Source organism: Mytilus trossulus, chromosome 2 (genome assembly GCF_036588685.1).
Source record: "Mytilus trossulus isolate FHL-02 chromosome 2, PNRI_Mtr1.1.1.hap1, whole genome shotgun sequence".
Lineage (NCBI taxonomy): Eukaryota > Metazoa > Mollusca > Bivalvia > Mytilida > Mytilidae > Mytilus > Mytilus trossulus.
This window is the reverse complement of record NC_086374.1, coordinates 47,837,265-47,909,353: the sequence shown is the minus strand read 5'-3', so window position 1 is coordinate 47,909,353 and position 72,089 is coordinate 47,837,265. Positions and strand designations below refer to the sequence as shown.

At 32.6% G+C, this 72,089-nt stretch overlaps 1 protein-coding gene across 1 annotated transcript; it reads left to right on the top strand.

Annotated features, from left to right (window-relative positions):
• Positions 1–28,027: 28,027 nt before the first annotated feature.
• LOC134707439 (zinc transporter ZIP10-like) lies at positions 28,028–59,321 on the top strand. The gene is made up of 9 exons (XM_063567180.1): positions 28,028–28,119; positions 45,672–46,194; positions 47,658–47,841; positions 49,509–49,678; positions 55,138–55,296; positions 56,096–56,153; positions 56,921–57,160; positions 57,620–57,807; positions 58,979–59,321. Exons 2-9 carry the CDS (start codon positions 45,763–45,765, stop codon positions 59,120–59,122), a joined length of 1,575 nt encoding a protein of 524 aa, XP_063423250.1. The 5' UTR covers positions 28,028–28,119; positions 45,672–45,762; the 3' UTR covers positions 59,123–59,321.
• The last annotated feature ends 12,768 nt before the right edge of the window (positions 59,322–72,089 follow it).

Sequence of the window (72,089 nt, the reverse complement as noted above, 5' to 3'; positions counted from 1 at the left end):
GGGGCACCTGATATCACTACTAGTTTCTGGTGGAGTTTTTGTTCTCAGTGTTTAGTTTTCTATGTTGTCTTCTGTAAACTGTTTTTAGTCTCTTTGTCCTTTTCTTTTTTCTTGCCATGTGATTGTCAGTTAATTTCCGAGTTATTAGTTTGCATACCCCTATTTGCATCTTTCGTCTTTCTTTAACAAATAAGATGCGGAGTGTAGGGTTTTAAATGATAAATATACTGCAACAACTTTGAAAAGTTTACGGTAACCAGCATGACTTTGTTAACCGATGCAGTTTATATATTACGACCACGGACGTAAAACGTAGCCTTAACTTAGCCTTAGTAGTGGTTTACTTTTTAAATTGTTATTTGAATGTAGAGTTGTCTCATTTGCACTCACACCACATCTTCCTATATCTAATTAATCCTGTTTTTGTTTTTATTTGCCCGTTTATACCAGATTCGACTGTGATGTAAATTATGCGCCGCTACTACAAACTTTTATTCTAATATATTCTTATGAAGCAGATTTCCTCAAAGAGTTATTCTAGCATAATGGGAACAAAATGACTTCAATGCTATCTTTTCTACCTTGCTACAAGGGTGCACTGTCATTGGCCCAAATGGATATTTAGTATTTACCATCTAATATGAAAATAACAATTCATAAACAAGTGTCCAGCGCTTTTAAAAATTTACCTTTACGAGGAACGCTCAAACCTTCAAATTTGAAATGTTAGTAGGCGTATGATCAAAAGGGTTTGTTAGAGATAAGCCAAATTCAGATTAATTTACCTTTGCATGAGGTAGTTGGAACCTTATTTTTTTAAGTGCGATGCATGATTTCATAATTTATCAACGGTGAACATCAAATATAAATAATTAGTAATTTATGCCAGTACTGAAGCACCGACAGTCACAGTCACCCTCACATTTTATCAATTTGTTTTAAATAATTTTAAAATACCACAGACAAACTAAAATCTACTTCAAACAAGGATTCATACTTACAAACTAAATACATATGAAAGTACATAAAATTTTGACGAAATAGAATAGTACCAAGAATGAATTGTTTACTAGAGAATTAATTACCATTTGCGTCATATACCAGTCACATGCGCAGTTACATGCGCATGATGTTTATATTTTATAATTAAATCATCATTGAAGTACTCAAGTTAAATTATTTTCAGACAGTAATCTTGCTTAAACAAGGAAGTTGTTACATTTCAAACATAACGACTTCCTTATAAAAATAAGAAGATGTGGTATGTTTGCCAATGAGACAACTCTTCATTAGAAATTAAAATGACGTAGAAGTTAGCAAATATAGGGCATTGTACGGCCGTCAACTATTAGCAAAACTCATACCGCAAAGCTAGATAAACATAAGGCTTCGGCATGGCAATTCAAACGACAAAATGAACAGACTGATCGGTGTATAAATTAACAAACGAAAAGCAAACACGTTCAGCAAAATCTTGATATCTATATCACTAACGGAAAGCTGAATACTAAAATTTATGATAAAAGGGATGATTTTTCATTTCCTATCGTTAATTATCCGTTTTTAGATGGTGACGTTCCCTTGTCACCATCTTACGGTGTTTATATATCTCAACTTGTACGATCGCTCGTGTAGGTAACAATGTTTTAGATTTTAACGAGAGAAATTTAATATGTATTACTGAAAAATTATTACACCAGGGTTTTCGATATCACAAACTAGTCAAAACATTTACTAAATTTTATCATCGGTATAAAGACATCATTCGTAAATATAGCTCAACATGCAGACTTCTTATACGTTCAGGTATTTCACATCCAATTTTTTATGGAAATATTCTTTATAAAGCACAAAGGTGTCAGTATTCACCTCAGAAACTTACAAAACCTTTGAATAGACTAATTAAGAAGGGATATAATTACGATACTGTTGTCAAGTCATTAAAGATTGCATATTTTGGCGTTAATATTGAGTCACTGATAAGGTCTTTGCGTCGGAACTAAACACATTTATTCTAAAAACAGTTGTTGGCATGCCACGGGTTATGTTCTTCTCGTATATGTTATGATGGTATGATACTAAACCTCTATCGGGAAGGATTGTGCCTGATGTTCATATGATGAAATCATAATCTTTCAGTCAGTTTAATTGAAGTCTGGAGCTGGCATGTCAGTTAACTGCTAGTAGTCTGTTGTTATTTGTGTATTATTGTCATTTTGTTTATTTTCTTTGGTTACATCTTCTGACATCAGACTCGGACTTCTCTTGAACTGAATTTTAATGTGCGTATGGTTATGCGTTTACTTTTCTACATTGGTTAGAGGTATAGGGGGAGGGTTGAGATCTCACAAACATGTTTAACCCCGCCGCATTTTTGCGCCTGTCCCAAGTCAGGAGCCTCTGGCATTTGTTAGTCTTGCTAGTATTATTTTAATTTTAGTTTCTTGTGTACAATGTGGAAATTAGTATGGCGTTCATTATCACTGAACTAGTATATATTTGCTTAGGGGCACATAAATGACGCCTCCGGGTGCGGGAATTTCTCGCTACATTGAAGACCTGTTGGTGACCTTCTGCTGTTGTTTTTTTATTTGGTCGGGTTGTTGTCTCTTTGACACATTCCCCATTTCCATTCTCAATTTTATACGATATACTGTAAAAAATGACAAATTTTGAATTACATGTCCCTGACTTTGGACAAGCACACACATAATGTGGCGGGGTTAAACGTTTTTGTGGGCATCCAAAACGGCACTCCCGTGACCTTCCTTGTCCTATCTAGATTGTATTTCGGAATCGGTTCTGTTTGCGTAAATGAATTCTGTAGCTTTAACTGTCAATTTCTGTTGTACATTTTCTGTCTACCTTAACTCGTAAAGTTTCAACTCAAATTTAAATTTGAGGGTGACATGTTTATCTGATATAACTCTTGGCTTTAAAATACTTATCATGAATGTTCTTAATGGTTTTTGTCTCGCCTGTGACTCTTACTCGGTGACATCAGTTACGTTTTCAGCTTTTATCAGTTTAAAATGAATTATTTAATATTATGACATTATTTTCTGTAAAGTGGGTTTACTTTCACATTATCTAAGTGTGTCCTTTCGAGGTCCTGTCTTTACGGTCATGTACCAACAACTTTGAATTAAATAGCAATGTTGCTGACCATCAGATTGTTGGGGTTTTTTTTTTCTGCCGGAATTTCTGCTGGCAGGCGATACATATCTCTGTTTCAACAGTTTATTTGTGTATTTCCAATAACATGTATTTTTAAGAATTAGTTTCTTGCGTCTTTTTCCCTCGCAGTTTTGTCTGTTGTTCGTCATTTGTTTCCATCAGAGGTTTTCTCAACTTGTCCTGGTTATTACTGATATGTTTTAGTTTCTGATACAGTCTCTTGGCTTCGTTAAGGTTTTAGGTGCAATGATTTTGCTTTGGGGATTTTCTTCTTTGTCATATCAACATACACCGCAAACTTTTTTATTTATTTCCTGGAAAACAACAAATCATAAATGGATACAACAGGTAGGTTATGCGAAGTGAGTAGAAAGGGATGAAGTTAACGACATTCCAAATTCTCTAAAAAATTATGGTTATACTATTGAATAGAGTTAGCTATAGCAAAATAACACCTAACATAAATTAGTAAGTGCTATTCTGTCTATGTACAACTCGATGGTTATCAAATTTTTATTGAATTTGATAGATCAAAATAAGTGTACATTTTTTTTTTGGAAATATCCATGCCGGTTCTCTAAATGAATGTGTGAAGCCATTACAAATGTTGTGATATTTTAGCGATATTGATGGTTCGTGCACAACTGTTAAAATGGAACATGAACGTTCTGGATATTTACTTCTGTATTTTGATAATGGATAATGGCATTTTAAGATCGACAAATGTTAACATTTCACTGCAAAACTTTAAAAAAAAAAAAAAAAAAAAAAAAAAGAAGAAAAAAAAACCCAGAAAGCATATACCAGAGAAAATTTATATATAGAAAGTTTATTGACACCAACGAATCTTCTTTGCAAATTACAACATTGTTCATATAGATGTTACATTTTTATTTCAACTTTCCAAAAGTGAAGTTCCATGTTAATGTAGCAACCACTATAATTTCAAGCACAGAGTCGACTTTTGTACAATGGACTGTTTCTATTCTATTTTATTCAATATAGCTGATAAAACCTTGAAATATCTGGTCCCTAACAAAAAATAATAAGCCTGGTACCTTTGATAACTATATATCCATTCTATTTAGCAATGATAGAATTAAGATAAGCTTTGATTGTTATTAAGTGAGGAAATCTATAGATAAAACGAGCGCGTCAACAGCTATTCCTGTATATTAATGGTGTCTAGTCGTATCGACCTTTTGACTTAAATGCACAAGGATGCGTGATACCATGTTAGAAATTTATCTTCATTGCTTCATAGAAAAATAAGGAGAATGATGTGGTATGATTGTCAAGAAAACAACTTTCCCTCAGAGACCATATTAGTGGATATAAGCAAGTATAGGTCACCGCACCGCCTTGCATAAAACTAATACCGCATAGCAAGCTATAACAGAACACGAAAAAAGAAAATGTGAAAACTTGTATTTGAAACAAATATTTCTTAATGTCCAATAATTGTACGTGATAGAAAATAGTAAATTATTTGAAAATCAGGCAAAATGGGTTTATGGTAACAAGTTTACTTTCCCATGTGTATCTGTGAAACATTGTTGGAAGTCTATATCTAGATTAGCGGATTTGTATACATAGTTTTCCCTAAAACACAAATCACTTTAGAAATTAGTACAGAGCTTTTACATTAGTACTGCTTAACATGTATAGGCCTAAACAAATAAAAAATATTAGTAGCATACATGTTGTTCGTTCGAATTTACTGCAGTTTGAATTCTCGATCCGGCATATAATTGTAATAAAAGATAGTAACAATTCAAAATGAAAAAAAAGTAATTATAAAATTTAAAAAACTTAAAACAAATTTATTAGACAAGCAAAGGTAGTATACCGCTGTTCGAAAGTCATAAATCGATTGAGATAAAATAAATCCGGGTTTCAAACCAAACCCGAGGGAAACACATCAACTATAACAGGAAAACAACGAAACAATAAAACACTGAAGTGCAACAAAAAACAATCGACAATGCAACACACAGAGAAACGAACTATAAGATAACAGCTGACATACTCCTGGCTTGGTAAAGGACATTTAAGGAAAACATGATGTGTTGAACCTGATTTTGTGGCCAAACCTCGCGCTTTTATGACCATGTCAAATATAACACTAAAATATCGACATTACATGTCAAGAATATTGTACAAATAAATGCAAGAACATTCAGGACAGAGAAATACACAAATAAACAATAGAATAGTATATTTCGACATGCTAACAACAGAATTAAAACGAACACATAAAAAAACCTAGGACAGCACAACAGAACCATGAACTGTCTCTCACACAACTGGATCAACACCACAAAAGTGACGTCACAGGAAAATGTCTAAAATTTGATATAATTCAAGATTAGGTTGGTTATAATGTTATTTGATGTATTTTATAACAACAAAAAGAATATAAACATAAAATTGTGATAGTAATTATAAAACTAATTGTATTATCTAGCTATGTCGGCATTTTTTTCTAAATCAAACTGTTAAACAAATAAATCGTGTACATATAGTTGTTATAAAAGGTCACAGAATCATTGCCAGATATAAAGTTTCAAGCAATATTTTCCGGTAACTGTATAGTCTTAATTTTAAAATAAAGATCATAATAAAAACACACACAAACAAATACATAAGATTTATTGTTATTTATGATTTAAGAATCTTATATATAATTAGTGGTCATGTTTTAAACCACGTCTAGTCATATTTATCACTACCTAGCTCTTTGTGTCCTCTTGTCCTGAAAATTGTTTATTTGTGGACGAACCGCTATTATGTTACTTGACAAAATATGCACTGCCAGTATTAAGTTTGTGGTTTTTTTTGTGTGTGTGTGGAGTTTTGTTTTAGTTTACGATTCGTCTTCTACATTTTGTGAAATTGTATGTTTGTCTGAATCTTTCGTCATCAACCACTTTAGTTTATATTTTCTAGCATTAACTTAGTCAAAGAGGAATAACCCAACAGCTAAATCTGGTGGTTATTGAGTTTATTTCCAAATAAACTTAGAAATTGTTCTATGATATAAAATTGTATCATTAACTGTTTGGTATGTTTTGTCTTTTGTTATTAGTCTTGTAAATTCTGTCTGGGTTTTTTTATGAATAAATAATTTTAGATGTTCAAAAAACAAATCTGAATAGAGACGACAAAGACTAGTTTTACTCCACCCAATACCAATGTATTCATGGTTTGATGAAAGACACGCTTCAGGTGTTTTCCTTGCCATAGATATAGGAAGATGTGGTGTGAGTGCCAATGAGACAACTCTCCATCCAAATAACAATTTAAAAAGTAAACCATTATAGGTTGAAGTACGACATTCAACACTGAGCCTTGGCTCACACCGAACAACAAGCTATAAAGGGCCCAAAAATTACTAGTGTAAAACCATTCAAACGGGAAAACCAACGGTCTAATCTATATAAACAAAACGAGAAACGAGAAACACGTATATATTACATAAACAAACGACAACTACTGTACATCAGATTCCTGACTTAGGACAGGTGCAAACATTTGCAGCGGGATTAAACGTTTTAATGGATCCAAACCTTCTCCCTCCATGTATAGTATAGAACGTTATACATGATGAAATCTTCTATTGATTTGTTATTATAAAATAATAACATCACATACCAAAAAATATAAGTTCTTCCTTAGTGCATGTGGTGATAATCAAATCAGTAACATAACTATAAATTAATAAAACTCGGTATTTTTATAAAGCAAGAGGAAATTTTGAGTATCTCAACAAAACCCTTGTTATTGATTCTCTTTTGCATTGTTAATTATATATGTAATGCATTAGATTTACTGGTGATAAGAAACAACACCAAAGGCTCAGCTTACCTTCAGTTTTCCTCTCCTTAAAGCAGGTTGAAGAAGACAATATTTTTTGAAACAGGAATAGACTGTTTACATCAATGAAACAGCATCCAATTAATACAAAACACTGGACACTTTCAATGTCTTTAATTTGCAAAACACTCATTTGCAAATCCGCCGCCGCCTCTCCTTAATAGAGCTGCAGTCTTATATTTATAACCAAAATGTACAGAATGACATGGGATTCAATGAATTCATTGCGTTTCTATTGTTATTATTAAATATACTATATAAATGCAATTTGATTTAGAAAAACATAAGATGTTTGATATCACATGTGACAGGGCACAATCCCAGTGGGATTTTATCAAAATTCAATGGAATTATTTTTTTGTCCCATCGGACAATTGTAGTCCCATGAGATATTTGTTATACTATTGCAAACACAACCAAAGGACATCTATAGCTAGAGGTCAGCGTTTAGCAGCAAAGGTAGACAGAATAAGTGTCTTCACTTGTATGCCAATCTTAAGCTAGTTTTGAGTTAAGACATGCAATTACTGCATAGATAGAACTGTAAGCGTCTAAGGTGTAGTGCAATAAAAAAAATCTAAGTTCATTCCCTAATGCCCGCGTCACACTGTCCCGATTTTTACGCCGATAGCAACACGATTATGGAAATTTTCAAAATCGGGACTGATCGTATCCAGATCGGGCTATTCGTAGTGCCATCTTTAACCATCGTAGAACCATCGGCCACTTTTCTAACTTCGGGAAGGGTTCTAAATGTTTTAACATGTTAAAAAATCCCCGAAGGTGCGTCCGATGTTGAGGGTTAGTTCTGAGTTCGTACTACCATCCTCACCATCGTAATGTCACCGGGAATGCATCTTTGAACATCGTATTGCATTCGTGTTTCCATCGTTTCCATCGAGCAGTTTTGACATTACGATGTCTACACGAATGAATCACGAAGCTACCCGAAGGTCTTACGATGGCAACAAGACGTCGTAACGATCTCGTAATCCCGTCGTGTTGCCATCGAATATAAGTACGAAGGCGACAAGATGGAACTACGAAGGCAATAAATCCAGCTAAATGTAAGTTAATTTTCGCACTAAAATACATTTAAAGTGCCATGCGCGATATGCACTGGTCAGTCTAATACGACAGTTAAGAAAGACGTTCACAAAACATGGAGGTCATTTTATATGATTCTATGAGAACAGCGTTGTTTCTATTAGTTGAAATGGAACAAGAAGAGCAGCTATTACAGACTCAGAATGTTTTACAAGTAAAATAAAAAAAAAATGTCAATTTTTAATATCAAGTTACATAATGAAAATCATAAACGCGCCTCGTACACCAACACTGCAAGTACACGTATATAGGGAAGCCAACTTTTTCTTCATTATTCTGATTTTTTATGTATCGTCTTAGTTGTTGTCACACGAATGTTTACTCGATAACCGTTTTGTTTTTTATATGTCATATTTTGCCGCATTTGCTGCTTTCCCCCCATCCTTCCTTTCGTCTATATTATTATGATATTCTCCTGAAAAGAGCTCTTTTTGAATAAAAGGGATCAACGAACCCATTACCTCACCTTTAAGATAGATCAGTAAACATGGGCATAACTATGGGTGATTATTCAGACTAGTGCACACATTTTACAGTTCAAACAAGGCAATGCCGAGCGTGGCATTCCCTCGTATGTAACATATTGGGGACAAATATGAACACTATATTTGTATATGACACATGCAGAAATTGGTAAATTGAATATGCGTATTTGATACATAAACTATGTTTTTAGAAATCAATCATATCATACAGTAACTGGAAATACCTTTAATATTGTTTTTAGAACCAGCAGGTAAAAAAATTAGCAACCAATTTCCTGTGTATTATGCTATTTCAAGGAGAAAAAACAAGTCCATCTGCATGACCTTGATCTTTGGCTTTGAACGTAAAAAATGTCAGATCATTACAAGGAGGACCAATATACCAAATGTGGTTAAAATCTTTTGAAGCATATTGGTTTTAGAGTGTCCACAATATACTCAATATTGATAAACAATTTAAAACACGTGATGCCTTCGGCATATAATTTAAATGAATCGTAAACATTACACGACGTCTTTAATACATCGTATGGCTATCGCGTCATCATCGTAATCCATCGTGTAGCATTCGTAATCCATCGTGTAGCATTCGTAATCCATCGTGTAGCCTTCGTGATCCATCGTGTAGGCTTCGGCTGAGATATGAAGTTTAAATACCCGTCTTCGGTTAACCTTCGTATGTCCATCTTTTGCTGTCGTATATAATTTCGGCACCATCGTATAGACTTCGTTATTCATTGTACTTGCTTCGGTCACTTTTTGGTAATTTTACGAGATCGGGACCTACTTCGTACGAACTTACAATTTTCGCATTCGGGTGTGCATCGTATATAAAAATCGGGACAGTGTGACGCGGGCATAACGATAGTACACGCATCCCTTGCAACGGTATATTTCGTTACTTGTGTGAACTGAACAAAAAAAAAACACCAGATATTGTACGTGTCCGTCTTTCTATAGGGAAAACGGTACTATTACATTTTACCACAGCATTATTTGGGTCCTTTATTGACCCAAGACAGGGAAGGAAGTCATCTTAGGAGCGCTTTGATTGAATGTAAGGGTACACTTTATTTTGTTTTATTTGTCCATCAATAATTGCAGTGTGTATTTTTACAATATAAATTTTGAACTCTATTAAAGTATTTTCTACAGAATTATTCTAAAAGATTTCCAAAATTTCATAAATTTGATATGAATTGACGGTGGGCATGGATAACATAAACAAGCTCCTTCGGAAGTTGGTCATGATACTATTTAGCTTTAATTTTTAAAACAAAAGTACTACAAAGTACTACATTTTGTAACATCATACAGGTTTTGTTAAAAGTGGTAAATCTAGAAAATGTGAGTATTGTCGCCTTTGGCAGAATAAATAGTACAGTTTTCCCTTTATTATACATGTTTAATACATATTTTTTTTTATTTTGTTCTTTTTGTAACAGATAAAAATAAGAATGTACTGGCCGGACCAGTGAGTGTAACCGAGATGACTGACTTTTATTTTACTACCAATCCAAAAGGTGAAAAACTGAAAATACAAATATAAATACAATTTTACAATGTGTTCAATGATAATTAAAGTCCATAAAAAATACGGATAAACAGTTCGTAGATATATAAAGCTGTTAAAGTTTTTTTTATAATAATAAATAGATGTATATTCTTGCACACGTCAGGTTCTGTCTTGAATTAAATTGTTTTATCGCAGATACGAACAGTTTAAACGGTAAAATGTTCATAATTTCTTTATATATAAACATAGGAAAATATATTAAAACAGTTCATCGCTGAACTATCATCGCCGAAATATCCGGACCATTCCCGACCCGTAGAAATATGTTACGAACTAAAACGACTGCGTTCAGACAATGATAGGTCATTCCAGATAATTGAAGAAAGTAATCCGAATTTTTCACTTTTCGTGTCGTATCGCTGTCTGATCTCAAACGGGAGCAATAATCGGCAATGTGTGAACCCCGCATTAAAGTTTGAATTTCCATCCACGATTCACTGGATCTTGATCCGACTTTTGACAAATTTTTATGTGTGACCTTAACTTTAGCAAATATCGATAAAGAAAAAAAATACCACAATGATATATTAAAATATTGCCAAATAGACAAAAAATCCACCAAAGTTCAAATGCAGTGGATTAAAGCAAGAATATCAACCGTAAGTTCTTCAACAATGCGAGAAAAATACCCATATCGTTCAGTCAGCTATAATAGGCCCTGATATCATTGCCTTTTTTTCATAATTTGGGGTGAAGAGACAACATATTATAGTTAATATTAACGTAATAGTTTTGCTATGATTAAAACGGGTAAATTATCACAAGGATTTATCTTACTACATGACGTAAATAAATCCTTGATTCTCAGTAGTGCTTAAATCACAAAGTACAACCTTGTTTATTATTACACGTTGTGACAAACAGATCGAAATCTCCATTTGTGGGATTAAACAGTTTTAAGTGTATTACGATATACTAGCAGTCTAATTAGTCAGACATATTTTAAAAACCAACAGTGACACAGCGATATGTTACCGACTATACTGACCATGTATTACCATTCAATTCATTCATTGAAATACAAATAATCCGGATTTACACTTGAAATCAAACCTTTAAAACAAGTATTTATGAGCAGATAATGCTTTAAAAAATTCGCACGACTTTAAAATTCTGGTAAACAAAACGTGCGTTGCATTTTAAAATTCCGTCAGTATATATATTGTTTTGAATATTTGTTTGAGTTACATTTTTTTCAGGGCGTGTTAATTTTATAGTTCTGTCGACAATACAAGAAATTATACAATGTACATATATTGACAAGGTCTGTATTTATAGTGTTAAGCCTTTATAGTATATATCAATTCAATTCAATTCAAATCTGTATCACCATACATTTATAGCATGTGACATAACATGAACAAAATAAAAAAACAAACACTATCAAATAAGATCATTTATATACATAATAAAAGTAAATATTTAAAGAGTCCCCTGTCCTCAGGTCTGTACTGTTTTAAAAAGGATCCGAACTTATTTACTTGAATAAGTTATCTTGGGTTGAGTATATACATTGTGTAATTTTATCTGTATCATTCAAAAATGTAAAGTTCTTATTTCTCAAAAAATCGAAATTAACTTTTCTTATTATCCGTTTTACAAAAGTCAATAAAACCATAATTATTCCATATTAATAAAATTTTAGTAGGTTTTCCTATATGAATGGAATTTTGAATAAATAAGCATATTCACCTGCGGGAAAAGGATATTCACCGCGAAAAACGTCGCGTGCTTTTACGTGTATAATTTTGGTAAAAAATCGTTTGATGTACAATCGGTTTTGGTAAATATTTTCTATAAAATTCATTTCTCCCGGAATATGGAATTAAACATTTTAGTGTCTTTTGTTTCGGTAAATATGTGGTTTAATTGACTTTTGAAAAACTGATATTCACTTCGGCAGTTGGCCTCAGTGAATATCAGTTTTTCAAAGGTCAATAAAACCACACATTTACCTCATCAAAAGACAATAATTGCATATTATTACCATTGTAAAGATTGGTTAGAACCTGAACACTGATAAAGTTGTGAATTCACGTAAATTTTTAGATATTTTAGAAAATAAATTCAAAGGAAACTGGACCTACATCTTTTAAAGTCGTATTTGCATCAAACCATGGTGCGAAACTTTACACCTGCAAGCCCGACCCGTAAGTCGTCATTTAAGATCACATGGGCACGCCCAAGATGATCTAAAAAAACTTACCATCACAATCATAGATCACAACGAGGATTGGTCAAAGGCCGACAGACTTGCTGGGGAAAGTTTTTGGATAAGAAAGCTCAGTTTCCCCAGAGGGCATTAATGAAAAAAACATAAACTCATTTTCCCTACCATCACTAATTTCCTGCCATCACTTGTGTCCAGTAACTCCGGCTCCCGTACTGGACTCTTACACTTTTCAGGAATTTTTTAATTTTACTAGTTTTAATTACAGTTGGCAGGAATGTGTAAATACGCAGCCACGTTTTATTACTTAACCTTAGTAAAAATGTATTACTCATTTTTCTTATCAAAGTACTATATTTTTGGGATGTTCAAATACGCAGTCTCTGTTGCAATTGCTCTACCGTTGTAATATTTTAAATATTTTACCAGCTTCGATCGGTCAGGACTGTTTCTTTGGACTGTTTTTCCACGCAGTTGTATAACATCTCAACTGTCACCACCTTTGGGAATTTAGAGTTGTGCCAGTTCACTTCGTAAATAACCATTTTAATATTGGCATATCTTTGTAGTCTTTGCGCCGTGTTTGGAAATTTTAAAATTGATCTAGCGTGCGCTTAAATTGTATAAAATTCAAGATTTAGATAGAGTCTTAATTTGAATTGACATGATTCATTTTTCATCGTCCAATTACCGAGGAAAGATATCTGTTATCCGAAATATCTAACATATTGTTCGTTTTATTGTGTTTTTGGTGTTTTTTGTACCCTTTAAGACTTGTTATACATTGATACCAGTGGATTATCGGATTTATTCAATCGAGATAGTTAAATTGTCAATTTTAAAGTCCGAGCCTCGAAAATTCCCTTCGAGGGTCTTTCACATTCCACGAAGTTGTCAATTTCATTAACACCTGTGAGCATATTTTGATTCATCCAGTTGGCTAAAAATTAATGAATTCTTTATTTGCAAAGCAGTAGTTACATGCTATAGCAACACAAACATATTTACATTGTGACACACAATAAACAACAGAGAACAATTTAATAAGATATTACAATAGAAAAATGATCAACTTATTAAATGTGATTTAATCTGCTAGGCAGATTTTAATTAATTACATTATTTTCCAACTAAAGATCTAGAGTTTGTTTGATACAAATATATAAGTTATGACACTTAAAATCATCCAATAATCTTTTGAGATCACCAGCAACCACACGTTGATTAAATATGTTTATACAATGGGTTCGGAAAAGGATAATTTTCCATAGAATTATAGAAATATACACTTTTTTTTACACATATATATATACAAGTCTAAATTGAAAACTCCGTTCAAGCCTATGATTGCGTTAGATAAAAACTGCAATTTTTATACGTGTGCATTTTAAACAAATGTCGTTGTAGAAGGGTCTAAATACAACCGAACAACATTTTTCAAAAGACCAAAAAAATGAAAAAGTATATTTAAACAAAACGCATTTGACTAACAGGTTGAACTGATTCCTTTCACGGATTTGGCTATACTTTTTGGACCTTTTGGATTATAGCTCTTCATCTTTTATATAAGCTTTGGATTTCAAATATTTTGGCCACGAGCATCACTGAAGAGACATGCATTGTCGAAATGCGCATCTGGTGCAAGAAAATTGGTACCGTTAATTTTATTGAACAACTGATGTACTAACCCTGCTGACTGCCATTGACGATTGCCAAATAAAATTGATCACAAGATGTAACAAAATGGACCTTAAATAATATAAATTTAATACTAAACAGAAACCAATACACTTGTGGCCCAGATGTTATCACCAGCCCAGTAGTCAACACTTCGGTGTTGACATGAATATCAATAGTGTGGTCATTTTTATAAATTTCCTGTATACAAAACTTTGAACTTTTGGAAAAACTAAGGATTTTCTTATCCCAGGCATAGATTGCCTTAGCCGTATTTGGCACATCTTTTTGGAATTTTGGATCCTCAATGCTCTTCAACTTTGTACTTGTTTGGGTTTATAAATATTTTTGATATGAGCGTCACTGATGAGTCTTATGTAGACGAAACGCGCGTCTGGCGTACTAAATTATAATCCTGGTACCTTTGAAAACTATTATGCTACAAACATAAGGTGTCAATATTTTGTTTTGTACACCAGATCTAGATTTCGACAATATATGTCTCTTCAGTGATGTTAGGGATCGAACCAGTATTTGGAAGGCCATATAATTTACCCTCAATTTAAAATAGACTCTTGAATTTTAAGAGTTAACATAGGATGAACGGATCATATAAACCGGAGGGAAAATATGATACAAGCCCAAACGAAAAAATATAAACAAGTCTAAATTGAAAACTCCGTTCAAGCCTATGATTGCGTTGGATAAAAACCACAATTTTATACGTGTACATGTGAAACAAATTTCGTTGTAGAAGGGTCTAAATACAGCACAAACAACATTTTTCAAAAGACAAAAATGGTGAAAAAGTATATTTTAACAAAACTCATTTGACTTACAGGTTGAACAACTGATGTTCTTTAACCCTGCTAACTGCCATTGGCAATAGCCAAATAAAATTGATCACGAGATGTAACACAATGGATCTTAATATAAATTTAATACTAAACAGAAAACAATAAACTTATGGCCCAGATGTTATGCCACAAACATAAGGTGTCAATATTTTATGTATATATGTAAAATAAAAATGTGGTATATGATTGCCAATAAGACTATTTTTCACAAAAGACCAAATGACACAGAAATAAACAACTATAATAGATCTCCGTACGGCATTCAAAAATGAGGGCCCATACCTGTGTTTAATAATGCTTCTGCTCTGTCATGGTCGTTTTTCTGTTGGTAGAAATGCCATAGTCTTTAGTGGTGGTATACTTTGACGGTTCCTTTTAACCAGAACTGTCTCAATGGGCAAAGTAAGCTTTTTTTCTCACTTGGCATCAGTCGTCCATCTTCGTCGTTGTCAACTTAATAAAAAATACTTCTTTAAAATAAATTGGTCAAGTTTTACCACTAAACACAACACCAATATGAAGTCGTTTGACAGTTCTTATTAAATTTAGCAACAATTATCATTGGTATATCTAGTTTGAAAAAAAAGTTCGATAATCAAACCAAAATGGACGACTTGGCTAAAAATAGAACGCATGGATAAAATGATGGTGATCATTTTTAAAACCGCTACGAACAGTGAAAATCTGAAGCAGCAGAAATATTTAGAATGTTGAACTAAATATAATAAAAAGGTTAACAACACGTTATATGCATCCGAAGCGCTTTTGACCGATGGTCGAAATCGTTAGACGGCTCGAAATTAGAGTTTTTGCTCCTAAATGATTTTTACAATGTTTGATGAATGCCTACAAGATAAATAATAACAAAAATGACCAGCAAGACAAAAACAACAAATAAGTCATTTTTCGTTGTAAGTAGACTATTTATAGGAGTGGTTGCCCTTAAAAAAATCCTTTTCAGTGTTCTGGATATAATCTAAAGAAGATAGAGAGTCTATTTTGTAAATTGTAATTCTATACAATGTTCAAATCGCTGTAAATAAAAGTGAGTTTTGATATCTGGTATGATAATCTCCCCATATGACACGCATGTTTCTACTTTTATTCAACCCTGTCATAAGAAATTCGTATAGTTACATTAAAAAAATGTTTGTCCGAATAGTCTATTTTTTGTGATAATGGTAATAATCTACTTAATATTTCAAAGAAAACTTCTATACTTACATTTTTTTTCAAAATTATTTTGTTATTATGAAAAGCCATCAAGTTTCAAAATTGTCAGTTCAGATTCCAATTTACATCTTATTAAAGTATAAATTGCACATTAAAAGTTGTTAATATTGCGTTTTTATGTAAAATTTCGACATAAACCGACTTAATTGGCTTATCAGAACACGTCTGTAACTAATTGCGCCAATAACCTCTCTTAACCATCCTTTAGATTTATTTATGATAAAATTGTCACGGCAAAATGCAATTTATAGTTAAAGAATATTACAAAGATGTTGATGAAATTCATATTCAAATGTTTATTTCCAAATTAACCTTCACATTCGTTATCGCTTGTTATAATTTTTTTTCCAATGGATACTCATAAACATATATTTTTTATAACACAGCTTATTAATAATATGAAAATGTTTTATCGTTAGAAAAATATTTTTAAGTCAAGAATCTTTAATACCTATGCACACGTACACAAACAATATGTTAACACATGCGGAAGAAATATCTCAAGAACGTTTGAAATCTCCAATGCAGAGTTATTGCTCTCTCTCTCGTTAACTCTGCATGGGAAATTGAACGTTTGGCGGGAAAATGTGAATGCCAACTCAAATCCAATCTATTAGAAAAATCGAATTATTACACAACAGTGGCCATCATAGGATTTTTTGGAATGTTTTGGTTTATCGCATTTTTTCATGCAATCAAAGGTGTTTTGAATTGTTTACACTTATTGAACAATGCATACTTAAATAACGAACTTGGTTTAAATTACAATGGTCCATGGCGTATAATAAAACATTTAACAAACTAATGCGGCGTTCACACAGTGCCGATTATAACACCCGTTTGAGTTCGAAAACGCTAAGCCACGAAAAGTTGGATTACTGTCCTCATTGATCTACAATGTCCTAACATATTCTCAACGGAGTCGTATATGTTCGTAACAGATTTCTACGGATCGAGAATAATCCGGACAGGTCGGCCAGACACCCCGACAGTTAAGTGCGTCCTGTACCATTCGGGGAAACTCAGCCGATATTTTCTAGTCGGATTACAATTGTGACTATATCGTGACAGATTCTGATGTATCGGATGAAAAGATCTGTGTTGTAAGGACGTGGTACTCTGGAACGTGTATGATCTGGAGAAACTTGCCAGTGCTGTTTATTTTTGTCGATAGAGCCTAGGTTGCATTAAGATCTTGCCGAATGCGAACCGTCTTTGTCGAAACCGTTCCAGAATAGTCCCGTTTTAAAAACGAAATTCAGCAATGATACCCATGTCAGAGTCCCAACAATTACAGAACACAATACGAGTCTAAACAAAGCCGTGTGCAATGTGGTACAGCAGAGTTTGAGAGGATTATGTTCCGATAGTTTCTGATCATCCCGAATGTTGCTGTATTCATACATTCGCGATTTTTACTGCCGTCCTTGACAGGACCTTTCCCGATTTAAATTTTTAAAAGTCTGATCAAGATCCTATGAATCGTGGATGGAAATTCAAACTTTAATTAAAATTGTTAAAAAAAAATTTTCATCACGACAACACTCAGATATTGTTATAAAGCGTCAATATTCAACCGTTTCCAAGCGAATTTATCCCGATAATCCCGTTCTAAATCCGCTTCTAATCCGATTTGTATCTTTCGCCATGTAAAATTCGAGTCTGTCACGACTGCGTCCCGATTCCTCCATATGTAATCCAACAGAATTCAGACAGTGACAAGACAGTGAACCGACGTTGACGGAAGTTATCCGTTCGAAAACTGTCGGCATACTCGGGATGAGCAGGTACTGTCGGAACGTAATCCTATCACGGTCCGCTCTATCGCATTGCAAACGGCTTTGTCTGGTCTCGGTCGCATTGTATTCTGTAATTGTCGGGACTCTGACGTGGGCATCATTGACGAATTTAGAATTAATAACGGAACTGTTTCGGATCGGTTTCGGCAAAAACGGTTCGCAATCGACAAGATCTGAATGCAATCTGGACTCAATCGGCAGAAAAACAGCAATGAAAAAATTCTCCAGATCATACCCATTGCACGGGACACCGCCCCGAATACACAGAACATTGTGAGGAACTCGATCCGATACAGCAAAATCTGTCACGACATAGGCACGATTGTAATCCGACTAGACAAAATCGGCTGAGTTTCCCCGAATGTTACGGGACGCACCTTACTGTCTGGGTGCTTTGCCGAACTATTCGGACCCCTCCCGACCAGTAGGAATCTGTTACGAACTAAAACGACGGCGTTCAGACAATAATAGGACATTCCAGATAATTAAGGATACTAATCCGACTTTTTAACTTTTCGTGTCGTATCGCTGTCTGATCTCAAACGGGAGCAATAATCGGCAATATGTGAACCCCGTATAAGCGTCGGTTCACTGTCTGGTTACTGTCGGATCTCTGTCGGATCACATTCTGTAGAATCGGGACGCTGTCGGGACAAATTCTGTCGTTTTGTACCATACATAAGACACCAATTGGATTAGAATCGAATTGAGAGCGGGATAATGGGGACAAGTTGGGTTGGAAGCGGCTTAATTTGAACGCTCCCTGAACATTATCTGATTGTTGTAGTGATTCAATAAAAGATTTTACATATCTTAGTTAAAGTTTAAATTTCTAGCCACGATTCTCAGGATCTTGATCAGACTTTTGACAAATTGTAATTGCAAAATTTGGTATACATGTATAAAGAGAAAGGGTTATTTTGATGGATCAGCATAGTGGGAGTGGGGGCTGGGGGCAATTTTGGAACAACTTTTCCCCAACTGTTAGGACAGTAGAATTTCTGGAAATAAGATGGAATATATTCGAATGTCTACTTATTTCATCTACCGACTTATTACAAGTGAAAGTACAAGTTACGATAAGGTATGTTTTGCCCCCCCCCCTATTTTCTAATTTTTCAAATTCTGTTTTGTAAAGCTTTTTTTTATGTAACAATATTCCCTGAGGTTTGAAGTTTGCTTGGATGAACTACAAAACCACTAATTTTACCAAATGGGTGAACTGAGGGGATGAACTTTCTGTTGTTATTCAAATATTGTAAATATTATTCACCTTGCAGGTGTTCTGTGTAACAAATTTTTAGTTTTGAAGTGCCTACTCCAACATGACCCAGGATTTTATTTGTGGAGCTTTTGTGTATTTCTTTAACTTGGAATACCTGCCTTCTCAATTGTTTGTATTTTTAGATACCAACATCATTGGTTCTTCTTTCTTGCATAGTTTTCCACAAATGTTGGGCCAGCTTCTAACAAATAACCAGTAACATTTTATCCTGTTTCAAAATAAACACATACATTTTTTTTTTCAATTTGAATGAACATTTATTATGCATGTTATATTAGGCAATTTATGAGTGGGTTGATATTTTGTGAAGAAAATACGTCACAAAATATCTACCCACTCATAATCTCATTGTCTGTTTCAAACATGTATTCAAATACATTGCTTTATTTTCTTCATTTTTTAGAATTAATTTCTCGTTTCAGATTTTGAGGTAAATATAAATATCGTCAAATGCATTTTTATCAACAACCCATGCAATTTATTATTATTATTATATTTTCATTCAATAAAATAATGTTTATTTACCGCTTTAAAGTACAAATATAAGTACACATGCAGTATACTTTATTTATTTATTTGTTTTCATTTTCATTTCGTTAAAAAAATATTCATTATAAAGCTTAGAGTACAAACCTTACAACACGTACTCTTTATTTATTTTCTTAGGAAAACTACAAGATTAAAGTACATAATAGTTTTACCATACATCTAGTATTCTTAACAATTCAATTTGATAAACAAAAAAATATACACAGCGAGCTTATTTTTCAAAATAATATAATTATAGGATATTTTATTGATGATAATTTCATATTCAAAAATAAATGGCCGTTTACATTCAGCTAAACAGAAAAAAAAAATACAAATTATTAAGCGATTAATAAGAAGCTAAGACAGCATATACCAATAAATTGATGGCATGACTCAAAATCTTAAAATGTACGACTTGTCTGTGTCCGAGTTGTCATGTTCTTGTATTTTGTCTTATTTTGTTTTTGACCTCTGTTCTTAATTTTTTCACGTCTGGTTTTTTTTGTTGTTTTTTTTTAATTTTAACATTTCAAGGTAATGTAATATCTCTTTTCGTTTTTTATGTCTGATTCTTATTTTAATTACTTTTTTTGTATGTCGTTGTTCACATGTTTTCGGTTTTGACTTATTTTTATTTTTACGATTGTTTTTGGTTTGTAGTCTGTTTTTGGTTTCTTCTTCTGTTTTATATTTTTTATATTTTGACGAAATGGCTGCCCATAAGTCTTGACCGCACTATAATAAAAACTTTTCAAATTAAGTGTTGTCTTTTACAATGTTTAATTTTATTTATTCAATTTAAAAACAAATATTGCAACTCTCCACAAGAGAGACTAATTGACACAAAAAATAGTTACTATAGGTCACCGTACAGCTTTCAACAATAAGCAAAGCCCGTACCGCAAAGTCAGCTATAAAAGGCTCAGAAATGACAAATATAAAACGATGCAAACGAGAAAACTAACGGCCTAATTTATGTACATAAAATGAACGAAAAACAAATAGGTAACAACAAACAACAACCACTGAATTACAGGCTCGGCTAGTGAATATCATGTCATTAGCTATACTATGCAGTTTTTCTTAACATTTCTTAACATTGCACGTTTTACTTTTATCATATGATTATGAGCTAGCAGTATAGAAAGATGGAGATTTGTCCCCAGTTAACATTTGTTAACTCCTTATAGTTTTTACCTGTACCAAGTCAGATTATGGTTCCTATTTCATGTTAATCGCTGTAGGTTTAAAATAAATGTTTAATGTTTTGGTGGAGCTTGGCAAATGTAGATGGAATTGTCTCTCCAACTATCCAATATGCTTGTGTTATCGTATTAAATACGGTATAATTGTATTATTCAAAATTGTGTAGTTGTATTATTCAAAATTGTATAATTGTATTATTTGCTAACGCTCTGGCAAAAGTAATCACGAATATAATGCCTAACCATGTTAAAACTACAATAAAATATAGCTGGTATCAATTATTTTTTAATTGTATTAATTAAAAATAATGTGTTTTCTTACAGAATATCCCGTTATCCCCAGGTTTTTGCCATGCAAATGAAATATGTTGTAGCATGCGTACGTCTTTTAAAATGGACAAAGAAAATGGCGGCAACGAATTACAGACCTACGAACTCTATAGAATGCTGCAAGAGGAAAGGATAGGAATCATATGGAATGAAATTAAAGAAAAACCAAAAAACTACCAAACCACATGATTAATTAGTTATCAAAAGTACCAGGATTACAATTTTATACGCCAGACGCGCGTTTCGTCTACATAAGACTCATCAGTGACGCTCATATCAAAATAGTTAAAAAGCCAAATAAATACAAAGTTGAAGAGCATTGAGGACCCAAAATTCCAAAAAGTTGTGCCAAATACGGCTAAGGTAATCTACTCCTGGGGTAAGAAAATCCTAACTATCCAATAGGAAATCGCGTTAAAGAAGCCGTAAAACAAATCTTTGTTGGAAATATATATTACTATATGTATAATCTATACTAAAATAACGAGGTCCAATTTATTAGCCATTATGGGGTAAAAACGACAAACCAAAGAATTAAATTTTGTAGATAACTTATAATATAACCCGCCATGACATTTGCAGGCTTATGGAGGAAGAACATCATTGTTAGAAAAAAAATATGAACATGATAAAGATTCAATGAAATACGTATTTGTGAAGAAGAGATAAACACTTTCCCTGGCTTCTATTTTTGCGGATGCGGAATTGTACATCATATATAAGTTTTGAAGAAGTTTTACTTTATCGTTTGAAGTTAAAAATATTTGAATCTACATTTTAAATTGATACAAAAAAAATCAAATATCTAGATCTGCTCTATAGATTTTCTTTCATAAATGAAATCTGAAAATATATCCCTAACAAATGCACCGTATAAATGACTAGACTCATCAGTCATTGTCAATAGGAACCCCGGTACTTAAAAAAAATGTGTAAAAATTTTGTTTTCTCAAAATATAAGAAAACACCTACTTATAAATTGTAACGCGTCGCATACTAAGTATAGAGACATGCATGATAACTCTAAATTAAAAGACGAATTTAAAAAAAAGGAATTCATAAAGCTTACTTTGACATTTTTAAACTAACTTCATTTCAAAAAGTTTAAATAAAATGTTCTAAAATAGAGCTAAAAAAAAAAAATGCTCTGCATTAAAAAAATCTTTCATAAATGGAGTCTGAAATATATCCATAATAAATGCATCGTATCAAATGCATATATGAGAACACCTACTTATAAATTGTAACGCGTCGCATATTACATGTAAGTATAGAGACATGCATGATAAATCTAAATCAAAAGACGAATTTAAAAACTAGAGGCGCTAAAGAGCCTGTGTCGCTCACCTAGGTCTATGTGCATATTAAACAAAGGACACAAATGGATTCATGACAAAATTGTATTTTGGTGATGCTGATGTGTTTGAAGTTCTTACTTTACTGAACATTCTTGCTTCTTACAATTATATCTATAATAAACTTTGCCCATTAGTAACAGAGAAAATTATTTGGTAAATATTTACATAAATTTACCAAATTAATGAATTGTTAAAAACTGACTATAAAGGGCAATTACTCCTTAAGGGATCAATTAACCATTTAGGTCATGTTGACTTATTTGTATATCTTACTTTGCTGGACATTATTGCTGTTTACAGTTTATCTCTATCTATTCTATCTATAATAGTATTCAAGATATTAACCAAAAACGTCAAAATTTATGTTGGCAGCAACCCAACAACGGGTTGTCCACTTCATTTGAAAATTTCAGGGCAGATAGATCTTGACCTGATAAACATTTTTACTCCATGTCATATTTCCTCTAAATGCTTTGGTTTTTGAGTTATAAGCCAAAAACTGTATTTTACCCCCTATGTTCAATTTTTAGCCGTGGCGGCCATCTTGGTTTGTTGGCCGGGTCACGCCAATTATTTTTTAAACTAGATACCCCAATGATGAAGTGGCCAAGTTTGGTTCAATTTGACCCAGTAGTTTCAGAGGAGAAGATTTTTGTAAAAGCTAACGACGACGGACGACGACGGACGCCAAGTGATGAGAAAAGCTCACTTGGCCCTTTGGGCCAGGTGAGCTAAAAAGGAATTCTTAAAATTTACCTTGACCATTTTTAAACTAACTTCATTTCAACAAGTTTAAATTACATGTTCTATAGAGCTAAGAATTGTTTGTGTTGTAGTAAATTTAAGTCTTTGAAATTGTATTCAAATACGCTATTGAACATTACTAAGAGCAAATAAATACAATAATTTTGTATTTTAAAAATTAGTGCCTTTAATAAATAAAAGTCGTCATAGAGCAGTCTCATTTTCATGCCGGTATTCGAAATGACTCGTTTTATTGTTATAACAACAAATATGTCATAATAACATGACAGAGAGTTTTGTTTCGGAATATTCTAGATATATATACAAAAAGCAATTTTTGACAATGTACCCTTTTAAGCCTGGAAGTGGCTAGTCACAAATAGTTAACGGCGTTTTCTCACAATGACGTTCTACCTCCATAAGCATGGATAAGCCTGGGTATGTCGTGGCTGATATATATAGGACACTAGTGGTTTTTTTAAATTACACTATTCTAGGCCCTAATGTTTTCTAATTGTAATTAATATTGACCAGCAATAACTAACAAGTTCCGGGTTGAATCCGATACCGATACCAATAGTCTTTAATCCCCTACGTTCCACGTCTGTCAGGCGCACGACCAAACTGTGTATTAGCTAGGGATATGCAATACAGGTCCGAGTACACAGTTATCGTCCTTTGATTTTAGTCCTTAGTGTGGACAGTGTGTTCCTGGCCAATATTTGTTATACCCTTCCAAATTTATTTCTCCATGTTTTATGCCTAATATAGCAAGTTGGGGGATGAAATGAAACTGTAAAAACATTTGGGTAATAAATATTAATGTAAAGTAGTGATTAGGTCCAGCTGAAAAAGGTACAAAATTAGCACTTCGGAAGCTGTCAAAAGATTTCAAGACCCCCTTAACATGAAATTGTCCATATTTTGAGTTAGAGCTGATGAAGTTTCTATAATTTTGATATAATTTGTCCCAAAAGTAGTACAACACACTGTAAAAATATTATTGAGAAAGCGCAGGAGGGATTTTTTTAATTTTCATTTATTGTCTTAAAGAAATGCACTACAAAATAACTGTGTAATCGGACCACATGTGTATAGTCTACACGGGTCAATTCACAAATAAACTTCTTCATGATACCGGATTGACACTAGTTACTACTGAGAGTTATTGAATTCAATCATTGTCACATTGTTTCCTATTGTTGTATTTCAATCAGCATGGCTTGATAAGACGACAATACGAATACTAAAAATCAAGTTATAAAATAAGGCGTAGGCACACGGTTTCCAATGTCAGCCGGCATTACGTAAAATACGGAAAATTAAAGAATTCAACTTTATACACAACTAATATAGGCCCAATAGTATTGATTAAAAATTACACCATTCCATGCAATTTTGTTTTCCAAATAATTAATGTTTAATACCAATAATAAATCTTGAACAGACCTGAACCTGAAATTCCATTTAACATCAATTTAAACTTTGAAATCGAGGAAAGAGATATAGATACAGGTCCAATCAGGAAAGAGGAAATTTCAAAAGCATTGAAAAGATTAAAAAATGGGAAGTCAGAAGGTATAGATGGCATAACAGCTGAAATACTAAAAGCAGATACAACTACAACCACCAAGTATTTACATAAACTGTACAATATGATATGGATTGGAGATGAAATACCAAAAGACTGGAATAAAGGTCTGATAGTAAAGAAAGGAGATCGAACATGCTGCGATAACTACAGAGGCATAACACTACTTTCTGTGCCAAGTAAGGTATTCATAAAAATCATTATCCAAAGAATACAAGAAGGAATAGATGAAGAGCTGAGGCAAGAACAAGCTGGCTTCAGGAGGGGTAAAAGCACTACAGAACAACTTTTCACGTCAAAAAACATCATTGAACAATGTTCAGAAAGGAATGCTCCTTTATATATCAACTTTGTAGACTTTGAAAAGGCGTTTGATTCCATGCACAGGGAAAGCTTATGGTCCATCTTAAAAGCTTACCACATCCCAGACAAACTCTTCACAGTTATAAAACTCTTTTACGACTCATTTGAGTGTGCAATCATAGACGAAGGAATACAATCGGAATGGTTTCAAGTAAAAACAGGAGTAAAACAAGGATGTAAACAGGAGTAAAACAAGGATGTGTGATGTCTGGTTTCTTATTTCTACTAGCCATTGACTATGTCATGAAACAAACGATTAAAGATCATGAAACAGGAATCAGATGGAAATTTACCACCAAACTAGAGGACCTTAATTTGCTGACGACCTAGCATTACTGTCTTCCAAATTCCAACACATACAACTGAAAACAGATAAACTTCGAGAGAATGCCAGCAAAATAGGACTTAAGATTAACACCTCTAAAACAAAAGTAATGCGGATGAACACCACAAATAACAACCCAGTGAAGTTGAATGAGAAAGACCTAGAGGATGTTGATACCTTCACTTACCTAGGAGGAATAGTAACAACAAAAGGTGGCTGTGACAATGACATGGAAAACAGGTTAAAGAAAGCTAAAGGCCAATTTAGCAGGCTAAGAAAAATATGGAGATCGTCGGTACTGTCATTTAAAACGAAGGTCAGGTTGTTTAACAGCTTAGTCACATCAGTGCTACTATATGGATGTGAAACCTGAAAAACAACCGAACAAGACAAGAAGAAATTAAACACCTTCCAAAACAGATGTCTAAGACAGATACTAAAAATAAGATGGCCTGATAAAACATCCAACGAAAACCTTCACATAAAAGCTGGAACAAAGAAGCTAAGTGATGATATAATAGAACGAAGATGGAGATGGATTGGCCATGTACTTAGAATGAATACTAACAGAATATGCTCAGTTGCACTCACATGGAAACCTGAGGGAAAGAGAAAAGTTGGACGTCCCAAAACCACCTGGAGACGAACTGTAGAGACTGAAAGAACATCACTTGGATGGAACAGCTAGGCTACAGCAAGAACAGCAGCTGAAGACCGTGTAAAATGGAAAGAATGTATCAGGGCCTTAAATGCCGACCGGCATGAAGAGGATAGATAAGGTGACCAATAATAAATAAGTTCCAATTCTACGGGTTCAAACAGAAAGATTATGAAAGCAGAGAAAAATGTGCATCTTATAATCAGCATGACTTTATCAGATGTCAACACCAATTCTAAAAATACAGGCTAAAATAAGCCTTATAGGTAATTAGATACGTGAATTCAGTCACAGACCCGCGATATCGCAGATCTGTTCTAGCAAAGTCATATTTAACCTGTTTGTTTATGTTCTGATATAATACAAATTATTTTACCTAGTGTTTGTGGCATTGACAACTAAAGCAACATATGGTCACCGTACGGCCTTCGACAATGAGAAAAGCTCATACTGCATAGCAAGCTATAAAAGGCCTCTAAATGATAAATGTAAAACTATTCAAATGAGAAAATCAACTGCATGATTTATTGACAAAAAAATAAACGAAAAACAAATATGATATTCAGCAACAAACGACAACAACTGGATAACAGGCTCCTGACTTTAAAAACTCAGGCACGTACAAAGTTTGGCAGGATTTATCATGTATTCTACATTTATATGCTTGCCAATCAAATATATTGGTGAAAATGCAGGTAGGTATTATACTAATGAGAATGGAAATAGTGAATGTGTCAAAGAGACAATAAACCCGACCAAAGGAGCAGAAAACACCCGGATCCCACCAATGGGTCATCTATACACCCGGAGGCGTGCTTCAGATGACCCCTCAACAAAAATATTTTCCAGTTCAGTGATAATTGATTGAAATAAATAAAAGAAACTTGAATAAAAATCACACAAGACTAACAAGAACAAGAGGCTCCTGACTAAGAGGTTGACTTAGACAGGCGAAAAAATACGACGGGGTTAAACATGTTTTTAGAGAACTTTAACTTCGGCCTATACCTCTAGCCAATGTAGAAAAAATAAACATACAGCAATACGCACAGCAAATTTCAGTTTAAAAGAAGGCCGAGTCCGATGTCAGAAAAGGTATCAAAAGAAATTAAACAAAATGACAATGATACATAAATCAACAAAGAACTTCTCGCAGTTACTGACATGCTACATGTAGCTCCATATCTCAATTAAACTGATTGAAAGATTATGTCTTTATCTTATAAATATCAAGGCTTTGAAGCACAATGCTTCCCGATCACGGTGTCCCGATAGGGGTTTAGTATTATGACATCATAAAATATATGAGACTTTTATAAATTATAACTTGGATGGCACTCATATCACATCTTATGATATCTATATAATCTATAAAATCATTAAAGCATTAACTCAAGTTCAGCAAGCTTAAAGATGTACTTATATTGCAGATCCTAATCTCAAACTAAGCCATTCAACATTCTGTTATTTTTTAAAACTCAAGGATAACGTTTTTCCAAGGTCGATCGAAATACGTAGTACCATTCGCTGTTTACGTTGTTTTGTGAAGTACAAAAAGTGTAATCATAAAGCCTTATGTGTAATATTTAAATTTCCTCCCTTCATGTTTTCCAATATACATACTATAATTATATTCAGAAAAAAAAACTTACTAGTATACAAATACTTCAAACTAAACGAGTAAAGTTCAGTTTAAACGTGATTGTCCATATTTAAAGACAGGTATTTTCTTTATAACTTTGTTATTAGATTTGACATTCATCAAAGTACATGTAAGTATACAATTATATACTTTATGATATAAGAACAGCAAAAGGACTTCTCACATGTATTTGGCAATGATTATATACTAGCTTCATATTTAATAGACCAACGCTTATCCATACAACCTGCCTTTCTGAGAGTCACATGGAATCGTAATTAAATTATGTTAAACTAATAGTTTAGTGTTTTTATTAATTGACAAAAATGATAATATGTTAATTAGTAGAACCTGCATAATGTTTTATATAGGACATACAAGAGCAAAATGTATTCTGCTTTTGTTAAGTGACTTGTTATTGTTTAATTTTTTGTCCATTTATCTAAAAATAGATATTTAATTTATTTTCAGTGTCTTAAATTTTTGATTCAATATACAGCAAGATGTATCTTTTTTTATGATAATATTGCTCTTTTCTTGAAATGTTCTTACGTGTACATTGGTTGTTATTAAATCTAAATTAAACTAGATTTTCTTATATATTTTGAAGTAAAATAACAAAATAGAAAACGTATTTTCTGTTTTTAAATTATTTTAAACAAATTTAAAGCGTTACTTGTACAATATTAAAAACGAAATAATTTTATAAATCTTTATATGGATAATCATCATTTTATTGCAATCTAAATAAGTTTGTTAGTTAATTTCGTTTTATACTTTTATACTTATGATGGTGCATGAAATACTAACGCTTTTCTACCTCAGGAATAGATTACCTTAGCTGTATTTGGCAAAACATATAGGAATTTTTGGTCCTCAATATATACTTTTCATCTTCCTACTGTATTTGGCTTTTTTAACATCTTTTTTATTCGAGCGTTATTGATGAGTCTTTTGAAGACGAATAGGATTTTGTCCATGCTTTTCCGTTCTAAATACAAATTCTTTATTAACTTACTATTATTTTGTTCCTTTCATGTTAACGGAGTTTCCGTCTTTCTTTCGTGATTGTTTTTTATTAATTGATTGATTCGATTGATTGATAATTGATTTGTTGTGTTAAACGCACTTTACACCACTATTAGCTATATCGATGTGCTAATAGTTATCAAAAGTACCAGGATTATAATTTTATACGCCAGACGCGCGTTTCGTCTACATAAAACTCATCAGTGACGCTCAGATCAAAATAGTTAAAAAGCCAAATAAATACAAAGTTGAAGAGCATTGAGGATCCAAAATTCCAAAAAGTTGTGCCAAATACGGCTAAGGTAATCTACTCCTGGGGTAAGAAAATCCTTAGTATTTCGAAAAATTCAAAGTTTTGTAAACAGAAAATTTATAAAAATGACCATATAATTGATATTCATGTCAACACCGAAATGCTGACTACTGGGCTGGTGATACCCTCGGGGACGAAACGTCCACCAGCAGTGGCATCGACCCAGTGGTGTAAATAGTTATCAAAAGTACCAGGATTATAATTTTATACGCCAGACGCGCGTTTCGTCTACATAAAACTCATCAGTGACGCTCAGATCAAAATAGTTAAAAAGCCAAATAAATACAAAGTTGAAGAGCATTGAGGATCCAAAATTCCAAAAAGTTGTGCCAAATACGGCTAAGGTAAACTACTCCTGGGGTAAGAAAATCCTGAGTATTTCGAAAAATTCAAAGTTTTGTAAACAGAAAGTTTATAAAAATTACCATATAAGTTTTGATTGATGGAGTAAGCATAAGTTCCCGGAGTGAACCGCTGAAAGTTGGCAGTATCATTGGTGATCCTAGTCGATTGAGTCGGAACCGAACTCGCTGTAATCTATCTCATTTATTTAATAATAATATGCCTTGTATTTCATATACTATCTTTCGACGATATATAAACACTTACGAGGAAAGGTAACACCCGGTCAACGAAAGCTTATTTTCTGTTAAGCCAAGGTGGTCCAGTGGTCTAGCGCGTCGGATACAGTGCAGGCGATTTGGTGCTACGATATTGAAGTAGAACGAGTTCGAATCTCGGCCAGGGAAGAACAAACAATTTGCGAAAGCAAATTAACAGATCTAACATTGTTGGTTGTTACCTTTCCACGCCAGTTTTAATTTAGCGTCGTACTACAGTTAATGATATATATAAGGCATGAAGATGTTACTTTTACAGATCAGCTAAATTATCTATAGTAAAGGATCCTACAAATAAATGTAAGATACAGTCGCAGAAATAATTATATCTATAAGTACGTCTGAACCAGTGACAACTCTACAACAGATTTATCCATCGGATCTCCAGCAGTGATGGTGATACATGGCTGTGTACATTCTGTATATACAACTTGTCTAAACATCAACCCAGCAATGTTAGGTCTGTAATGTTGATTTCGCAAATTTAGTTTTTCTCTCGCGTGGATTCGAACCCCTGCTACTGAGATATCGTGACACCAAATCGCCTGCACTGTAACCAATGCGCTAGACAATATATGAGCTAGAGTTAGATGAGGGGATAAGGTCTCTGGCCAATGCTAGGCGGAGTGTGCATCTCTCAAGGTGTTCTTCAATCGGATGCATCACCAAATAAAATGGTGCTTAAAGTACACAGAATTTCATTAAAAGTTTAACATATTTATTGATGTTGTATAAAAAATATATTTGTAGCTACAACTACATAAAGTAGGAGTAAAAGTTCAACATATTTTTTGATGTTCGATAAATCGTATGAACTTCTATTCCCAATTTTGATTTTTCTAAATGATTTGAAATGTGACGTTTTCAAAATCGTGCCCTGCTCTTAAAATATGTCTTTTGATTGGGCAGTTTCTTTCTTTTGTATAAAATGATCGATGGTTATTTAGTCGGATGTTAAATGATGTTTCTGATTGATCAACATATTACAACTTGCAAGTTCCACACGTTATATATATATATATAACTCGTCTAAACATCAACCCAACAATGTTAGATCTGTTAATTTGCTTTTACAATTTTTTTTTGTTCTTTCCTCGCCGGGATTCGAACATATGCCACTGAGATATCGTGACACCAAATCGCTTGCACTGTAGTCGTCCCGCTAGACCACACGACCACCTGGGCTTCATAAAAATGAAGCTTTCGGTGGGCGGGTGTTACCTTTCCATGTCAGTTTTAATCTAACGGCGTACTACAGTACATGATATATAAGGCATATATATATATCTGTGTGTGTGTTTCATAGAATATTTGAAAAAATAAACATAAAGGGGTATTCGATGTCAAATTTGTATTTTTCGATTTGACTCAAATTTTTATATTTAAATGTATCAGCATTTCGTATGTATTTTAGTCTAAGCACAATATAATTAACTATTGAAGTATCCATTTAAGATTGCCGATGGTCAAATAACCCGATACAGCATAGATATAGACATAAACAGATAGCGAACTCGTGCAATTGAATTTTTCTAGGACTTTTTGATTGAATATTACAGGTTTCCAATATATGTTAGTCATCGTTTTTACCTGTAAAAGAATTTTTAGGATCGAATCAGTTAATCAATTGTTTTTTTCCTTGTTTCACTTTCAATTTTGACATTCTTTACCTTTTTAATAGCTGAAAAAGGGATTATTCATGCGTAATTAATCGCCAGCTAATGGGTTAAATTGAAATTCACGTGAATACGGTTTCATTTAGATCGACTTATCCACTTTCGAATTATCCAATTTCAAGTGAATAATTCGTCGTCCATGTTTCTTATCTTCTTTTGAAAACATTGAACCACTCTGGTTGCTAAAAGAAAATTATTGTTTTACTTTTTCACTTTCATTAGTGATTGAAGAAAAAAAAAAGTTATAATATTTTTTGAATCTTTCAACATGTTCAATGTGAACTAGCTACGAGACATATAAAAATAAATCATATTTTGTAATATGTCTCGTAGCTAGTTCACATTGAAAGATTTTTATAATCTGAAACTGTAGGATGCGGTTGAAAAAAATTAATCAAATTTTCTGAAAAAGTTATGTAAAGGAAAGTTTTTTTATTATATCATTATGTGTAACACGTAATTATTTAGATCTCCACTATACGTTCTCTGAAAGCATGTGTTTATGTAAAATGAAGTTACAGGTGAACGAATCTGTATTTTTTTGCAAAATATTGGTTACAATTATCCCCGCTGTTGCATTTTTTCCTATAGTGTAAAGACGGTGTAAAAAGTTGATCTTTTGCGACGCTGAAATAAAAATTTCAAGTTGGCAAAATGTAGGACTTACGTCAATGACCTTGATTTCCTTTTAAATGTTTTTTTAGGGGGTCTATCAACCAGTTTATAATCAGTTTACAACACATCACTGACACAACATATGAAGTAATATTACCTTAAAAAAGCGTGACGGTAATACTATTACGTCTTGCTTTCAAACAAAAGGATAATGACCAAATTAAAATGTAGAAAACAGCCACAGATCAAAAAGTTAAACCCGCATTCTCTCATAATTGAATACTAGTAGATACCTGTGGCTATTGAAAATTCTATAAAAGGCAAAAAATTATACATACTAAAAAAATCATTGACATTGTCTTTGAAATGCATCCACGGATAACAAGTGGAAATGCCGGACGGTATTATCTATAGTAAAGGATCCTACAAATAAATGTAAGATACAGACACAGAAATAATTATATCTATAAGTACGTCTGAACCAGTGACAACTCTACAACATATTTATCCATCGGATCTCCAGCAGTGATGGTGATACATGGCTGTGTACATTCTGAATATACAACTCGTCTAAACATCAACCCAGCAATGTTTGGTCTGTAATGTTGATTTCGCAAATTTTGTTTTTCTCTCGCGTGGATTCGAACCCCTGCTACTGAGATATCGTGACACCAAATCGCCTGCACTGTAACCGATGCGCTAGACAATATATAAGCTAGAGTTAGATGAGGGGATAAGGTCTCTGACCAATGCTAGGCGGAGTGTGCATCTCTTAAGGTGTTCTTCAATCGGATGCATCACCAAAAAAATGGTGCTTGAAGTACACAGAATTTCATTAAAAGTTTAACATATTTATTGATGTTGTATAAAAATATATTTGTAGCTACAACTACATAAAGTAGGAGTAAAAGTTCAACATATTTTTTGATGTTCGATAAATCGTATGAACTTCTATTCCCAATTTTGATTTTTCTAAATGATTTGAAATGTGACGTTTTCAAAATCGTGCCCTGCTCTTAAAATATGTCTTTTGATTGGGCAGTTTCTATCTTTTGTATAAAATGATCGATGGTTATTTAGTCGGATGTTAAAAGATGTTTCTGATTCACCAACATATTACAACTTGCAAGTTCCACACGTTATATATATATATATATAACCCGTCTAAACATCAACCCAACAATGTTAGATCTGTTAATTTGCTTTTACAATTTTTTTGTTCTTTCCTCACCGGGATTCGAACATATGCTACTGAGATATCGTGATACCAAATCGCCTGCACTGTAGTCGTCCCGCTAGACCACACGACCACCTGGGCTTCATAAAAATGAAGCTTTCGGTGGGCGGGTGTTACCTTTCCATGTCAGTTTTTATCTAACAGCGTACTACAGTACATGATATATAAGGCATATATATATATGTGTGTGAGTGTTTCATAGAATATTTGAAAAAATAAACATAAAGGGGTATTCGATGTCAAATTTGTATTTTTCGATTTGACTCAAATTTTTATATTTAAATGTATCAGCATTTCGTATGTATTTTAGTCTAAGCACAATATAATTAACTATTGAAGTATCCATTTAAGATTGCCGATGGTCAAATAACCCGATACAGCATAGATATAGACATAAACAGATAGCGAACTCGTGCAATTGAATTTTTCTAGGACTTTTTGATTGAATATTACAGGTTTCCAATATATGTTAGTCATCGTTTTTACCTGTAAAAGAATTTTTAGGATCGAATCAGTTAATCAATTGTTTTTTTCCTTGTTTCACTTTCAATTTTGACATTCTTTACCTTTTTAATAGCTGAAAAAGGGATTATTCATGCGTAATTAATCGCCAGCTAATGGGTTAAATTGAAATTCACGTGAATACGGTTTCATTTAGATCGACTTATCCACTTTCGAATTATCCAATTTCAAGTGAATAATTCGTCGTCCATGTTTCTTATCTTCTTTTGAAAACATTGAACCACTCTGGTTGCTAAAAGAAAATTATTGTTTTACTTTTTCACTTTCATTAGTGATTGAAGAAAAAAAAAAGTTATAATATTTTTTGAATCTTTCAACATGTTCAATGTGAACTAGCTACGAGACATATAAAAATAAATCATATTTTGTAATATGTCTCGTAGCTAGTTCACATTGAAAGATTTTTATAATCTGAAACTGTAGGATGCGGTAGAAAAAAAAATCAAATTTTCTGTAAAGGAAGGTTTTTTTTAATATATCTTTATGTGTAACACGTAATTATTTAGATCTCCACTATACGTTCTCTGAATGCGTGTGTTTATGTAAAATGAAGTTACAGGTGAACGAATCTGTATTTTTAGGAAAATATGGGTTACAATTATTCACGTCGTTGCGTTTTTTCCTATAGTGTAAAGACGGTGTAAAAAGTTGATCTTTTGCGACGATGAAATGAAAATTTCAATTTGGCAAAATGTAGGACTTACGTCAATGACCGTGATTTCCTTTTAAATGTTTTTTTAGGGGGTATATCAACCAGTTTATAATCAGTTTACAGCACATCACTGACACAACATATGAAGTAATATTACCTAAAAAAAAGCGTGACGGTAATGCTATTAAGTTTTGCTTTTAAACAAGAGGATAATGACCAAATTAAAATGTTGAAAACAGCCACAGATCAAAGATTTAAATCCGCATTCTCTCATCATTGAATACTAGTAGATATAACAATTTCCACCTGTGGCTGTTGAAAATTCTATAAAATGCACACAATTATATATAGTAAAAAATCATTGACATTGTCTTTGAAATGCATCCACGGGTAACAAGTGGAAATGCCGGACGGTAGAACATCAAGTTCATTCTTACACGCGGGAGGAATATTTGTGTCATGTTTGTTATTATAAGCAGACTATTATTTGATGGTTATCAAATGAAGAATCAAGTCAGCATGGTCACTCAGGGTAATTTGAAAGTTTAATACTCTAATAAAAAAAAACAAGACAATATAAGATGTAACAATATTGACTTCTGATTGGCGTCCTTTCCCAAAATTAGATTTAAATTAATTTTAAGAAGTATGTATATGATAATGATACAGAGATACATGTAACTATGCATTAAGTTCTTTGTGTTTATTTTTAAGACAAATCTGTTCAACCGTTTACGACACTTAATATTATGAAAATCTATTATCGGGTTATTAGAAACCTGCATTATTATATCATATTTCCTCTTTTGTTATGATAAGCCACACCATGTAGAACGCCACATGGGGGGTGTCGGCTATGTTTGACACGAGGTGGCAATTTCGAAGCGAAGAAAAACTGTCCAAGTAAGTTCAAGTATCAAAATTTCTTTATTTAGAATTCTTAGTACCATATAATGTACTGCTTTTCCGTTCTTAATACAAATTCTTTATTAACTTACTTTTATTTTGTTCCTTCATGTTAACGGAGATTTCCGTCTTTCTTTCGTGATTGTTTTTTATAAATTGATTGATTCGATTAATTGGTAGTTGATTTGTTGTGTTAAAGGCACTTTACTCCACTATTAGCTATAACGTTGTGAAAAGTTTTGATTGATGGAGTAAGCATAAGTTCCCGGAGTGAACCGCTGAAAGTTGGCAGTATCACTGGTGATCCTAGTCGATTGAGTCGGAACCGAAATCGCTGTACTTTATCTCATTTATTTAATAATAATATGCCTTGTATTTCATATACTGTATTTCGACGATAGATAAACACTTACGAGGAAAGGTAACACCCGGCCACCGAAGGCTTATTTTCTGTTAAGCCAACGTAGTCGAGTGGTCTAGCGCGTCGGATACAGTGCAGGCGATTTGGTGCTACGATATTGAAGTAGCACGAGTTCGAATCTCGGCCAGGGAAGAACAAACAATTTGCGAAAGCAAATTTACAGATCTAACATTGTTGGTTGTTACCTTTCCACGTCAGTTTTAATTAAGCGTAGTACTACAGTTAATGATATACATAAGGCATGAAGATGTTACTTTTACAGGTCAGCTAAATTATCTATAGTAAAGGATCCTACAAATAAATGTAAGATACAGACACAGAAATAATTATATCTATAAGTACGTCTGAACCAGTGACAACTCTACAACATATTTATCCATCGGATCTCCAGCAGTGATGGTGATACATGGCTGTGTACATTCTGAATATACAACTCGTCTAAACATCAACCCAGCAATGTTTGGTCTGTAATGTTGATTTCGCAAATTTTGTTTTTCTCTCGCGTGGATTCGAACCCCTGCTACTGAGATATCGTGACACCAAATCGCCTGCACTGTAACCGATGCGCTAGACAATATATAAGCTAGAGTTAGATGAGGGGATAAGGTCTCTGACCAATGCTAGGCGGAGTGTGCATCTCTTAAGGTGTTCTTCAATCGGATGCATCACCAAAAAAATGGTGCTTGAAGTACACAGAATTTCATTAAAAGTTTAACATATTTATTGATGTTGTATAAAAATATATTTGTAGCTACAACTACATAAAGTAGGAGTAAAAGTTCAACATATTTTTTGATGTTCGATAAATCGTATGAACTTCTATTCCCAATTTTGATTTTTCTAAATGATTTGAAATGTGACGTTTTCAAAATCGTGCCCTGCTCTTAAAATATGTCTTTTGATTGGGCAGTTTCTATCTTTTGTATAAAATGATCGATGGTTATTTAGTCGGATGTTAAAAGATGTTTCTGATTCACCAACATATTACAACTTGCAAGTTCCACACGTTATATATATATATATATAACCCGTCTAAACATCAACCCAACAATGTTAGATCTGTTAATTTGCTTTTACAATTTTTTTGTTCTTTCCTCACCGGGATTCGAACATATGCTACTGAGATATCGTGATACCAAATCGCCTGCACTGTAGTCGTCCCGCTAGACCACACGACCACCTGGGCTTCATAAAAATGAAGCTTTCGGTGGGCGGGTGTTACCTTTCCATGTCAGTTTTTATCTAACAGCGTACTACAGTACATGATATATAAGGCATATATATATATGTGTGTGAGTGTTTCATAGAATATTTGAAAAAATAAACATAAAGGGGTATTCGATGTCAAATTTGTATTTTTCGATTTGACTCAAATTTTTATATTTAAATGTATCAGCATTTCGTATGTATTTTAGTCTAAGCACAATATAATTAACTATTGAAGTATCCATTTAAGATTGCCGATGGTCAAATAACCCGATACAGCATAGATATAGACATAAACAGATAGCGAACTCGTGCAATTGAATTTTTCTAGGACTTTTTGATTGAATATTACAGGTTTCCAATATATGTTAGTCATCGTTTTTACCTGTAAAAGAATTTTTAGGATCGAATCAGTTAATCAATTGTTTTTTTCCTTGTTTCACTTTCAATTTTGACATTCTTTACCTTTTTAATAGCTGAAAAAGGGATTATTCATGCGTAATTAATCGCCAGCTAATGGGTTAAATTGAAATTCACGTGAATACGGTTTCATTTAGATCGACTTATCCACTTTCGAATTATCCAATTTCAAGTGAATAATTCGTCGTCCATGTTTCTTATCTTCTTTTGAAAACATTGAACCACTCTGGTTGCTAAAAGAAAATTATTGTTTTACTTTTTCACTTTCATTAGTGATTGAAGAAAAAAAAAAGTTATAATATTTTTTGAATCTTTCAACATGTTCAATGTGAACTAGCTACGAGACATATAAAAATAAATCATATTTTGTAATATGTCTCGTAGCTAGTTCACATTGAAAGATTTTTATAATCTGAAACTGTAGGATGCGGTTGAAAAAAATTAATCAAATTTTCTGAAAAAGTTATGTAAAGGAAAGTTTTTTTATTATATCATTATGTGTAACACGTAATTATTTAGATCTCCACTATACGTTCTCTGAAAGCATGTGTTTATGTAAAATGAAGTTACAGGTGAACGAATCTGTATTTTTTTGCAAAATATTGGTTACAATTATCCCCGCTGTTGCATTTTTTCCTATAGTGTAAAGACGGTGTAAAAAGTTGATCTTTTGCGACGCTGAAATAAAAATTTCAAGTTGGCAAAATGTAGGACTTACGTCAATGACCTTGATTTCCTTTTAAATGTTTTTTTAGGGGGTCTATCAACCAGTTTATAATCAGTTTACAACACATCACTGACACAACATATGAAGTAATATTACCTTAAAAAAGCGTGACGGTAATACTATTACGTCTTGCTTTCAAACAAAAGGATAATGACCAAATTAAAATGTAGAAAACAGCCACAGATCAAAAAGTTAAACCCGCATTCTCTCATAATTGAATACTAGTAGATACCTGTGGCTATTGAAAATTCTATAAAAGGCAAAAAATTATACATACTAAAAAAATCATTGACATTGTCTTTGAAATGCATCCACGGATAACAAGTGGAAATGCCGGACGGTAGAGCATCAAGTTCATTCTTACACCCGGGAGGAATATTTATGTCACAATTGTTATTATAAGCAGACTATTATTTGATGGTTATCAAATGAAAAATCAAGTCAGCATGGTCACTCAGGATAATTTGAAAGTTTAATACTCTAATTAAAAAAAAACCAAGACAATATAAGATGTAACAATATTGACTTCGGATTGGCGTTCTTTCCCAAAATTAGATTTGAATTAATTTTAAGAAGTATGTATATGATAATGATACAGAGATACATGTAACTATGAATAGTTATTTGTGTTTATTTTTAAGACAAATCTGTTCAACCGTTTACGACACTTAATATTATGAAAATCTATTATCGGGTTATTAGAAACCTGCATTATTATATCATATTTCCTATTTTGTTATGATAAGCCACACCATATAGAACGCCACATGCGGGGTGTCGGCTATGTTTGACACGGGTGGCAATTTCGAAGCGAAGAAAAACTGTCAAAGTAAGTTCAAGTATCAAAATTTCTTTATTAGGAATTCTTTGTAACATATAATGTACTGCACAAAAGGAACTGAAAGACAATCTATTTCAAGCAAAATCAGTCGTTTTCAGTGCTCTGTTTTCTCAAACACCTCTCCCTAGTTTTCCGTGTTGCAGATTTTGAGGCTTCATATGCAAATCTCTGGATAAAAAATCTACTTTAGACGACTCCCCTCTGCGTCATTTATATATAATTGAATTCCTATTGTGGAGTTTAATCAAATACTAGCTTTATACTTAAAATTAATTGGTTTAAAACTAGTTTTTCATCAAAATATAAAGTGTCGCTCGGGGTGTCAGATTTAGCATCTCAAGGGGTAGAAGCTTTCAATAAAAAAAACGAAAAGATTTGCATATGAATCATGTAAATCGGTCTTTATCTGATCCTTTTTAATTCAAACATAACTGTTATATCATGATAACAAATAATTAACTGAAAGTACTTCATTTTGCCTCTTTTTTTAGTCATATAAGACATGTGCTTTTGATGTCATAAATAGTTAAAAATGACTCAAAATATTTTGATTTGAAGCTAGAAATTGATTCCCTTTCCTTTTCAATTACTTTCATGGTCAGATAAAAAGTCACTGATGTGGCTCAATGCACCGAAAGATGTAGGAAAATATTGACCTTCATATAAGATTTTGCCGAAGCCACTAACAGTCAAACTCTTTCATTGGCATCAAAGGTTTTCATCAGGTTCTTCTCAAAAGTACATGCTATAAAAACCACTCACTCCTAAACGAAATCGATTACCCTTTCAAATGAAAAACTCACCGACATCTTTATCATCAAAATATTTATGACAATACTGCTTGAAGGAGACCTGAAGCCGATGACACTCTATTCTCAACAATATTAAAAAGCAATTCAAAATCTTAAAAAACTTAAGATATATATGGCTGTTGATTTTCCATCTTTTAACCGAATGATAAAAGCAAATAAATATCTTTTCGATAATATTTCGACTTTTCTTTTGGACGGTCAGATTTATGTCAAGAAGAATAACATCGGAACTATGGTATCGGGAAACAACTAAGAGGTTTTGGAAAACTGACTACAGACTTTTCACGTTTTATATAATTTATGGGTAGACCAAAACATGTTGGTTATTGGATACATTACCGAGCACTTGCGTGAGCGCGGAATGAGCGATCCCCAAGATGCAGGAATTAATAATGCAGTTACAAATCAAAAGATACTTTCAAAGAATTATCTCATCGCCATGGACCTTGATATCCCAAAAGTGTGACCTATGCTTTAGATATCTATGTTCTAACGTTCTCCAGGCATTCTTTATCCTGTAAGGAATATTTAGTTAACCAACAAAATAATGAGTTTAAGTTATGTGCTGACGGTTTTGAAGATGGAAAAAATTCAAGGAAAGAAAAACATTACTAGAAGACCAAATGAATACAAAGCAAACAACTATTGGGTATAGACAAGTTTTTAGAACTTTTTTTTTGTAAAAGAGCTAATGAGGCGCTTTAAGATTTAGGTCTACTGTTGAAAGACCGTAAAGAGCTCGCCAACCCCCAAAAATTTGGTCTTTAAAAGTTTGAAGAAATGGCGGGTGACAATTGGCATCAATCGAGATTTGTGTTTGTGATCAGTGTTTCATTGTTTCAGCTAACGGAACTTGGTGGAAATTGCCTTTCTTGTATCAACTAGTTCTTTCTAGTGCCAGTGACATATTTGGAACAAAATCACATTATGTTAATGGAAGCACAGTAGATATATTGTATCAAAGAAACCATGTCAGCCTCTTGGAACATGATGAAATGTTTCAATGTTAGAACCAAAATATCAAAGATAAACAAAGGACAGACGTTAGCGTACTAAGTATCAAGGTACATGGCGATGAATTCTGATAGTATCTTATGACTGCAAAACTTATTTCTTCGTTTTGGGGGTCGGCCATTCTGCTCTCACTTAAACTATCTGTATTGTGTTCAATACTTTTTGGTCCACCTAGTAAATTTACCATTTAGATAAAAGTTAAAAAACCAGAAGGCAAATTGTTTTTTTTTGTCAAGATTTTGAATCGCTGTTTTGAAATAGTCAAGAATAGGAATGTCATCCTTTTCTTGTCTCCTTTAAGCTGTATTGCCATTCGATGATAAAGATGCCGGTGAGTGTTTCATTGACAAGAGTAACCGAATTCGTTTTGGAGTGTAAGCTTTTTGCAGTGTGCACGTGCGCTTTCGAGAAAAGCCTGAGGATGATCTTTGATGGAGTTTGACTGTTGGTGGTTTCGTGACTTTTTTCTGACCATGATAGTAACTGAAAAGGAAAGGGAATCATTTTCTAGCTTCAAATCAAAATATTTTGAGTAATTTTTAACTATTTATGAAATCAAAAGCAAATGTCTTATATGACTAAAAAAAGAAGCAAAATGAATTACTTTCAGTTAGAATCATATCCAAAACAGTGTGGTCCTGGCCATTGATTGACGACCTAAATTATCTCATTGACTGGGACAGATAAGGTGAACGTTTGCCGGTAACAATCACTGCTAACTATGTACTTATTAAAGACACTGAATCTGTGGGGTCACCAAAGGTTCTCAACACCTAAAAAAAAGCAATTCGAAAAACGAATCCGGAATAATACGATGTGTTGATTTATATCAATAATATAAATCAAAACATAAAGGTTATTTCTGAATAATTTTTCGAATTATTTTATTATTAAAGGCGTTAAGAACCTTTGATGACCCCACAGTTTAAATTTTATACTGATAAGTAAGAAGTGAGCAATGGTCGTTACAGACAAACGTTCACCTAATCTGTCCCAGTCAATGGGACAATTTAGGTCGTCAATCAATGGCCAGGACCACACTGTTTTGAATATGATTCTAATTATTTGTTATCATGATATAGCAGTTGTGTTTGAATTAAAAAGAATCAGATAAAGACCGATTTACATGATTCATATGCAAATATGTTCCTTTTTTTTATTGAAAGCTTCTACCCCTCGAGATGCAAAATCTGACACCCCGAGCGACACTTTATATTTTGATGAAAAAGTAGTTTTAGAACCAATAAATTTTAATTATAATATAAAAAAGAAGATGTGTTATGATTGCCAATGAGACAATAAAGCTATTATTTGGTTAAACTCCACAATAGGAATTCAATTATATATAATTGACGCAGAGGGGAGTCGTCTAAAGTTGATTTTTATCCAGAAATTTGCATATGAAGCCTCAAAATCTGCAACACGGAAAACTAGGGAGAGGTGTTTGAGAAAACAGAGCACTGAAAAGGACTGATTTTTCTTGCAGGAAATAGATTGTGTTTCTGTTCCTTCAGTGCAGTACATAATATGGTACTAGGCATTCTAAAAAAAGACATTTTGATACTTGAATTTACTTTGACAGTTTTTCTTCGCTTCGAAATTGCCATTCCGTGTCAAACAAAGCCGACACCCCGCATGTGGCGTTCTTCACGGTGAGCCATCTAATTCAAATGCTTTTTGTCTGATCATATTATCATAAGGTTAAAAATATGATCATTTCAATCCATTGGCTATCATGTTATTAGTATCTTTAGAACTGAAAATTTATTTTATCTGCGGCTTCTGTATCAAATGTCCGCACATACGTGATTTACACTTGATGCATTATGAGTAATAAGTATTCTAAATTTGAGAATAGAAACGGTCAATGTGTTAAAGAGACAACAGCTCAACCAAAGAACAGTGATCAGCACAAGGTAACCAATGAGTCTTCGAAGCAGCGAAAAATCCAGACCCGGAAGGTGGGATTCAACAACAATATATACTTCATCAAAAGTTAACATTTAACAGATACAGTAAAGTCGGCTTCATATCTTGACTTACATCTAGAAATTGACAATGAGGGTCGATTGAAGACAAAACTTTACGACAAAAGAGATGATTTCAGCTTTCCAATTGTGAACTTTCCATTTCTAAGTAGCAACATTCCCGCAGCACCTGCATACGGGGTATATATCTCCCAATTGATACGATATTCCCGTGCTTGCATTTCCTATCATGATTTTCTTGAAAGAGGGCTACTGCTCAAAAGGAAGCTATTAAACCAAGAGTTTCAAATGGTGAAGTTGAAATCATCCTTTCGTAAATTTTACGGACGCCATCACGAGTTGGTTGACCGTTATGGAATAACCGTTTCACAAATGATATCGGATTTGTTCCTTACGTCGTAACTACAATCCCCTTCCCTTTCATGAATTTGACCTACCGAGTTAGACTATTTACCGGATTTGTAATCACATAACCAACACGACGGGTGCCGCATGTGGAGCAGGATCTGCTTACCCTTCCGGAGCACCTGAGATCACCCCTAGTTTTTGGTGGGGTTCGTGTTGTTTATTCTTTAGTTTTCTATGTTGTATCACGTGTGCTATTGTTTTTCTGTTTGTCTTTTTCATTTTTAGCCATGGCGTTGTCAGTTTGTTTTAGATTTATGAGTTTGACTGTCCCTTTGGTATCTTTCGTCCCTCTTTTAACGCCACAATAAACTCATAAAATAAAAAAACATATTGAAATGAAAAAGAAACAACAACAGAAGACTAGCAAAGGCAAGAGGTTTGGTGTACAAATACCCGGCCACGCTCACTGTTTTTTTTTTGTTAGATGTATTTCGTTTTGTATCCATCTGATGAGTTAAGCATTTTCAATTGATTTTTGTAGTTTTTTCTTATGTTTTACTGTTACACCACTGTTCCATGGTAATAGAGTGCTGCCGTCTTCAAACTAGTTTAACCACGCCGCATTCTGTATGTGCCAGTCACAAGTCAAGAGCATGTAATTAAAGTCATAAGAAACCTCAAATTAAAAAAATATATGTATATGTATCATAACTAAATGAATAGTTTTCACTATACAATTTATGTACATATACTTTTTCTGAGGAAAATTCTTTAATTTGTCCACATTTAGAAGAAGTTTCCCTTTTTATTGCCTCCTTCGAGGAAGCAATTCGCCGACATATTTTCCGTATGCATAGTGACCTAAGCGTAACCCTCCTCGTAGAAATCCGGTGGTCGCAATACGCATGGATCTGTCATTAAAATAAACAATTATCTGATTGTACATGTTAAACACGTGCTTTTTTTTTATTTGTTTACTATAAGGTGACAATCGGTAAACTTCGGCTTCAAAACACGGCATTTAATGAGCAGCCATATTTGTTAAATCATAACAGACAGAGAGAAAAACAATTATATTAACGTAAAAAATAAAATGAGAAAATCGTGCACAGAGGACTAAGTTTATGATATATACATGCAATTGGATAAACATTATTTTCACCACTCACTCGTTTCGTATGACTTTTAGTGGTTGTCGTTTGTTTCTTTTTGTTTCTTATTTTTTACATACACAAAGACGTTAGTTTTCACGTTTTAAATATTTTATATTTGTCATTTAGGAACCTTTCGGAACTATGTGGCATGGGCTTTGCTCGTTGTTTATAGCCGTGTTACGGGACGCCGAATGGGACTCTTGTGGTTTTGTACAAAATTAAATTCTGTCATAACAAAATCATTTTTGTCTCACAAAACTATGTGATACAGACTTGTTTTATGAGAACTTGAATTTTGTAATCACAAAATTCATTTTTGTAGACAAAATTCATTTTTGTAGACAAAATTCATTTTTGACATGACAAAATTCATTTTCGACATGACAAAATTCATTTTTGTAGACAAAATGAAATTTTGTCAAAAAGGTATGCAAATATAAACTTATTTGCATACAAAATTGACCTTTGTGTTAAATTGTAACTTCTGTTTGACAAAACTCAATTTTGTCTACACAAAAATAAACACAAAATTGAATTTTGTGACAAAATATCAGTTTTGTATGCAAATTAGTTCACAGAATCCAAACTAATCTTATTTGCATACAGCATTGACTAATTGTTGGCCAATTTTCAAATTAGGTAATAAACGTAAAGTCTATGTTACAAAAATAATTTTGTCATACCAAAAGTAACTTTTGTCCACTGAAAGATAATTTTGTATGACAAAACTTTAAATTTGTAGTATGCTACATATTTTGTTTAACTGAACTCATTTTTGTTGAACAAAACTCACTTTTGTCTGTACAAAATTGAATTTCGAGTACAAAACCACAAGAGTCCCATTCTGCGCCCCGTACGTATGGTAATCTATAGTTGTTTATGTTTATGTCATTTTGGTCACTTGTGGAGATTTGTCTCATTGGCAATAATACACACATCTAAATGCACAGTAAAACTCAGTTTATACATTTTGTAATTGTTCTGAACTTTAAACAACTAAATTCCATTTTTTTAAAGTTTACATTTTTATCCTGCCCCCAATCCACAGTGTATCAGATAAATATTAACAGGTGTCCAGTCTGAATTAATTAAGACTTCTTTTAATATTTTCGAACGATTGTTCAAATGCTCTCATATGTAAACTATCATTATAACAGATGAAAGTCCATTTTTACTTACAGGTATACATACGTTAGTGTATGATGAATAGTGACACGGAACGACATTAAGTTAACATAAAATTGTCCGATTATCTATTCATTTATCAATTCGATGATGACGAGAATACCTATTGTCAATATAGCCATAGTTTGTTATCTAGTACATACGTACTATGTGTTTGGAAGCGATTATAATAGTCAAAATGTGCATTTCCGGACACAGAACCAATCAAAATCTCAAGATTCTAACATTTTTATTGACAGCCTTTTTATCAAATATGGAAACAAAACAGTTATGACATTCGAAGGCTTTGAACATTTAATGAACGGAATAGAATTAGGAAATATCATTTTAGAGGATTCTGTTGACGCCCATCACAAACTTGGAAGCAATGACACCAACTTTAAGTCTTTACACCATGGTAACCATAGCCATGTGGTAGATATATCCCATCAACTGCCAGAACATAAAAGAAAACGTCGCCATGTGCACTATGAAAGTGAAAAACCTATGGTCACTGAATCGTCTGAAATTTTGAAAATGGTTTGTACGTCGTTATAACTTTTTTTTCTAACCAACGTATTTTAGGGCTCCTAAACAACGTTAACTGACCGTACCTCAAATTATCTAGAACTATATATATATGTGTGAGCTGTTAACATTTCCAGTTAACAAAATAATGTCTTGGAGTTAAAAAGTATGCATTAATACCGTAAACAAAGCTGACCGTAGTCTGAAGTTTATATAATTTTAACCATGAGTGTAATTGATGTAGTCAAAATTGTAATTTTTATTGATTTGTAATAATTGAAAACACCGCATGAGACCTAGTTGGTTATAAAAAAAACCGTAAAACATTTCTATTGGATAATGAGTATTTTTCTTTGACACAAAATCAGAACATAAAAAGAATACAAAAAGCACAGGAACAGCGCATTTACTGCTGTTCTTCATGTTAAATTCACACCCTACAACACAGAGAAGTCAATAGTGAGACAAAAGCCTCCTTCTCTCAAATAAACTAGAAATTGGAAACCATAAATCGATTATATAAATAGCTTTATGTATATAAAGTCAGATTCATTTAATAAAATTTAATAGAAACTAGACACCAACTGTTTACTAATGATTAAATCATTTGAATAACATTGTCATATGTTGTGTCGCTGAATAAAACTAAACCCATGTCTAGGCGGACAACTATGTTTATCTTATATTGAATAGTAATCTCTTTATTAATAATGAAAAAATGATATGTTTACTTTTACCAAATAGAATAAAATATCTACATGTGTACCCGAAACCCTTTCTTTTTGTAGACGCTTTTTATTTTCTAAACTAAATATTTACATAATAATCCATTGTATATTACAATAACAGTGACATATCAAATTATGTTGCAACGTAGTTAAATATGAGAGGGTCTGAATGAAGGTTCTTTATATCTGTATGCATTATATTTTTCAGCCTTTTTCTCTACCTTTTATACTATTTGTCTATTAGCTATTCTTTATTCTTTTTTTTAGAACCTCATTGTTCTCTGTTCTCGTTTTTGTTGGTCCATTTATCCCTATCTTTTTTGTGTGCATTATTCTCTACTCTGTTAACCCCAATCCACTCCCTGATATAAGACATTATTAGTTGAATTTAAAAAACGCTGTCAGATGCAAAATTTGTTGAAAGAACTTATCTGGTGTAAGAACATTCTGACAGAACTTTCTTCAAAGACTCAAATGAATGTACTGGTAGATACAGGTCCAATCATCATGACATGTTGTCTTCCCTGCAGACAAAGCACCAAAGAATAAAGTGTCTCGTGTGAACTGAATAAAACTATTTTATGATTTCTAAACAAAACAAACTCATAAAAAACATTCAATTTCTCCCCAAATTGCACCAACTGTAAGCTTAGACAGTCTAGGTATAATCCGGGAACTGCTTTAGATAAGAAAGGTCTGTTTTTACGGTGTGATTAATTTGAAATTGCTTGTTGTTTATTTTTTTAGTGTTTGAGTCCAGGTCAAATTTTAAATTTGTATGATATACACGAAGATGAAGTGATCACCATGCAGGATTTTGTACAGCTTTGCCCGGCGTTAATAGTTCAGTTAGATCAAAGACGATGCCTTAAAATGGATGTTTTGATACGTTATCGGAGCTTTGTAACACCCACAACATTAGGAACCAAAGGTAAGATATATAGTTATCAAAGGTACCAGGATTATAATAAAGTACGCCAGACGCGCGTTTCGTCTACATAAGACTCATCAGCGACACTCGGATCAAAATGGTTATAAAGCTAAATAAGTACAAAGTTGAAGAGCATTGAGGACCCAAAATTCCAAAAAGTTTTGCCAAACACGTCTAAGGTAAAATATTCCTGGGATAAGTTTGTTTTTAAAATTCAAAGTTTTGTAAACAGGAAATTTATATAAAAAAAAATAATGACCACATAACTGATATTCCATTCAACACCGAAGGCTACTGGGCTGCTGATACCCCCGGGGACGAAACGTCCACCAATAGTGGCATCGACCCAGTGGTGTAAATAGTTATCAGAGATACCAATATTATAATTTGATACGCCAGATGCGTATTAAGAGACTGTCATTATAAGTTGAAGAATTATTAAAGTTGATTTATCTACCTGATTTAAAGGTACACCCCCTAGGTTGAATATTTAAATTGTTAATATGATTTTTTGTTTCCAAAAGATTGTCTCCTGCTCTCATTATGTTTTTCAAATTGCCTATGTTATCATTGAGTATTAAGAATATCCGTATGTTTAATGTATCCTTGTTTATAAAGAGTTGTGTTGTCCTTAAGTAAAAAATATATTGCCTGCATTATAGATCATTACAAAGAAGGTAAGCTAAAAGGCATGCTCATTTCTATGGATTTATGGGTTAAAAACTTTATAGTGATCAACTATGTACATGTATATCTTCATTGCTTGTTTTTTAAGGCATTTCGCATTTTTTAAAGTGTTTTTTTTTCATTTATCTGATCTTTTATTTTATTAGTTCGTATTAAACTTTTGCTTGAACGCTTGCTTAAAACTTGTTACTAATTGTAAAGGCAGTTAGTCTGCTGTCAGTAGAACCTTATTACTGAGAACCTCTGTACAAAATTAAACAAATTGATTGTCTAGTGAATTAACAAACCAACGACTGTTATTTCGTACAAGAGTGAAAATATGTTGTAGTTTTCTAAATTCTTTAGAATTTGAAAATAACAATAATATCGATTAATGTGATTTTGTGAGAAATTAAATCAAAACATTTCTTATCTATAAATATAGGGAAAAACAAACAATTTGCTAAAGAAAATTTACAGATCTGACATTGTTGGGTTGATGTTTAGACAATACTGATATAAGGTGTAAAAATACATCAGTAAATAAAGGTAACAGTAGTATACCGATGTTCAAAACTCATAGACACTGAAAAAGGCTATTTGTTTAGCCGAAATATTTGACAACACGATTTAATAACAACATTTTCGTATAATAACATCTGATATCAGTACCGTTGTGCAAATTTTTAGACTGATATAGTTATCAAAGGTGCCAGGATTATAATTTAGTACGCCAGACGCGCGTTTCGTCTACATAAGACTCATCAGTGACGCTCATATCAAAATAGTTAACCCAAACAAATACAAAGTTGAAGAGCATTGAGAATATAATTTTCCTTATCTGCATTCTAGTAGTATCGTCTAGCTATTCTAGACTATCAGGTACATATCAAATTTGCTGGTTTGTCCTTTTTATAGACTTCTATATATTTATATATATTTGCAAAAATTATTATGCCATTTAAAGTTAATGTTTACAATAACATTAATTATATTTTTAGCATGGGGATATGGCTTTGTTTGTCTGATCATCATTAGTATAAGTGGTTTGGTGGTAATATCGTTGGTTCCTTTATTGCAACGAATTTCATTTGATGGAATTTTACAGTTCTTGATATCGCTTGCCGTTGGTGCACTTACCGGAGATGCTATGCTTCACCTTATACCACATGTGAGTCACATTTTGTTACATGTAAAAAAAGATCTGGTATGATTGCAAATAAGACAACTCTCCACAAGAGACCAAAATTACTCACCGCCTTTAAACTGTTGGAATAATTATGCTTCAACACTTCTATTCTCGTTTTATTTCTAATGAGACAAGAAAATGAAATACAATAGAGTACAAATTCATTCAAGATATTTGGCAAAAGGAATTTCCCAAGTCAAGTCTGATCTGGGAGTGTTTAGCCAATGATGCTACTGATAAAAATACGTAAAACTAAAATGATATTAATTCCATAATTTATATCGACATTGGTAGAACCCTTCTTTTAAATCCAAACCAATAAAACCTTAGATGGTTTTCTGTGGGATAGTTCACTCTGTATAGTTGTCAAAGGTAACCGGATTATAATTCAATATGCCAGACGCGCATTTCGTATACGTAAGACGCATGAGTGACACTCAGATCAATAAAGATATAAAGCCAAACAAGTACAAAGTTGAAAAGCGTTGATGACCCAAAATTCAAAAAAGTAAGGCCAAATACGACTAAGGTTATCTATGCCTGAAATAAGAAAATCCTTAGTTTTTTCGAAAAATTCAAAGTTTATGTAAACAAGAAATTTATAAAAATGACCATTTAAATGATATGCATGTCAACATTGATTTGCTGACTACCGGGCTAATGATACCGTCGGGGACGAAACGTCCACCACCAGCGGCAACGACCGCAGTGGTGTAAAAAGTTGTCAAATGTAACAGAATTATAATTTAATACGCCAGACGCGCGTTTCGTCTACGTAAGACTCATCAGTGACGTTCAGATCAAATAGTTATAAAGCCAAAAACTAAAATGATACTTTTTTTTAATTTTATCACTATAACTAACAAAATATAGACTTATTTTGACAATAAAAGATATAATAAAACCACTAGTTGTGTACTTGATGATATTTTATGTCTTTTAGAGATATGGTTAAATAATCATTTTAAAGTCAAGTCCAAAAACAATAAGATACAATAAAACCCTTCATTGTGAAAATTGCCGACAAAAAGTATTGCTTATCCAAATAGAACTATTCAATTTTACCACGTTCTTCGAAGTGACGCTATTGATTATATGCTTTCAAGAAAACGTTCAGGGTCCAGTTGATCGGCTATTACTAAAAAATAACTTTTTTTTTATATATAAACATGGTGTTTATCTCTTTTTTTTTAAAACTGTTTGCTTTTCAAAAAGTCTTAAAAGGCTTACGTGTATAATTTGGTACGCCAGTATTTCAGTATTTGTCAGTGATGCTCAAATCAAAGCAGAAGTTAGGTCAAATGAAATACGAAATTAAAAGACCAAATTTATTTGGCAAATGCAGCTTAGGCAATATAAGCAGCTGCCTGGGAGCAGAAAAGCTACAGAGGTTCAACTGAGATCGATCGTTTTTACAGTAAAATGAAATATCAATGACTGGAGATATCGCTGGTTACGAAGCATTCTCTAGCAGTTGCATCCACCTAGTAGTTGTAAAACCTCGTTAAAGATAGGCTTATAATTGATAACCCCAATCACCCGTTTTGTCTTCACAAGTCTTACCAGCGACGCTCAAATCAAAACATTTGGGAGGTCAATTCCAAGACTAAGTTGAGAAACATTAAAGATCGAAATAATGAATGGTTGTACCAATTAATGCGAGGGTAAAATCCATACCATAGAATAATTTAGCATTTTACAAGCAATGAATAATCATACATGTTTTATTGCAACACAAAAGTATTGTCTATCAATGGACTGGTGACTAGGATTAACATTATCAACACGTTCCAAAAATCATAACTTGTTGTCGCAGAAGAATATTATAATTGTTTAACAGCTGCTTTCTCATTGATATGCATTACTGAGTATAGCTGCAATGGGGACGTGACAGAGATCACCTTTTTAAAAAACATCGTAGCCTTGAACTTGAATAAATATTTTTTTTTTTTAAATTCATTTTGACAGTGTTAAAAAAAAATGTTGAATAGAATGTATCAAGTAGGTTTATATATAATGTACACAGCCATGTATCACCATCACTACTGGTGATCCGATGGATAAATCTGTGGTAGAGTTGTCGCTGGTTCAATTATTTCTGTGACAGTATCATTTACAAAGTCAAAGTCCAAATCTTGGGGAGGGATAAATTCTACTTTGTAAAGAATCACTCTGATTCAAACAAAAAATTCTCTGAAACCATATTATCAAGATGCTTGATTTCTTGATTGACAACATATTTGTTACGTTCGGAGGACGTGTTTTTCAACAGACTGTCGGCATCCCAATGGGAACAAACTGTGCCCCTCTACTTGCCGACTTGTTTCTTTATTATTATGAGGCTGACTTCATGCAGGAACTTCTTAGGAAGAAAGAAAAGAAGTTAGCAATATCCTTTAACTCTACTTTCCGCTATATAGATGACGTTCTTTCACTAAAAAATTCAAAATTTGGTGACTATGTGGAACGCATCTATCCCATCGAATTGGAGATACAGGATACAACAGACACAGTTAAGTCGGCTTCATATCTTGACTTACATCTAGAAATTGACAATGAGGGTCGATTGAAAACAAAACTTTACGACAAAAGAGATGATTTCAGCTTTCCAATTGTCAACTTTCCATTTCTAAGTAGCAACATTCCAGCAGCACTTGCATACGGGGTATATATCTCCCAATTGATACGATTTTCCCGTGCTTGCATTTCCTATCATGATTTTCTTGATATATGGTTACTGCTCACAAGGAAGCTATTAAACCAAGAGTTTCAAATGGTGAAGTTGAAATCATCCCTTCGTAAATTTTACGGACGCCATCACGAGTTGGTTGACCGTTATGGAATAACCGTTTCACAAATGATATCGGATATGTTCCTTACGTCGTAACTACAATCCCCTTCCCTTTCATGAATGTGACCTACCGAATTAGACTATTCACCGGATTTGTAATCACATAAGCAACACGACGGGTGCCACATGTGGAGCAGGATCTGCTTACCCTTCCGGAGCACCGGAGATCATCCCTAGTTTTTGGTGGGGTTCGTGTTGTTTATTCTTTAGTTTTCTATGTTGTGTCATGTGTACCATTGTTTTTCTGTTTGTCCTTTTCATTTTTAGCCATGGCGTTGTCAGTTTGTTTAAGATTTATGAGTTTGACTGTCCCTTTGGTATCTTTCGTCCCTCTTTTACAATAAATATTTCAGCTGATCTGCATCAATTCCATCTTCATGCCTTATATATCATGTACTGAATTACGACGCTAGATAAAAACTGACGAGGAAAGGTAACACCAGGCCACCGAAAACTTTATATTTTTTTAAATATTGATGGACCGGTCTACATAAAATAAATCAAGCTTCTTATTATTATATTATGTTGACTCACTAAACATACCCAAAATTGTGTTTTCATACATACGTGTTTCCTTGGTTGAAATTAAAACTGAGGTCCGAAGTTAAGTTAAATATAAATCATTTTACAATGCTTAGAATTTGACAAAAGAAAAACTTTTTAGTAACAGATGTAAGACTCTTTTCATCCTGGTATCTATGATAAGTTTATTTGCAACCACTGGGTCGATGCCTCTGCTGGTAGAGTTTTTATTCCCCTAGGGCATCACCAGCCCAGTAGTCTAACACTTTTGTGATTATATGAATTTGTAATTATAAATTAACTGTTTACAAAACGTTAAATTTTTGGGATACTGTGATTATTTTTTTACATCAGGAGTAGATTACCTTAGTTGTATTTGGCATGTCTTTTGGGAATTTTTAGTCGTCGGTGCTCTTTAAGTTAGTACTTTATTTGGCCTTCTTTTTTATATATATACGAAGCGGCTTGTGTAGACGAAACGCGCGTCTGACGTATATACAAAATTGCAATCCTAGTATCTCCGATTAGTTTATTTCCAAAGTATCGGTTTCATTCGTAGGGTCAAATTGGAAGGTTCTTGAAACCTGCTGAAAATCATATATCTACCAAGTCTACATAATTTATATAAGATATTTTTCAACAATTTCGCATACAATGTATATTATTAAAATAAGAAAATGCTATTCATGCCATCATTTACATTTGATGGCAGTTTTGAAATAACAGCCCAGGCAAATCATAGATGTTTTTTGGTAAAAAATATTACATAAAAGGATTTAAAATGAATAAATTAGACATATCGGAAAAAAACGTTGCTTATCTTGACTTCTAATCTATTATCGAAATTACTAAAATTGTTGTTTTCAATTTTTTATCGGTGTTAGTTAAGAATGTTCTTATTATCTTTTTTTTTTAATCAAAATGGATATGTTATAAATCCTCAATTTCTTCTTTGTATAAATTAATATGAAAGAATTTTGATAAACATTTTTTTTTAAAGTAAGTATATTAACCGTGACATAGTTTATTCAATGTAGAGCAAACGCAAGTAAACTGGGGACACAGCTGTTTTGATATATGTTTATGATTTAACATTCTTTAAAAAGTTTTATATTTCATATATACTAGCCAGTGAATTCTTCGGGCTCTTTTCTTAAACAGTCTATGATATTGAACTGAGGACAAGGGGAACTTGAGCCAAATTTATTATGATGTAGTGAGATTTTATTCTATTTTATGTAAATGTCGTGGTGTTGTTCAAATTGTAATGTGTATATAATGTTATTATGACTTTGACCCTCGTATGTGTGTAAGTTAAACTTATCAAAGCATTGTAGAGATAATTTTAACTCGCCAGAATTAATTCAGAATTTAAAGGTTCACCGAATTCTTTCAAGTTATATTTAAAAGCGTTGGAAAGTATATTTATAGTTAAACTTTAAAGAAATGTCAAAATAAACTTTCTATTAACTCAACTGTTAATATGCATACATTGTTAAATGCATGGTTCTAACATTATATATGACCAATAATAACATTTTGATAGATTCAACGTCGCAATGTGATTATGTAAAATGCCTTCCACAAAATCTATTGTTTCAATTTACCAACCTAAACATTTTTCCTTTGTTGAAGAATGTTGAAATCTATTTTATTTTTAATTTTGTGTTGTTCTCATCGAAGCTTATTGAAATGTACGACAAAGGATGTTTTAAATCGAATGATGATGATATTCGAAGTTCGAGTTGATTGAATGTTTTTGAGAGTTATGTCCCTTTTAACTATAAATCATATTTAAAGCTTTTGCTCCAAGAAAATTCGTTTTAATTTATATGAGAGATTTACATGAAAATCATTCCGGTTCAATCGTTTGAAAGAGGTAAAACCACTTTGAATATAAGTAATATAGGAAATGCCAGTATATCATCTAGGTTTTTTTTAGTTCTACTCTTTGAAATCATAAGACATATTGCAAATTTAATGAGAAAGATACTATCACTGGATGAAATTTGATATAGTTATATTATGTATTATAATGGAATAAAAGCATCATGTTACTCATTTGCAGGCACTTGTTCCTGAAGTTGAAACGGATCATGAGCATGATCACGAATCTGGATCTCACAGTCATGAACACGTTTACAAAGCACTGTGTGGCTTATCAACAATATATTTCTTCTTCCTTATTAGCCGGATTCAGACAATATTTGCAAACAGCAAAATGCGGGTAGGATACAGTCAAGTTAACAGTATATGTCCATACATTGATTATGTTTTGAAAAGTAATGAGCTTTATAGCTTGCTTTTCGGTGTTGAAGACCGTACTTTGACCTATAATGGTTTACTGTTACAAATTGTGACTTGAATTGAGATTTGACTCATTGACACTCATATCACATCTTCTTTTATATATTTGTATATTTTCGGTACATAGTACTAAATATCAATTATATTTAATCGTCTAGAAATATAAGAAAGAGTAAAGGCATATGATTTCGTTCTCAAAACGCCAGATATTGTGTGAGGGTAAAGCGACATGTTATCTTGTGGACTATTTACTAGGTAGCCATGCACATGTCATTTAAAATCTGTCTCATCACATCTGCCTAAAGTAAGAGCTTTTGTAACCATATAATGATACTATCATAAAAAAGATTTGATATGATTGCTAATGAGACAACTATCCATCACACGTACCGTATAGTCCGCTCTAAAAGGCTTTGACATAAAAAAAAAAAAATGTGACACTATTCAGACAGAAATCGAACTGCCTAATCTATATCAAATTAATTCACTACTAACAAATATGACAGACTTGATCCAATACATGTACTATAATACCTACTTGACCATTAACAGCTTTGTAGATAAATAGAGACTGGCGGGGCTTAACATAGAAGTCATACATGTAATAATAATTATGTATTTTTTATGAGTATCAATGACATCACAGCAGTCTTATAAATTCAATGAATATCTGACTACAGTCTGATGTCTGATGCACATTTTTGTTTTCTTTGTTTTAGAAAAACAACAATAAACTTGTCAAAATTCCAGAACAAAACGAAAAGTTGAACACAGAAGGTATGCAAATATAGCTGTTTGACAATTAAGTATTCGAGTAGCATATGGATTCGATTTACAAATTTAAAATACACAATTTTCATATGAAATCAACGTTAATTTATACTATTTAGAATAAAACCAAACTGAATAAGGAAATCGGCATTTAAAAATAAAACAACAAAATTTCCGAACTCTGAAGAAAATTCAACGGAAAGACAAAATCAAATGGCAAAATTAAAACCTAAGTCATAACAAATGAATGGATTACAAATGTCATATTTGTCACTTTGTACTGGCATTTTCTTATGTAGAGAATGATTGTTAAAACCTGGATTTATAGCTAGCTAAAACTATCACCTGTATGACAGTCGCATCAAATTTCATTATTTTAACAACAATGTGTGAACAAAATTAACAAACGGACATACTCTTTAGATTAAAATGTCAAAAACATTTTATTAATTTATTCAAAGAAAGTTCAATGTTTTAGTAGACAATTACAACTACAATGTACTAAAATTGTCTGACTATTAGTCAAAATAGGTACAATATATTACTTTATGTTTGACAAATACAAACAAATCCTAAATGTGATATCAACTTTTATTCAAAATTAAGCACATTGTATAAAACAAAGTTTAATTGCAGGTATAAAATTTTAGATTTTGAAAGTTGCATAATTCATGTTTGACAAATACTAATAAATAATAAAATGTGATAAACAATATTAGATACCTACCTTTTTTTTAAATATGATACATGATATATTAAAATTTTCATTGAAGGTATCGAAATTTTAGATTTTGAAAAAGAATATGATGTACAGATACATCATAATCATGGACATACACATACTCATGCGGTACCAAATTCTGTTTCCGGTATGTTGTGGCGTATAATTGTAGGTGATGGGATACATAACTTCAGTGACGGCTTAGCGATCGGAGTTGCTTTTGCAAACAGTATAACTGGAGGTGTGAGCACGTCAATTGCTGTATTATGTCACGAGTTGCCTCATGAAATGGGTAAATAAAAAATAACATTTGTAACATAGATTAGTTCTACAACGGGTGCCACTAATGGAGAATCACGCTTACCCGTCTGGAGTCCCCGAGTCTAGCATCAAAGGGTTTGGTTAGGTTCGTGTTTTTCTCGATTTATGAATTTTAATGTCCCCTTGGTATCTCCCATCCGTTTTTTTTTATATATAAATATCAGTTTGAAACGAAGAAGATTTATTATTTACATGTTGCGTTCTCTTCTCTTTTATCTTTCAATATTCGATAGTAATTCTGATATAATACACATAACTGATATTTATGATAAAAAACATATTTCACGTAAGTCTTAATTGTTAATTTAAACTTATGTGTTGTATATAAAGATTCAGCAGCTTACTACTTGGAAAATACACATGCAGATGGATAACATTAACCAGTGGTATTGCCTTTGAGGTTTTAAAATCATATGATATAATGTTTCAGGAGATTTCGCTATGCTGTTGAAAAAAGGGATGAGTGTAAAACGAGCAGTCTTATTTAACTGTTTATCATCACTTTTAAGCTGCATTGGTATGGTTATCGGCATAGCAGTAGGAAATATTGGTGCTGTTAGCCTCTGGATTTTTGTCGCAATAGCTGGGATGTTTCTTTATATATCCCTTGTTGATATGGTATATATCCTTTACATTAATCAAACTTAAAAACTTTTGTAATGTTAATAAAAGAATTTCTGGGTCACACGCATATGAGACAGCCAAATTAAAGAGAAAACAATTGAGCAATAGAAAAATATATCTCAAGGTTCCTGAGGTTGTGGAGAATTTAACAGAGATACCGACTTGTTTGATCAAATACACACAAGTTAATATATACCAAAAAAACACACTAAATATATGCTCCTGAGTTAAGATTGGAACTAATGGCGTAAAGTAGATTTGAGGATATCAAGCGTCCACCTATTAATCTCGATATGTTGCTCTAATTCATCGAGAGGTATTGTTACTTTCACATTCTATAATCCGTTAATTTTAAAAGACATTTTGACGATTTATTGTACCATCTCCGCATACCTATAAATAACGAAACCAACTTATCACCTAGGTCATCCTTTACAGACTTGTAAATATGATCCTTATTTGATAAAAAAAAAACAAAAAAAACAAGTAGAAGAAATTGTACACTAAGAAAATTGACGCTACCATTTCTGACATTAACATCTTTGTTAAACAATATTGTCGAATTATCCCTTGTATGACAATGCGTATGACCGATATTTTAAAAGACCGGTACTGCATATCACACATTTCCTTTCCATGTTATTGGTAAATATATATAGTTATGTGTTGCTGTTGTTACGGAAGAAATATCTGCGTCACAGTGTATGTTTAATAAACACTTTAACAGTCAAACAGTAAATTTACAGATCCTTAAAATACAAAGATATTTTAAAATATATCTGCTTTAATGAAAGCTTCGAATACAAAATCGACGATAACTTCGGTCCGAAAATTAAGCACCATTAACCAAAATTGATAGTTGAAAGATTTATATGCCTAGTAACAATATTACAGCAAACAAGGCAAGTCTATATTACCATTTAGCACAATTTCAATGTTATATTGTCTAATGTATGTTACATAATACATATGCATATTGTTTTTGATTATTCCAACTTGTACACAGTCACGAAATTAACTCAAGGGTATAAAAACTGCAAGATAAATTTCATCAGTGAGATTTTGGTTACTAGTTGCAATAGTTAAGATGATATAGAACCTACATTCAAACAAGAGTAGTAATATATATTATAACTTAAGATGTAAACCGATTTCTTTTTCTCAGCTTCCAGAACTTACATCCGTATCAGACGGAGAGAAGCATTCCTGGAGACGATTGTTTGTTCAGATCTGTGGATTATCTGTTGGTACAGGAATAATGCTGACCATTGCAATATATGAAGAAACAATCAAAACTATGCTTGAATAATTAGGGATCAATGAAATATTGGGTCTAAAAGACAAATATAATATAACATAGCCGATCTTGCAATGACTGTAGAGCCAGTCATGGTTGTTAAAAAACTTCCATTGTTGTTTAACATACCATACATGCTTGTGCATAATAAACCTTGTATATGATGGTGCTATACGTTTTGTAATAAAAGAAATGTAGAGTTGTTCTTAAAGCTTCTTTGTTACAGCTTACCTATTTTAAGAAGTATTCAAAAGCATACATTTAAATTAAAAAGCACACTTAGGTACTCGCTGATGCTGGCAGTCGATCATAGTTAATAGTCATTAGCATACGTTGGTTTTCCCGTTTGAATGGTTTTACACTAGTAATTTTGGGGCCCTTTATAGCTTGTTGTTCGGTGTGATTCAAGGCTCCGTGTTGAAGGCCGTACTTTAACCTATAGTGGTTTAATTTTTAAATTGTTATTTGGATGGAGAGTTGTCTCATTGGCACTCACACCACATCTTCCTATATCTATTAACCGTGACCATTTGATTCGGCATACAATATATCAACGTCATTATGATATATCAGCCTAGTTATTTTATCTTGTATAGTAACAATGTACCAATGGCATTATATAAGTTGAAAGAACTATTCAAAAATTAAGAACCGGAGCAGGACTTAGTTGTACATTTATGCATGAATGAAACGTTAACCAAATGATTATTTGAAATACACTCAGACATCGGAAAATCCATTTGACAAAGCAATATGTTGGTTCTATAAGAAGTTTTTTTAAAATGATCTCCATAATGAACAAAGACAACAGTAGTGTACCGCTGTTCAAGAGTCATAAATCGATTTAGAGAAAAAAACAAATCCTTGTTACAAACTAAATCCGAGGGAAACCGTGACATCTACTATAGGTGTAAGAGGAAATCAACCAGCAACAGGAACACTAGTGACAAAACAAAATACGACAATGCATATGCAATACCCTTTTGTGAAAAAATACTCTTTAAAACAAGTTTATATGTCCATCGGATACCATACCCCGCTCGAATTATCATGTTTCTTTCCGTTCATTGGTCGCGAAATCGGAATCAAAATCTTGACTTGGTATTCATTTTATTTTAAAGAATCAAATCAAACTGAATATATATTTCCGAAGCTTTAAGTAGATAGTTATCAAAAGTACCAGGATTTATATAATTTAGTACACCAGACGCGCGTTTCGTCTACATAAGACTCATCAATGACGCTCATATCAAAATATTTATAAAGCCAAATAAGGACAATTTGACCATACCTTCATGATGAACAACACGCGCGTTTTTCAGTGTGCCCCAAATTTTTAATGTTATTTCTTCATAGACAGAAAAATATTTCTTATAATTTGATTATAAATTCCATTTTAAAGCGTAGAAAACGTTGATGGCGTCACGGTCACATGACTAAATTATGTCTATGGGCTCTTCACAAAATAACGTCAGTCAATCAGAAGACACGTTACATCCAAAATTAAATTATTTCAATATCTTTCATAAATAATGTTTTTTTATATTAGATATACATTCTACAAAATATTATGTCCGCGGGGATATCACCAGCCAAGTATTCAGCACTTCGGTGTTGACATGAATATCAATTATGTGTTCATTTTTATAAATTTCTATTTACAAAACTTTAAATTTATCGAAAAACAAAAGATTTTCTTATCCCAGAAATAGATTACCTTGGCCGTATTTGGCACAACGTTTTGGAATTTTGGATGCTCGATGCTCTTCAACTTCGTACTTGTTCGGCTAAATATTTTTTTCGATATGAGCGTCACTGATTAGTTTTGTGTAGACGAAACGCGCGTCAGGCTACATAAATTATAATCCTGGTACCTTTGATAACTATGTAACATTATTGTAATAGTGGTGAGATCAAGTCAACGAATTTTCAACTTAAATGACCCACCCTACCTTCAGGCTATATCATGTGTTTTCTTTGAGAACAATGTTTAAGCTCTATTTTTTGACAGGTCGAAGAATCAGAAAATGTTGCAATTTCTTGTTACTTAAAGTGTACCCAACACCTTGACTAAAATTAATTTGGCCCGTTTAATTTTCATAAAATGTTGACAACTTATTAACTTTGACCCTTTAAACAAAATATAAAAATTTCAATCACTTTCTCGAAAAAAAAACATTGTTGGACAAAAAGCAGTTTGACAAATACTAATTTGATCATTAAGAAGCTTAACATTTCCTGAACAATATAACGTGATTAACACGTGTAGCTGATTTAAAGAGTTATCTCCCTAAGGTGTTAGGGTACCACCTTAAGTGCAGAAAATCACTGATTGGTCTTACTTTATTTCACAAGTAATTATAAAAAGTCAGAAAATAATATCTGAATTAAAAAATTTGCAAAAATAACACTTTTAATGAAAGAATTTAAAGTAGCAGTCATTTTAATTTTATACTGACAGACAGCCAAATCAATAGAGTGAAAGATGTTATAAACGTCGATTGTCTCAGCATTGCAGACAATATTATAAGATCCCTCCTGTATTATATGACTGACTTCAAATGCAGCAATAGATAAACATGTCATGCCTTGTATTTTGCCTATTTCCAAATTTTCTAAGATACTGAGATATCTTTGTATTTCCGTTTATGATGGACAAAAGCCATGCGAATTTATAATTTTAATCATATTTTTGTTATCCCAAATCTTAAAGTAATTCTGATGTAACCTATGATGTATTGTTGGAAACAGAATTTGTTTTAATGTAATGACTCATTCTGCCATTGCCACGATATTTCACATCTTCTCAGCATGAACCTCAAATACATTATCCTCATATTGAAATATTCAATAGTTGTTGGGTTAGCCCCTTTTGATATATTTAAGGACTGAATTCTAATACGAGGTTTTGAAGTGGCCTCATATTATGTTATTCATAGTTGGTGTGTTGACTTCAGTTTCAATTCGTGGCAGTAACTATACATAATATAAAAAGACTTGCTGGAATGGCTAGAGAAATTGAACTGTATATATTTGATCTTCTGTGCCCTTTCTGTTTTTGAATAACGATCGACTGTTCAAATTTTGTTTCTATTCTACACTGTAAGTTGGTATAGATGTGTGATGGTCTTCAAATCGTGAAGTAGAACACATAAGTATTTTCCAAAAGAAAAGATGCTCAAATGACTTTTTTCTCAAACACGTATATTTATAGATATAGACAATGAGACGCTGTATCGTGAAAAAAACATACTCCGCGTTTTATTCTTCAGAATATTAATTATCAAAATTATCAAGGAATCTCTGAGGTAAAGGGCCTTGGTTTTATATTATTTACTTATTTTTGTCTGCTCATAGTATTATGTGTGGAGACTTAAGTCAGTTTATTTGTAACGTTGATGTTTGTTGCGTTTGTACGGTTTGCAAATGAAATCAGTCAAGTCAAAAAGCGTGGACATAGATCCGATCAGAACGGGTTAGGAGCAACATGGTCGACATATATCGTTTAACATATCAGGTTATGTAAACAAACTTTTCTAAATTTACCCTACAAGTGAAGGATTTGTTTCAAGGTTTGAGGTAATAAGTCTCATAAACTGTCAATTTACATATTATGTTGATATCCCTCGTGGTAAATGAAACAGAGTACGTATGTCTTTAAACTACGTAACACTCAACAAAATCAAGGCTATAAAATAGAGAGAATTACAATTTTACAATATGAATTAGCACTTAAACTCTTTATAAAATGCAAAATCAAAGTTTGAGGATTATGAAAATGAAACACACGTAAAATATGTTGTAAGGTAGCATTTTCAATGAAATTTTTGAAATGTTTTTATGCCCCACCTACGACAGTAGGGGGCATTATGTTTTCTGGTCTGTGCGTCCGTCCGTCCGTCTGTCCGTTAGCACCTAAACTCTTTATAAAATGCAAAATTAAAGGTTTGTGGATTATGAAAATGAAACACACGTAAAATATGTTGCAAGGTAGCATTTTGAATGAAATTTTTGAAATGTTTTTGTTTCTGCTTTCACTTCTGAAAAAGGTGCATTATAGAAAATAGCTACAAACGGTAAATACTCATGACTTTTCTAAGAAAATTAACCCGGACTGGGTTGCACAAACGTCATTTAAGTTAAACGCTATTTAAAAGATAAATGATACTTAACTTCTTAAATAATAATTAGTTAAACAACAGTTTAAAATCCGTTGCGCAAAACTTAAATACGCTTTCACTTACTAAAGTGTTCTGCCAGTCCATTAAATTGAAACCGTTCTGCTAGTCCATTTAAATGGTAAAATAATCTTTTTCTAGATTTGTAGGTTCCACAGAAGTTGAATGATATTTTCATCTGTATAAATATTACGTTTTGAAATAATAATTCATTAAAGTCCAACTAAATATTATTGCTTTACAACTACGAACATTCACGGTCCCACATTTCTATCGATCATCCTTCAAGGAGTGGGTTAAGTAAGACCCCTTTTTTGCCCCAAAATATAGTAGTTTTACAAAATCGTAAAAGTGTAATCTTTTAGCTATTTACTGGAAAGTAGAATGCTTCTGCTACATAAATATGGGCTGTTTATAACAATACTATGCACATATATCGGGTACTTGCATCATTAAGGCATGCTGAATTACTAAAATCTTCACAATTTTAGCATTTTAGTTAAATTTTAGACGGTTTCCGTCTCAAATGAAAGTGGCCGCATTCGTGTTCATTCGTGATATTAAATGTAATTTGTATTTGATGATTATACATAACATATATAACGGTTGAGGATGAACACGGATGCGGCCACTTTAATTTTTGACAAAAAAAAACATATAAAAAGTGACATTTTGGCATATTTGATGAATTTTTCATATTTTAGCCTAATAAGAGATTTTTTCTAGACTGTCTTTGTTTTTCATTGTTATTGTTTATTCAACTTGTGTTTGTTTTTTAACAGTCTTTTCATTTACCATCGATAATGAATTTTACAAAAATGCAGCAAGTTAATATAACTTAATAAGAGATTTTATCCAGACTGTCTTTGAATTCTTTGTTATTGTTTATTTATAAGTTTGTCATATGATCCAAAGCAACAAATGTATATGTCTTGATTTTGCCAATGATTGATTTTGCAGATGCAGCTATGGACTGATTACCGTACTTTTAACATATTGTTACATTTACATGTTCTTTGCCAATAAAGACGTTACAAAAAATGAGATTTTATCAGTGAGAGTGGATAAATTCATTCAAAAAGAAAGGTAAGACCAGCTAACTTGGCTAAGTAGTGTTCAATATGTTGTATAAAAATAAAAAATTAATAATTCAGATCAAGAAAGTTAAAAAAAAAAAAAAAAAAAAATATAGAAAAAATACTTAATTCATCCCTGACACTAATAGAATATAAAAGTTGATTCAGGCCTTATTAACATATTTTTTGTAATACATTAAAACATGTTTTAATATAATTAGGAGGTGTGGCGTATAAACCGCAAGTCAAAATCTGCAAAGGATTCATTTCAAAGGTATGATGGAGCACGACATTTTCTAAATTCACAAGGCTTCGCAGACAGAACCATATAGGAATATTAAGATAGACCAGAAACTCATGAATTGAAAAAAGTAAAGATGAAATTTAAATTCAGAATTATGTTCACATGTAAAAATTCAAAGAGGACGATCGCTTATTTAGTAATGCAACGGCAACCGTCACATTGCCAAGAATCAGTCCGGTCGACATTGCACATGCGTAAATTCAGATACCCTGCATAGAGATAATCGTTATATAGAAATTATGTGGAAAATAATCTTTAACAAACGATATTTAATTTTCTTCTTAGTTCTTTTCTTAACTGTTGTTATCACCATAATCCTCAATGTGACCTCTTTTTTATGATATAAATTATTTTAACAAAATGTTTAAACTTCATGCCACAAACTTAGATTTGTCATACAGTGATGTCAAATGGCTTACATTAGCCAGTATTCTTACAGAAAATGTCATTTTTAGGGAAAAGTGGTCAGCTTTGAAAAAATAAATAAAATACTTTAAGTGATGACATTCCTTAGCTGTTGTGACCAAGATAAAGATAAAAAGTTATAGTTTAATGTGGTGTAGTTTATTTTTAAATTGGTTATTGTCTCCTTGCACCAAATTTGATTTAAAAGTAGGCGATTTTAAGTTCTATTCTATCAATTTCTATTTGACAACAGGTTACATTGTTTGTGTAAATAGATAGTAGCCTGTTACACACTCTTGTTTATACAGTCATGCTGAGACATAATAATTCATGTGATAAAGTGTAAACGACGTTTTGTATTAATTTGGTTTAAGGCTGAAGGAATTACAAAACAATAAATAATATAGAATTCACGTTTTTATTATTGAAGTTAATTATATATTTAAAGATTTTGTTTGTGTTTGTTTTCAAGTGCTTATACATGTTATAACCGGTATTAAATAAAGTATGATAATGGAATCGTAATCTAAAAGTTAACGCATTGTATCAAATAGGTACACGTTCAACTGAGTGTTTTAATACACAATCACATTTTTTTTAAATAATGGGATTAAATAGTTTCATATCTGGTTAAAAAAAAGTTCAGCAGTAGCTGTATGATTGCAGATTGTCAATGAGACAACTCTCCAAGTGACTAGTTGCATTTTAACTGGTCCTTTTGGCTCTTTTTCGTAACAATACTTTTATAACCTTTTTAATGCTATTTTCTCAGGATTTGAATACACAATCATAAAGGAGAACAATTCCATTTCGTCGCACTTTAACAGTGCATAAAACAGCATATAGAATACACCACTGAATTCGACCACTTGATACGGCAAGTCAAAATCAAATAATAGATTTTTCTTCAAAACCAAGTTTCTGTAATTAATTTCTTAAAACTAAATATACGAATAATGTGTGCGCACAATAGGTAAACGGACAGAAAGTCACAGGACATAAAGTCACAAATTTAGTAGGACAAAAAGTCACAGGACAAAGAGTCACAAATAATTTGTTGTCATTTTACTTTATCCAGAGACATATAAATACAGAGATTGGCAACTTTTCGTTACGTTTATTAACCAGCGGTCAACTTCACGCGTGTGCACGAGACTTCTCGAGAATAGAAAATTCGGCAAACAATCCGCCATATTGATTATTTACAAACTGCTTTAACGTACAGAAAACAACCAAATTATAATAAAATACAATCTTAATCAACACAATTAAGTTAAGAATAATTTAAATTTATGTAGAGGCATAGTTTATTTGTAATTTTAAGCTTTCTTTAGTAATAGTTAATAAAATTATAGGCGAATTTATATCCCGATTCAAGAAGCCCAAATTTTAGATTCTGTACTCGATAAGGCTCCCGACTTTTGGAACAAAAATAAATAAAACTAAGCAATATTTCGAGGTTGTGCTTGTTTAAACAATGACATATAAGGTTTATAAAACGGTTTCTTCTATTATAGTTGGACTAGGATAATCCTGAATAAAATGATTGTTGGAAAACAAAACTACTTGAATGGTATCAAAATGGCTTCAGAGTCATAACGTTCTTTTACTTAAAAATTAAAGCAATGATAATTAAATTACTAAACACATGCTAATGTTCTTGTTGTTAAGCTCCGTTGATTCAAGTTTTAATGTTGGCAATTAAAAAATCTTAATCAGGGTAATAAAACTGTTTATAATTTGACACCTATTAATAAGTAAACATCCCGTAAGGTACATGAAGTAAAGATCAAACATGTTAGGTTATCAGTAGCTGTATGATTCTTCCTCTTAATAAGTTAGTAACTGATGTAATTAAACCACTTGGACATGCAGAAATGTCACCTGTTGTTGACAAATTGATGAAGTCTTTCTAGATTAATTATTAACATCATAAACAAGGTAGTGTGAACCCCTGGTGTTAAAACTTGAAACTTTTTATCACAGTGTAAAGTAGCCCAACATATCTTGTCAAGTTGTTATGCTTAATAAGACATCTATGCACCACGAAGCCATTTAAGTAAAGTACCAAGCCACTTTGACATTTTGTTTTCATAACAATTATTCAATCTTGGCGGAATTGATGATTCTTAGTTAAAGTTTTTCTTAGGGAAGTATTACAAAATTAACATAGCATGCATGGACAGGACCTTAAATACTTTTAAAGGACATGTACTTTTGCATATTCTTTTTTTTTTTAACAAATGCGTCCTTGTTAGAAGGATGAAGAAAAAAATAACATTTTCGCCTAATTACCTTTCAATTATTTTCCATGTTGTCTTAAAGTGTGTCCACGGAACCCAGAAAGATAGATTTCAGAATCTTGTCACAGTCAAGACATTTGTAACCATCAGTAGCAGTAACATCTGCACTTAAACTCTTGTCAATTTCCTTGACCTTTTTTTTTGGAGGGGGGGGGGGGGTTGCACACCTGTCGCTAGAACAAAGTCGTCGTCACTATCTACAATTGGGTCATTGTCTGTGTATTCCCCTAACAATATATCTAAATCTAAATTGTCGTCCCATGATAAAAAAAAAAATCTGTCTTGGACATCGTGAATATCACAACAACCACCAACAGTTTTAATATAGATATAAATATTGAGATGAAAGTTAATTTTAAAAGGGGAAATTTCGCTTGCTGACATCTTCGACATTACACAGTAATTTCCTGCAAAGATAATAATTTTCCACATACACACCTAATCATGGGACGGTCCCCCTAATTAACAGACCGATTGATGCTACATGTAAACAGTGTCATTATTATTCACCTGCGAATTTATTTACAATACAAGATTTTAATTCTGAAAGTCTTTGTCCTGGTCCTTAATACAAAGAAAAACAACAGGGTGTTCCGAGTCATTATTATCGATTATCTAGACTACCGCTAATCTCGTTATCATATGATTAGAGGATGCTGGGTACGAGTTTACACGCGTGAAGTCAGCGAGATTTACAAGTCGCTAATCTCTTTAGTATACATGTCTCTGCTTTATCACAAGCTCTTCAATTGAATTAAATTTCATTGAACCGTAACAATATTAAATAAAAAGCCAATAGTTTCTTCTCAAAACGATAAAAATTATTAGCTTTGAATAGGTACTTGTATAGCAATACCCTTTTGATGAAAAATACTCTTTAAAACATGTTTATATGTCCATCGGACACCATGCCCCGCTCGAATTATCATGTTTCTTTCCGTTTATTGATCGCGAAATCGGAATCAAAATCTTGACTTGGTATTCATTTTTTTTTCAAGAATCAAATCAAACTGAATATAGTTCGGAAGTTTCAAGTCGATATATATCAAAAGTACCAGGATTATAATTTAGTACGCCAGACGCGCGTTTCGTCTACATATGACTCAGTGACGCTCATATCAAAATATTTATTATAAAGCTAAAATAATGCAATATTTGAATATCATACCTTCATGATAAACAACACACTAGTATACCAAAAGATTGACGTGGTTATTGGAAAGACTAGCCAACGGACGGCACAATGGACTAACAGTAAAACTCGATAACGTGTGTTCCGTACAGTCATAGCCTGGGTATCAATTAATCTACTTGAATGATTTTAAACCGTTTGCATCTTATTTCCATATTTTTCATATACAATGGTTGTTTTTATTAGATATACATTCTACAAAATATTATGTCGATACTGGTTCGATGCCACTACTGGTGAACATTTCGTCCGCGGGGGTATGACCAGCCAATAAGTCAGCACTTCGGTGTTGACATGAATATCAATTATGTGGTCATTCCTATAAATTTCCTGTTTACAGAACTTTGAATTTATCGAAAAACTAAGGATTTTCTTATCCCAGGAATAGATTACCTTAGTCGTATTTGGCACAACGTTTTGGAATTTTGGATCATCAATGCTCTTCAACTTCGTACTTGTTTGGCTTAATAAATTTTTCGATAGGAGCATCACTGATTAGTCTTGTTTAGACGAAACGCGCGTCTGGCGTAATAGATTATAATCCTGGTACCTTTGATAACTATGTAACATTATTGTAATAGCGCTGAGATCATGTCAACGCATTTTCAACTAAAATGACCCACCCTACCATCAGGCTATATTATGTGTTTTCTTTGAGTGAAATTTTTAAGCTCTATTTTTGGACAGGTCGAAGAATCAGAAAATGGTGCAATTTCTTGTTACTTAAGGTATACACAACACCTTGACTAGAATTAATTTGGTTAATTTAATTTTCATAAAATGTTGACAACATATTATTTACGTTGATCCTTTGAACAACATATATAAAAATTTCAAAAACTTAAACCAATCACTTTCTCGAGAGAAAAAAATGTTGGACAAATAGCAGTTTGACAAATACTAATTTTGATCATTGAGAAGCTTAATATTTCCTGAACAATACAACGTGATTAAAAAGTTTAGCTGATTTCAAGAGTTATCTCCCTAAGGCATTGGGTACCACCTTAAGTCAACAAATCACTGATTTGTCTTACTTTATTTCACAAGTGGTTATAAAAAGTCAGAAAATAGTATCTGAATTCGAAAATATGCAAAAAAATAACACTTTCAATGAAAGAATTTAAAGTAGCAGTCATTTTAATTTTATACTGACAGACAACCAAATCAATAGAGTGAAAGATGTTATAAACGTCGATTGTCTCAGCATTGCAGACAATATTATAAGATCCCTCCTGTATTAAATGACCGACTTCAAATGCAGCAATAGATAAACATGACATGCCTTGGATTCTGCCTATTTCCAAATTTGCTAAGATACTGAGATATCTTTGTATTTCCGTTTATGATGCACAAAAGCCATGCGAATTTATAATTTTAATCATATTTTTGTTATCCCAAATCTTAAAGTAGTTGTTGGAAACAGAATTTTGTTTAATGTAATGACTCATTCTGCCATTGCAACGACATTTCACATCTTCTCAGCATGAACCTCAGATACATTATCCTCATATTGAAGTATTCAATAGTTGTTGGGTTAGCCCCTTACTGAATTATAATACGAGGTTTTGAAGCGGCCTCATATAATGTTATTCATAGTTGGTGTCTTAACTTCAGTTTCAATTCGTGGCAGTAACTATACATATTATAAAAAGACTTGCTGCTGACATGGCTTGAGAAATTGAACTGTATATTTGATCTTCTGTGCCCTTTCTGTTTTTGAATAACGATCGACTGTTCAAATTTTGTTTCTATTTTACACTGTAAGTTGGTAGATGTGTGATGGTCTTCAAATCGTGAAATAGAGCACAAAAGTATTTTCCAAAAGAAAAGATGCTCAAATGACTTTTTCTCAAACACGTATATTTATAGATATCACCAACTAGACAATGAGACGCCGTATCGTGAAAACTCATACTCCGCGTTTAATTCTTCAGAATATTAATTAACAAAATTATCAAGGAATCTCTGAGGTAAAGGGCCTTGGTTTTATATTATTTACTTATTTTTGTCTGCTCATAGTATTATGTGTGGAGACTTAAGTCAGTTTATTTGTAACGTTGATGTTTGTTGCGTTTGTACGGTTTGTAAATGAAATCAGTCAAGTCAAAAAGCGTGGACATAGATCCGATCAGAACGGGTTAGGAGCAACATGGTCGACATATATCGTCTAACATATTAGGTTGTGTAAACAAACTTTTCTAAATTTACCCTACAAGTGAAGGATTTGTTTCAAGGTTGGAGGTAATAAATAGTCTCATAAACTGTCAATTTACATATTATGTTGATATCCCTCTTAGTAAATGAAACAGAGTACGTATCTATAATACTAAAATTACGAGGTCCAATTTGTCAGCCGTCATCACGTAAAAACGACGAATCACCGAATTTAATTTTATATATAACTAATATTGTACAAAGGTGTAGATTAAAAATTACACCACTCCAGGCCCTTTTGTTTTCCACGTAATTAATATTGCCAATAATTAAGAAGTTCCGGGTCGAGTCCGATACCGATACCAATAGTATATTCACCTGTTACCTAATACCTTATCTATACGTTCCGCATCTGACAGGCGCACCACCAAACGGTGTATTCAGGACTAATATGCTATATACACGGGTCATAATCACAGGGTTGACACTACCAAATTGTCAAATTGTTACCTATTGTAGTATTTTAATCAGTAAGACTTTCTAAGATAACAATACGAATACTAAAAATCTGGACTAAAAATAAGGCGTATAGGTACAGTGTTCAATTTGTCAGTGGGCATGACGTAAAACAGCGAATCAAAGAATTCAACTTTATTTATAACTAATGTAGGACAATGCTGTTGACTGAATTCCAGGACCTATTGTTTATTCGACGGGTTCAAACAGAAAGATTTGAAAGCAGTGAAAACTGTGTATCTTATATTCGGCATGACTTTATCAGATGACAATACTAATACTAAAATAAGGCTTGCGCATAGTTATATACTTTAATTCAGTCACGGACCCGTGAGATCACGGGTGTGTCCTAGTGTCTTTAAACTATTTAACAATCAACAAAATCAAGGCTATACAATAGAGAGAATTCCAATTTTACAATATGTATTAGCATTTAAACTCTTTATAAAATGCAAAATCAAATGTTTGAGGATTATGAAAATGAAACACACGTAAATAGTTATCAAAGGTACCAGGATTATAAGTTAGTACGCCAGACGCGCGTTGAATATGTTGTAAGGTAGCATTTTGAATGAAATTTTTGAAATGTTTTTGTTTCTGCTATCACTTTAGAAAAAGGTGCATTGTAGGAAAAAGCAACAAACGGAAAATACTCATGACCTTGTTAAAAAAAATAACCAGGACTGGGTTGCACAAACGTCATTTAAGTTAATCGCTATTTAAAAGATAAATGATACTTAACTTATTAAATAATAATAAGTTAAACAACATTTTAAAATCCGTTGCTCAAAGCTTAACCATTGTTAACTACGCCTTCACTTACTTAAGTGTTTTGCCAGTCCATTAAATTG

What these genes read in the sequence shown, in the direction of transcription:
- LOC134707439 (XM_063567180.1), top strand. Translation starts at nt 45,763, where the DNA reads ATGATGACGAGAATACCTATTGTCAATATAGCCATAGTTTGTTATCTA. An exon ending in CACAACATTAGGAACCAAAG is followed by an intron (nt 47,842 to 49,508) that starts GTAAGATATATA and finishes TTATATTTTTAG; the next exon opens with CATGGGGATATGGCTTTGTT. An exon ending in CGAGTTGCCTCATGAAATGG is followed by an intron (nt 57,161 to 57,619) that starts GTAAATAAAAAA and finishes ATAATGTTTCAG; the next exon opens with GAGATTTCGCTATGCTGTTG.